We start from the raw sequence: 72,089 nt of genomic DNA, 5'->3' as shown, positions 1-72,089 counted from the left end.
TTCTTACACAATCCAGTTGCCTGCTGTTGTTCAATTCCCCGATCTCCATTGCTCTATTGCCGCCGCTGCTAATTCACGCTTAAATTATATAATTGAAGTTGATTTTCCTGCTCAAAAATTGCTCATTAAGTTGCAATTTACAATTCCATCTGAAGTACCAGAAGTATTCGACCCTGATTTCGGAAATATCACGATTTATTTGGCTTTAGAATTTCTAAGAACAGTGGTCTGCGCTTAGTTTTAATAAAACTATAATGGATTTTTAAACTAATTCTTGTTATGCCTACGACTTATTTTTATATGCAGCAATTATCAAGTTACGGAAATTAAAAAAGTACATGTAATATGAACAATTTCTGTATTAGTTGTAGTTTAAATGTAAATCTTCCTTAACCATTATTAAAAAGTAAGCTTTGTTCACAGTTTTTTTCTCTTGATATTCTTACAAGACTTTGATCTGAATATCTACCACTGTTCGGCCATGATTTAAGCTAAGCCCAGTCTTGGGAAAATCCCAATTTACTTCTGATACAATTTAGCTGCCGGCCAGAATTTGTCATTGGCAATTTTCCAGTGACCATCTCTGGCAGCGATAAACTGCCGGCGAATGACAACCCAGCATTTTGCAATTGGCCATTTTCCGTGGCTTTCTGGGGTTTTGGTCCGAAGTGTTGAATTCCAAATTACCCAGGCCGAGGCATCGCAGCTCTATAATCTGGTTACATATATCAATGTGAACCGTTGCGGCGGCGTCGGCGGCAGCCACATTGATTAAAAACGAATTAAAAATGCAAGCAAAGGCCCCGGAGGGCTTTCAACGCTCGACGCTCGCTGACCACCCATAAACCAAGCGAATTACTTGGGGCGCGTTAAATGGAAATCAAAGTGGGGAACTTGCTCCCTGCCTCCTTTGCAATTACCCCCCCTCGGGGCTCGTCCATTGGCGTTCCCCCCTTCTCGACACATTAAATACGCATTTGTTATGTGTCGCAAGCTGGAATGAATAACTTAACCGAGAGCTAAAAACGAACTCAGAGCGGGCGTAGCCTTGTCCATTATTCAATTGAGTAATTTTTTATTTAGTTGGCCTGGCCTGTTTTTTAGTATCGCTACACTAAGGGAAAATTAACCTATTTACTAGGGTTCCTATTTCAAAAGGGTTTCAGATGATAGCAGGAAATATACCAAGTAGCAGGAAAATAAAAGACTTAGGCAACGAACTTGGCAAAGCGTGAAGACATAGAACGAAAGATTTCGATGCAATAAAATGTATACATTTTTGTGGATTTTTAATGGTATAAACAACTGCATTCTTTTGAGATTTTATTAGGTTAATCAAACGATTAGATCAAATAGTTTTGCTATCTAAATTCAAATCAAATCTGAGAACAATTATTATGATTAAAACAAAATTGCTTGGAATTATGCATCGAATAATTCCTATAATTTCTTCTACAAGTAAATCGCTTCATTTGACAGTGTAGAATTTCTTTTTAGCCCAGGGCAATCGAACCGAAAATTCGTAATTGTAATTGTTGGCATTGCAAAATGTTGCTTTTTAAATGGCCCGCCGGTTGGTTGTTGGCCAAGAAGTCGAATTCGGTCACTTTGGCTCTTGGCTACCGTTGTGGCCCAATCTTGGCACGACCGATGTCCGAGATCTCTCTCTTGGAGTGACGCACACGACATGACCAACTGACGGACCACCAACGCCCCCGCAACCACCCCCACCCCACAAAAGCCCACTGAAATCCCAAAAATTTTCATTCTATTTGGCGCACGTGCCACACGAAGCAAATTGATTTTGCCAGTAGGTGGAAAATAAAATTAACTTTGCGGTTAGATATACTTTTTTAGTTTTTTTTTTTTTTACTTTTCGTTGTCTCACTCGGGGCCAGTTAAATGACTTTTGGAAATTAGCTAGATTTTGAATTTGTATTTGATTTGCAAAGGCCTGGCGTGGGCCAACATCGATCCGTCTGTCCGGCTGTCTTTCTGGCCATTTCGGCTGGTCAAGATCTCGGTTCGTACGGCTGTCAGTCACTGTGACTGTGACTGAAAATAAAAGAGTCGGTGACTGGGACTCGCTTACAAGGCGCCTGCGGTCATTTCTACCGCTTGATTTATGGCAAGAGATTGGCCATTGGCCGGCAAAAACAGCAACTAGCCTCGGCAATTGTAGATACATTTTTCAAATGCATTTTCGCCCCCCAAACAAAAGTGTGTTTTCGTAAATATACTTTCTGACCGTTTGTAATGAATAATGTTGGGGGGATTTCTGTTTGATTTCCATTGCTGTTGGCTAATTCAATTTGCATCTGTAATTGGTTTTTTACATCATGATTTTTGAAGCTCATTCAGAATAATAAATCTCTATTGGTAGTTTAATACAAAATAAATGATTGTAATCAATGTAAGCAATTTGATTTCTTGTATAGGTTATTTAAACCTGTTTTAATATTTGTATAGCTTCTATAGATTAGAAGATTAATCTCAGTTTTCTAAATCATTTTCCTGCAATTTCAGTTATTATTTTAAGTTCACAGACAAAAGATTGCCAATTATTTCTGAGTAGCAAAATAAGTCTTCCGTCTGTGGTCTACTGTGAATTGCATCGTTTTCGTGTCTTTGCACAATTATCAATTACTCCAATCACTTTTATGTCACATGCAAATGCCACCGCTGGAAATAATAATAATAGTTAATAATAAATACCGTGCATAAAACTTAACGTTGCGCCCACATTTGCTGCCGTTGTTATGGAGTGACCAAGTGTTTGTGTTTGCCATCGGCCAATTGGCATTAATTAGCCAGCAATTTTCTGTTGGCGGCTTTTAATTTGGCCAAAGTTGCAACGTGCGGGCAATCCAACAATCTAGCAGTCCAACAGCCAAGTTGCCACCCACAACAAATCATAGGTGTTGAATGTAAGAACAAACAAATGTCAGTGTAGCGATTTATTTCTCATATTCCATCGATATTTAAATATAATTGATATTTAAATATAATATATTTTCAGTGATTTATGTAGCCCTCGTAAAATGGTAAAGTTACTAACCTGTAATAGATAAAATTAAGGAAAGAGTTACAATACTATTAAATGGTTAAGATTTTAGATGTTTTCATGTTATTGAATAAATACAAGTAATTTATTAGAATGTCTACACTACTAAGCCCATGATTTTCAAGATAATCAAAAAATAGTTTAGTATAATTTACGAAAAATGGGTCTGATAGAAGGGAAAAGCACACTTTTTTCAAGGGCTTGCCTGCCTGTTGTTTTCCTCGAGTTCCCTTTAATGGGTATAATAATTTCTGAATTATGCAGTTTGTTGGCTTTCCTTCGTTTTGTTTGATTTTCTTTGTATTTCGCTGGTTTGACAATACATAAATTTGCCTTTGAAGTGGTTCCGACAATAAAAAAAATAATGGTTGTGCCAAGTGTTGCAGTTGGCCATGCAATTGTGTATTTGGCTGTTTTTTTTTTTTTTTTTTTTTTTTTTATGTAAGCCTTGTGTCACCGCTTGATTAGTTTTTAATTGTATGATTTATGGCATTGCAAAAAAGCGTTTCGCGTTATGTTAATGTTAATTGAGAAATTAACATTTTATGTACTTGCCCGCTCCTCGATCGCCGAGACAACTTGTCAGATCGTTAATGCTCATCAATCTGGGCTTTTGATAATTCGCTGATTTATTAGCCAGCCAGCCAGCTAGCCAGCCACAGCACGAAGCGACATTTTGCTTTTAGCCAATATTAGCATAAGACGGAATTTATTTCTTATCTCTCCATAGCGGGCCCCCTTCGGCGATTCGTTGCAGCATTTTTTGGCATTTGGCGCAAAGATTTTTCTCACACCGCCCACCGCTCATAAGCTAGATCTTTTTTATTTCATTTGTTTTTATTTATTTTTTTTTTAACCGCGGAGTGCCACAAAAAGGCCACAAAATGCTCAGCCGGCCTCTGACTTTCGGTAATTTGAAAATTAATAAAGTCGTTTGTTATGCAAAGTGGCAAGCGGGTGGCGGATGTGGGCGGAGGTGCGGGCTTGGCCGACTTGCCAGCTGTTTTGTTATTTGTTTACTGTTTGTTGCATCGTGTTTGCTGTGTGCTGTCTGCGGTGTGAATTGGCCCAGCAAAATTTGGGCCACACGGCATCTACAAAGTTGCGGCACTCACGCATGGCCCGCTGATTTCCGATTTGGTTAATCAAACTCAAAAATATCGAGAAGGGAAATGCATAAATAATGCTGCGAAGGCTATGACTTTGTGGGGGCTGCATTGCTAAGCTTTTATGGGGTTGCGTTATAACTATTTGTATATCTTACTATTTTTGTACTAAGACTGTGAGTTTACGATGTGATATTTATGCCACAACATTAAAACGTTAGGTGTGAATACTTCATACCAAACTAAAAGTGTTTAATTATTTGAAAGCTTTGAAGACATTTATAGATAAGTGGAAAGTGTTGTGAAGAATTGAACTCAATTTTAGGCAAGCTAGCATGTATTGAAAAGTTTTCTAACTTTATTCAACGTTAAAGTATAACTAAAATTTTAGAAATTTAGGGTTTTTGTTTAAGTTATTATTTATAGTGTGTGTCTAAACTTCAGTTGCAACCTGAAGTGCCCCATTAAACCTATTTACCATGAGGTAATTAGTGCCCTTTCCTTAAGGTCCTTCACCATCTGCACACACCGATCTTAATAAGGCAGCTCCCAAATGTCAGAGCAAACAAATAGTGTCTCTGTCGGTGTTTTTCTCCTATTATTATTTATTTTTTTTGTTTATGCCCCCAGCTTAGAGCTACTGCTACTCAACTACCGAAACTTCAGCATCAACTACGGCATTGAAAAAAAAAACAAAAAAATGAAAAAGGCAGCAAAAATGGCTGTGGCTAGCAGCCAGCTTGTTTGGCTACACCTTTCCCCATTAGCCCGCTTAGGAAGCCAACTGGGTCAAAGTGGCACAAAGCCCAGGCCCCACTGCGATCATTAGGCGAGCAGTGGAAAATACAAAGTACGAAAAAATGTTGGAAACCATGACAATCTTCAGCCCACAGGCCAAAACGTTGACAACCAAGTGCAGGCAAATGTATCATAAATTTTCATATAATTTTCCAGCCATGTCTTTGCGAGCAGGAGAAACCGCAGCATAGTTGGGGTTTTGGGTTTTCAATTTTTGTTTTTTTCATTTTTGAGAGTTTTTGTGTCTGTGGCAATGCAAGTGCCGCCAAACACTTGCAGCTGCAAACAAAAGCAACAGCAACAATGATCACTTGTAGTTAATTTTTCACAAGTGACTGCAAGTTTTGTGCAATATTCCGAAGCGGGTTTTCTGCTGTTTGATTTTTCTTTTTACTATTTTTTTTTTTTTTTTTTTGGGGGGGTTTCATAGCCTGACCTGTCGCGACCGTTACCAGGTGCAAGCTGGAAAATGCCTTGAGTCTTTGACTTTTCTCGCTGTTTTATGTTTAATTTTGATTTTTTTCTTTTTGTGCATTTTTGGGCTTTCGGCAGTCGCTTAAGTTTCTGCAGCTGAGACGATAATTAATTCGGAGCACAATCATATATATACTCGTACATATATATCCGATCCGGTTCAATTATGTCTCGGCCGACCAAGGAATTTTATTGCGGTGGCCTGAGATTTTTTGGCAAATTGGAGCAGTTCCATTTCCACAATGCCAGCTGTGCCTAGGCCAGTAAAATAAAAAATATACACAAAATAAAAAAAAATTCAAAACTAGATCCGACACTGACATGCCAATGCCGCACAAAAATTCTCAGGCTTGTTAATTGCCGTTGTCAGCTTGCGGGCTATTTATAAATTTTACATCCAAATAAATGCTGCCATTGGAAATAGAGTTGCATACTTGTGGTTAAGATATTGATTACTGCAATTCATTTCGGCATCAGTTGGAAAGTAAAATGACATTGAAAAGGGAACTAAGAATGTAACGTATCCTTTAAAGGATAATTATAGCCTAGTGTTGAAGCAGTAAAAGGTTTAAAAAATTCAGTGATGCTGCCCCAAGGAAATGCACGCAAAAGAATGGAATTTCCCAAGGATCTAATCCCAATTCTCCATAATATATACAACTGCAATTAATATAGAGTAATACCCTTTTATAGTGTAGTGCCTAAACTCAATGTGTATTAACTTATTAATGGATAACTCCTCCTGGGCAACCGTACTCAATGGCATTATGCAAGAAAACACTTTACAATCGAAAAATGTCACCATTTAATTACGCACACAAAACAGTTTAAAGTTGCAACTTGCAGCAGCTGTCAACCGACAGTGACAACGGCAACAGCAACTGCATTGCACAAATCTCGTCAGAAATTAACATAAATCCAATCACAAAAGCCCGCGCAAGTTGCCAGTCGTTTTGAAAGCCGTAGGACGGCGATCGTTTAGGCCGCCAGCAGTTGGCCAGGAGAAAAAAGTGCGGATCGTTTTGGGTTAGGATCGGTTTGGTTTGGTTTGCTTTGGTTTTTAGTTTTTGGTTTTTGGGTTCGGATCGGATCGGATCTGGTCGGATGGAAAACGGAACGAAACGAAACGGAACGGAACGGATCGCATCTGTCTGCCTGTCCGCCTCGGTCTCTCTATGAAATCTGAATCTCGAACGGCATATGTCGCTGTGTGTTGGCCGTCATGTTGCGCCTGCGCCTGCAACTGCAACTGCAACTGCATCTGCATCTGAATGCGAGTCCCATAGTCTGAACGATCTGAATCGGAGACTATATAGCCGCCCGACTCCCAGTCTGCCCACGCGACTAATCGCGCAACTGTGCAACGCCAACTGCTGTTACGTCTGTTGCGTTGTCTTGTCTCTTGGCTGCCGTTTTCTTCTTTTTTTCTTTTGACTCTTCGGCGTGTTTTGATTGTTTTTCTATGCGAAATGATCGCCAGGGTAGGGTTTGGGGTATGCAATATCGTTTAGAGGATTTTAATCTTTTTATTCAATATTTATTTGTATTTTGAACAATATACAATGAAAAGCCTATCCACTTGTATTGGATTGTTGAAATCTTTTGGACTTTAGGGTGTGCGATATGGCTTTCAGTTTTCCATAATTTAAGCCGAGTGTATTTTACATGTTTATCATCACTATTGGCACATATGTGCCAGTTGAACCTATGGTATCGCTTAGTCCATAAACATTTCTACTGCTTTTCTCGATCTGCCTACGGCGCCCTCACATGCAATCCAGCTGCCCGGTTTTTCCTTCAAATATTTTGGCATCTCTCTCTGGATGTGCTTTGCATGTTGGCTAACTGCCTGCCCCGCATAACCCACTCAACCCCCATCACACACACACACACACACCTAACGAACTTTGCGAACTGGGGACACTTGGCGTTCCTTTTATTTTTATTGCTGATTGCTGGGGAATTGTCATTTTTGGGCTGCACGGGTGCGGGATTGGCCACTCATGCCACATAAATGTTGCATTCAAGCCAACTGAAAAACAATTCAATTATCAGAAAATGCAAATGCCAAATGCTGTCTCGCAGGAATGCCCCGCAACCTGTTGGGAAATAAAGGGATGGAGCAGTCTAGTGCACATGGAAAATAAATAAATCATATTTTTAAACAAAATACGAATCCAAAATTCATAAATGAATATTTTTAAAAAATACTACTTTTAGGCTAAGTAAAATATTTCACAACTAAGACGATGTTAAACGAACTGGTTTCTTTAAAATACTTTTTATTACATTGCAGGTCAATAGAATTAATTATAATTGAAGCATATTTCTTTTAATAAAACCATATAAACAATACAATTACTTAAAGTAATTTAGCAATACCTTTGCTTGTTCAAAAGTCAATAATAAATTGGGTAACAGACGTCAAGAACTGTTAAACAGATTTTTTTTCTCAGTATGCCAGGGAATTGCACTCGTGACATATTCGGCCGTGTATCTTGATTTCATTTTTCAATTTCCACAACAAGCTGAAAAGCTGAAGGAGGAGCAGAAGCTGCAAACGCAAATTATATGGCGATCTTGTGAGCTTGCAACATGATGGCGAGGCGCGCCAGAAACACCAGCAACAACCACGCTGCCAGCATTTCCGTTTCACAATTAACGTTCTACGTGACAAGTGACACCAATTTTACCACCTTTAGTTGTGCAGTGCAGCCTGTCTTTTTGTTTTTGTTTCTGTTCTTTTTTTGTTGTATTTTTTGTTTTTTGTATCTGTTTCTGTTATGTTCCATGTTGTTTTTATGGGGACCACCATCAGGGCCGAAGTTAGAGCGTGCTGCAGATGCACGTTCCGCGATTGTGTGCGCAGTTTTGTTTTGGGTTAATGGAGATGATTTGTTGCCCTATTCTAATGCTCGACACCCTTCATGCTCCCCCCTTTCCGCCATCTCATTCAGCCCACTGCAATATGGAAAGAAGTAATAAAAGTATTGACGGTGTCATGAGGGCTGAAACACAAAACCAAAACTCTAAATTATAACAAATACTGCAGTCTATATACAGTCTATATATTAAATATAATGTAATATAATATATAATATAATATAATGTAATATAATCAGGGCGTATCTACAAAAGAATTTCAAACTTTCTCATTTCCTGCAGAGAACAAAATGTTTTCATCTTCCACATGAGTTATAAAATTGACAAATTGCCGCAGCAGCCGCTTGACCTTTTGCCCCCTGCATGCCGCATGTTGCACACTGGCTGCTGCATGCTGCAAGTTGCAAGTTGCAAGCTGCACGCTGCTGACCCTGACGCCGCCTAACGAAGTTGGTTTCACTTCTCGACGACTCGTCTCTTTTTACGGTCTTTTCGTTGGGGAGGTCAGTGTGTGGGTCGTGGGGCTGACAATGAGCTGAGTTATGGCCGTGCAGATGGAAATTGTTTTTCCACCGTGGCGAGGAGTCAGGTTGCACATGTGGGCCATAATCGCAGCCACCATGGCCATAACCGCCATAACCACCATGACCACCATGACCACCGTATGTGGCAGCAGATATTTTCTGCGGAAAATGAGTTCACAAAGTTCACTTGCCGAAGAGATGGCTGGTGGCAAGGTGAGAGAATGTTTCAATTAGTTTGTGTCCAACGGCTGGGTGGGTGAAAAATATATATGTAAAATCCATATTAATGTGTGGAATTCTGGTCATCTATAACTTTTCTCACACTACTTTGCACCTGTTTGCGCAGCTATCGCTTCGTTTAATCGACATTTGTACAAATCAGTCAACAAAATCGATCAGCAAACATTTGTCGAGTAAAATCTGTTGACGCAAATCTCAAAATGTGGTGTGAAAAATTAAGTTGAGTCAGTGTGGCGATAAAAACGATAGATATAAATGACGCAAATTCACACATTTGACAGGGGCAAGAAAACTGCAGTTGGAGCTACTTGAAAGGTAGCAATATATAAGGTATTTGAAAATTTGAAACTATTTAAAAAATAGATATTGAACAAACGAAAAATATCATTAAAACCTTTTTCCTTAAACATTTGTGTACAATTTAAGCATTTTAAAAGTTTGAAATATTCCTATAAACCTTAACAATCTTAACTTAACAAATCATTAGTGACAGCAAAAAATTAATTATGATTTTCGGGAATATTTAAATATATTTACTATAATTTTTTTGTATGTTTAAAATTAAAGTGATGACAAAATCGTATCCATAAGGAACTCTAACGTGACAAAAATTAATTGCGTTAACATAAACACTGCATCAGATCAATGTCAAATCAAAGCAATTTTCACCGATCCAATCGCTTTATCGTGTATTTTTTTTTTTGTATAACACGAATATCGAGCTGACACATCAGCAGCATATCTGCAACACATCGGCAGCATCAGCGATTTTAGATGCTTAATTTATGCTGTGACTATGCCAAGGCATTTGCATAGCGTTGATTACAAAATGCCAATCGAAAGCCCCACCCCGATTTTTCTTTTGAACTGGGTGGCAAACATGTCGCCTCTCGACTTGGCCACATTCAAGTGTTTGAGAAAAACGCTTTTTGACAGGCGGAAATCGTTGCTGTTGCTGTCGCTGTTGTTGCTGTTTGTTATGGCAAATTCAATCAGCCAAGAGTGCAAGGCAGGTCAAATGCCACTAATGAGTTGCCCCACACGCAGCCAGCCGGCAACAGATGAGGCAGGAACATCAACCATGCGACCAAGCCGAGCCCATTCTACACTAGGGAAAAATGTTAGAAATTATCTATAATTCATACACATTGGTCCATGTTACTAACACTAGATAAAAAAGTTCGAAGAAAGGTTTGCAGGGCTTCTAAGCAGTTTTAAATTTCGTGAAAGTTTTTTTTTTTTTGAGATATAAGGATAAAGAGTAGATCGCAGTGTAGCTGCATCAACACTCAAGGCTATTTTATCAATGCGTTGATGTTGTTGCTGTTTGCGGTAATTGCAGCATCATCTTGAAACTTATTACATGCCAAGTCAGCGGCAGCAACAACAATGATAAAGCCGTTGCTGATGACAATCGCATAGACCTGAACACATGGACATGGCCTGGGATTCAACTTGGTCTTTTTCTTTTTCCTTCTTTTTTTTTCTTATTTTTTTTCTTGGCCGCGCCGATGAGTTGAAAAGTGCAGCAGCAACAGGCCAACTAGCGATATCTGCGGCAGCAGCAGCAGCAACATCAGCATCATAGTGCAGCTGCTTAGATTTATTGGTCTTAAGTAGCAGCAAAATGCGTCTTTTGTCGTTGGTAAAGTTTATTGGCCACATTACCCCCTTGCAACAATCTGCCAATCCACCATGAAAACCCCCGTCCATTTTGGATATTTGTGCTGAGTTGTGCCGCAGATAAGCATCGTTCATTTGAGTACGAGCTGGGCTTATTTATGCCCACAACAGCAGCAATGATGACGACAACATAAGCGTTTATTACAGTGCATTAAAAAATCAGATAATCGCAATTATTGCATATAGAAACACACACAAGGATCTCACAGCAGTGGCACGAATCAGGTGCAACAATACAGATGATTATGATAAATAGTGATTGAAAATAGAGCACACTCAAATAAAGCTCTTCAAACCAAAAGTACGAATTTGTAATACATTTCTAAATTTGCTTGAAAAGTAATCTACCTAATTATTTAACATGGAACTATTTAAATTTAATTGCAATTTTTAGTTACCACAATGGGTTTTTATATTGTTAATAAAATAACATAAGGAAAAGACTACAAAATGCGAAGGCTGACTAAAGTAATTCCCCATAAATAATTAAAGGTCAAGCAATCCGAAGCCATATGAGTTATTTATGCTCAATAAAACCCAGATTTGGCTAACCTTATTCAATAACTAAATGTCAATAGAAACATCATCTTTAAAACTTAATCATATGCTGCTCGTGCTTTATGCCAAAACAAATTGCCAAAAGCGAAACCGAAAGCGAAAACTTGCAACTTCAATTTGGGTCGCAATTTTTCGTGACGCTAACAACATTGCTCCAAATTTTCCAAAAAAAAAAAGCAAAAATAATATAATACAATCAGAAAATGTTTCCATTTTGTTGTTGACCTTTAGCGGCAAATGGATTTAAATAAATATGCCATAATTTATGCATAGCACAGAAAAGGCAATAAAAACAAGAAAACCCAAATATTTGTTATAATCAAATAAGCTAGAAAAACTATAGAGCTACCATTTTAGCTGGAGGCAAAGCCAGTAAGCCAACGTTGTTGTCATAAGCTATGAAAATAAACTACATTTACCACAGAAGCCGAACGAATGACAAGCCACCTAACCCCTCGAAACTTATTCGGCAGCCTCGACTCAATCGTCAACTCATTGAGATATTGATCTGCCACCCTCCTCGATCCTCCAGTTCCCCGGATTTCTATAAACATATATAGCGTTTTTTATTTTTATTTTTCTTTTTTCGGCCACGACAGACTTGAAGTCTGATCTTCCAGCCGCCGGGGCCGATACTGAACTATTGTTATTTCACGAACTGTGACACGTTGCCTTTTTTTGATGTTTGCCATAAGTTTTTTGCCTGGTTCATTTTCTTCGTGTTTGCTAAGCATTTTTTTTTTTAAGTTTTTCCTTTTTTTGTGCTATTATTTATTTCTTGATTGTACAATGAGTAAATAAATTCAGTGCTACTGTACCCACCCTCGACCTTTTGTGGCAGTAGCTCTGGCTAAATGTTTGTGCTGCGATTTATCATTATCGTGACTTGTGATCTCCGTTTCGTTTAAACCTTTTTTGGCCGACCATTGTTGTCTTGGGGGTATTTAAAGTTGTGTTTTGCTGTTTCGATTTAAGCGGAGTTTTTTTTTGCTCTTTTCCGAATTTCGCGAGTTAAATTAACATGTTTTTTGCTTTGAGTGACATTTGTAGGTGTACAATGTGGCACAAAATAAGTGAAGTGTGCAACAAATATGGCTGGGCGATTGTCTCTGATTGGATCAGTTGTCGGCGGGGTCAAAAGGTGACGTGACCGATATGGGAAAGTCCTAGCTTGCTGTTTTTGTCTCTTTAGAGCGGAGGGGGGCATCGTTCTGTTGTCAATCCGTTACCAACGCCCACACAATTCGTCACCCAATTCGAAGCGAAATACCGGCATGACCATAACATTAAAATAACAATCGTCTACCACTTACTTATCCCTCCACTTCTGGGAACGCCTCTTCCAATCTCCAGCCAACGATCTGTTTAAAGTCTAAGTATGCCCCCTGGCGACACTTGAGTTATTCGCCCCTCACAACTCTACTCGAAAATCCGTAAAATCAATTTGCCAAAACATCTACGGCTTTATCAGAGGGGGCGGATTGGGGGTTCAAGTACTAGGCATGCGTTCGTGATTGGAATTGATTTCAGGTCACTCACGACATATTTGAGTTTTTACGAAACAACTTCAGTTTATGTATGCTGTATTACTCCCTTTTTAGATATTATATCCAATTTAGCACATGTTACACACGGATTTATTCTATGTTTTAATATGACAATACAATTATTTAGATAAATGCCGCTTGCTTTAAGTTAGGTGATACGACTTCTTGCGAAATTGATCGTGTCACGCCAGGAGAATCTCTATTGGCTATTTGAACCCGCATCTTGGCCCAGACAACTCCATCTGCCTGGCATCAATCTTGGAGTGCATTTCATAGCCTCCAGGAATCACAAATGAAAATCGCAAAAAAAAAACACTTAAGTTCCTGTTATCGCCTGGGCCATATCAATTGACTTTTCGGGCCAAACATAAATTACAATCCTAGATGAAAAAAAAAGAGTGCCAACTATAATAATTCAGTCTCGGCCGAGCGGAGTACTGCAATTTTCGCATCAAACGCTTTCAACTAATGTCAGAGATTAGGCAAATGGGTGGGCCAAAAAAGCGAAAGAGCCGGAAAAGTTGGAAAGCCAGACGATATTGTAGCGATTGTTATGTGCACTTGTTATATGTTACTTGTGGGTCAGTGGTCAAGCCGCAAATGGTTTCATTGCCGTGGCGGGGTTAATCAAAAATTGCTGACCCCAAGGCGAACCTAGCAGTAATCGAGTGTATCTACCTGTATATATCAGCCACGCATGCCTCCACCTTAATTGGCCATCATAAGAGTGGCCGAAAATGCAACTTATTGGCAAAGAAAATTGCTTAATCGAGGCGTTGCCTATGCCGATACAAAGTTAATGGGCCATAAACACAGCCGGAGTCAAGCGATTGCCTGCCTAATTTGTCGCTTGCCAGGCCAATCAGGCGCAACATGTTGCTGGAAACAAGTGCAACATAGTTTGAGCACTGAGAGAAACGGAATTAGAACCAATCAATAGAACAAAGTTCATGTAGTAAATTGCTTATTCGGTTTTAATTAATACTATATTATAAACTATCTATATAATAAATGTCATATAGAATTTGAAGTTATTGTAAATTTATACATGCTTTTAGTCACACTTGAAATAATTTGTTCGTCTATTTTCCAAGTGCAATTGTGTTCAGTTGCTTGTGTTGTCTACTGTCAAACGGTGACATTTGCAACGGTCGCTCCAATATGTTTGACATTCATTTGCCGATTCCAGCCGCATGTTGCCCAGGTGCCTGACATTTTGCGTTTGCATAACACGGCCGAAACATTGGCAACTGCAACGGGCAGTGAAAATCAACTGCAGTACATCAACTGATTGCACTTGTTGCCAATCGATGGAGGCGACAAGAGCGCAACGAGTTGCAAACGGCATGCAAATGTCGCAGCTAACATAATGCGGCAACATGTTGTATTTGCACAGTGAAGCTTTTAAGGCAGAAACTACAAAAATCATTTAATGTTTTTTCTCTTCAAGTATGTAATTGAAAATATCTCACTTTTATTTGGTACTATCATAAAAGTAATTTATTTTGTATAAGGTAACAACATTAAGCATCTAAGTAAATCCTTGACGAATTTGAAGAAAATGCTTTAAACGTCAAATCCTAAATTTTTAGACTTCCTAGACTCGTAAGTCGCAGCTATGGAGTTTCAACTGTTGATTGGCCAAACGAAAGTTATTTACTTAAATGGGTTTGTTTGCTTCGCAAAGAGACTATCTCCACTCCGCGAATTCAAGTCAAAAACTCGCCCATGGCTGCTTTTTTCCACCCATTTTCTAGTTTATGGTGGGGAAATGCGTTTGCAATAAAAAATCAGCCACATAAACGGGCACTTAACAACAATAGTTGATTGATTGTCGACAATTGGCAGCCTGACTTCGTATTTGTTGCCTTTTTGACAGCCATATGTGTCGGACTGCAGGTGTTTGCCTGGTTATTGATTTGCTTTTTATTTTTTATTTTCCCGTCCCCTTCCGTAATCACCTTTTATTTTTTTTTTTTTTTTTTGTCTGCACACCTTTCGTTCGCTCGGTCTCAGGTCACAGTGAAGCTTAGCAGTCTGCGCCCAGGGGCTTAGGCACAACTTACACGGACTTAGGACCACACACAGGGTATTTCAGTTATACGATATTTTTCTCAATTGAAATCGCATCTGTGAAATGATAATCTTGTAAAGTTTTTTATTAGTTGGATACGGTTTCAGGGGTCTCCGATTTCGTAGAGATTATAGAATTTTAACGAGTCGAAGACTTTTTTACTCATCAGAAATATCAAATAAAGTTTATGTTGATTTTTAAAAATTGTGATTAAATGCTTAAATAATTTTTCAGTACATTTCATTTAAATTTCATTTACTTTAGATAGCAACCACATTCCATTCCAATTCACACAATGTCTTATCAGGAGAATTCGAAACGCTTTATCCATTAAAAAAAGCGTGCCCACAATTTTTCAAAGATATTTCGAATTTCATGTCTATTATTGAAAGTTTCATAAATTCGCGGCATAAAAATGCGGACTTATCTTTGAGCGCTTTGTGTTGTCTTGACTTTTAGCACGTAATTATCTTGAAGTTTGCGCCCACACCGACAACAACGAGAACAACTAACAGCGAACAACCAACAGCTAACACATGAGGGCCAAGAAAAGACGGCTCGCGGCTTTAATAACCATAAAAATGGCAGTCAATGCAGCTTAAAGCCAAAAATGCCAGTCGCGCGAGGAGGAAAACCGAAATGATTGTTGGGCGCACAAAGTAAGCCATAAAAAATATTTAACACACCCTCGGACAAAGCTGTTAACAGCATTGGAAATGCGTAGGATAAGGCCATAAAACTTAAACAAAAAAAAAAAAAATACAAATAAAATTCAAAAACACCCATATCGAGTGTATATGTTGCATTTGCAGCGACAACTGGCGACGAGTTGTTGGCCATTTTTCCCTCCTTATTTTTTTTCTTGGCCTGTTGCGGCGACAAACGACAATTAAAATGCAAACAAATTGAATTTGTGTGCGAAAGGTTTGGCTCTTTTGGCTAAGTGTTTTGCGCCATAAACTCACGGCTCAAACGGGGCAACAAACAACAACCGTGTTTGTTTGTTGTTTTGTCTTGTCGCACGCGTGCTCGCAACATTTTTGCTGTTGCGAACGATTTGCGGCGAAAGTTGGCGTGCCGTTATTTTAATTGCAACAGGTTGCTCTGTAATTTGTCTGGCACTCGTAAATGTTGCGACGCTAATTGCCGGCAAAATCATAGGAAAAAAAATAACAATATATGTCCCACAACAATGGCAACAACAACAATGTTGCAAACACGTGTGGGTCGACAGTTTTCCACACATTTTCCATGACTCCTAAAACTGATTTTGTTGGCCCAGCTCTAACGCGTTAAACCGCAGCGTTCCACTCCCCAACTCCCCAACCAAAAACCATATCCGCCCCTTCGAAAAAACACCTCCTTTTTGTGGCCCTTTTGGCCATGCACATTAACCTGTCAACGTGGCCAAGTTTGCAACACATTTAGTGGCCGGCCCGAAGGAGCAAAATCTATCTGCACTGATGGAAAAGTGGGAAAATAGATTAAGTTGAAACGAAAATTATACACATCTCATTAAATAATCAGCACTTTTAAAATAATTATACAAAAATATTATTATTTTATAATAATAATACAAAATGGGGAACTCAAATACTTTTTAGCAAGGAAATGTGCGTAAACAAATTTAAAAATGGCTACCGTCTGTTGTCAGAAGTGCCCTGTCTTGTCTTTTAGTAGTTTTTTGTCACTTTTAGCCGAATTTATTCTGAGTCCTAGAATTGATTGCAGTGCATCGGAACGCGCAGCAAGTCCATCGGCCGTTCCGTTCGCGGCTCTAATCTATAAGCAGTAATCAAATTTCAGCTCGCAGCTACCAACTTGCAGCGTACGTGGCCGCCACAGCCCGTAATTATGCAACACATGTTCAATGCAACAATTGGCCATAATTTAGTCAAAGGTAATTGAGTAAGCCCCGTCCGAAAAGCCCGGCTAACGCCATGCCGCGGGTCCGCTCTATCATTATGCGGTCTCCAAACTGAACGGCCAGGGAACAGACTGACAGACAGACAGACGGACAGACAAAGCCAGTCCCTCCCATCGGGTACGCACAGTAGTCCGGCTGAAAGTACAGGCCAACCTTGATTGACGACCACAACGAGGATTGAGTGATGGAGCCCGCGATGTGATGGTGGTTCAGTGGTGCGGCGGTGCGGCGGTGCGGTGGTGCAGTAATGCATCCGAGGTGGTGGTGGTTGCCACTGGGCGCCTGCCTGCCTTGTTTATTTATTTCTAGTTAGTCGCATTATCTTGCTGGACTGTTATTTAATTGTATGGCTCGATTGGATGAGCATCAAGCAGCCACCTGATTTAATGTGCACTGAGCGAAATTCGTGCTAAACTATATAATAAAGAAAACATTAGTAGTTAGAAAGCAGTTGACTATCAGGTGACTATCTTCTTCTAAACATTTGATACGAAGCAACCTATAATGATTCCCTTGAATATCTGTATATACCGTATACCTTCTCTTACAAGGGCATTTTTTTATCAGTGCATTTCTGCAACTCGACAGAAATGTGTGGAAATTCTTGGTGCTCCATCGTATCCTTCGCTCCATAATAGCTCTAGTTAATGATTGTGGCCAATGTGAGCTAAGCGCTTGACTATCTGGTATCAAGGAAGATAGAAATTGTTGTTTAATTTGCGGAAATTGTTGGCAAAGTGCCGGCAAAAAACAACAACAACAAAAGTAGCGTTGGAAAAGAGAAGGTTAAGGTGAAGAAATATGTGGCATATTTAGTTCAATAATTTTGCATTTCCGCCGGCAATCGGAATTTATCCCACAAATCGGAGCCCAGCTACAAAATTGCCAAGCCACCCACAAAGAAACGCCTTGGGCCGGCCCACAGAACCGCCTTCCTATAGCTTGTATCTGGAATCTAGTATCTATAACCTTGCGCCGATTTCTCAAACAAACAAGCACGCACCACACACAGAGAACATTGCCCAGCAATTTGGTTTGCAATTTTTGCGGTACAAAAATTATAAATTAAGTACTAATTACATGGACAACTACAACAACCATAAACAGGCAACGAGAAATCTTGGGAAAAATCAAACGATTTGCCGCTTATAATGTTCGCTGCGGCCACGCCCACCAAATGCCCACTGTGTGGGCGTTGCACTAATGAACACAGAAATGGAGAAAAAATGGAAATATCGAAAGATTTGTGTAGCAAATGGGAAAAAACTGAAGCACAGTAGAGCTCGCCACATGAAAACGTTTTCATTGACAAATACTTAACAGTATAGAATTTAAATGTATTTATATCACAATATAGATGTTATTGCCTTAGGCACTTTATTGTTATAATTTAATTATTTTTTATTGAGATGTAAAAATGTTAAACAGCTAACAGTTAAAATGGATTTGATTTATTTGTCTCCAGTAGTAAACATAAAGTCTAAAGTGGTGCTTATGTAAGAATATAAAAATTTGGGACCCTAAAATCTTGTAATTTATGTAATTTGTTATACCATTTATAGTTTAGAAATAAATGAGTTCAGGTTTTCTGTTTGCTAGCATATTTATTATACACTATGATTAATTTTACGTACATGCGTTTTAAACTTGGTACGTTTACTAGGCAATCCATTGAAAGATAGGTTTCTTTACTGTATTGCAATGCTTGGATGCCACATTTGATTGGTCGTTGTTGCCGTTCGTTGTCGCTGTCTTGAATGGGTGATAAATTATTTCCCGCCATTTACATAAATGCTTTGAATGCATTAATTAAAGTCCAAATGCCCTGGCTCCCTCTTGCTCCATCCAACCCAAGTGCCACCCCTCGATGACGCCCCCTCCCAGAATTTCAGAGACTGCCGTTGTCGATCTAATCAATTGTATTTTATTACTGGGCCGGGCCCATAGAGAAGCCATTATACCATTGCGATTAGCGAGTCGGCCTTATATGTGCGAGTATCTGTATCTTTTGTTTGGCGTATCTGCATCTGGGTGATTCGAATATATTGTATATGCACAAGTATGTTGGCCATTTTAAGTGGCTGCCGCCTAATTGTTCATTAAAGTCAACAGTCAATAGCTCGTTATGTTTGCGCTTGAAATTTATATTTATTTATTGTTATTTCTGTTTCCCCAGCCTGGCGGTTTATGTAGCTTCATAATTTTTATTTTTTTATTTTTTGCAAGGCATTTTTACCGATTTGAATTGTGCTTTTCGCATTCTGCAGTAGCCATTGGAAATGAGTTTTGCCTCTTTGAGTTCCAAGGTCTTGCCATTCCTTACAATTAGCAACTGAATTTATGAGCGATTTCAATTTCAATGCGGCTCGTTTGTTGCTTTTGCCTGCCTTGGCTGATCACTCTTGTGGGCAAACGAGTTGCTGGCCAAAAGCCACTGCAGCAGCGAATTTAAGAATAACAATGACAACCGTCTTAAATAACAAAGCCATAATCACCGACAGCATTTGTGACTAACCAGAGCAGCGTGTCAGTCAACACTTAATAATTTTAGCGTATAAATGCAATATTTGTGTACTTTACAAGTGTTTAAATGAAGCGCCTGCATTTATTGTAATACTTTATTAAATATGGTTTTGATTAGGGGATTTATAAAAATAGAATAACAATATATTTTTATATTTAAACTTCTCCATAAAGACAGACAGAAATTATCGGTTTTGCTGGGCAAAGTGTTCATCTTGCACCTCAAAAAAAACTACATTTATCTCCGTTTAGATAGAATGGGAATCACTCACCGGCACATACCATCTGGCTGACATAATTCTCTTAGATCACCGCCCAGTTTAGCGCCCATTTATGCAATCATGTAATTTTATTAACAATATCTATGACATTTAGCAATTGTTTGGTCACGTTAGAACTGCCGAAGCCAGACCGCAAACAATTACGTTTACGTGGTCGTGGTCAAAGGGGCAATTTGGTAGATGCTGCGATAAGCAGTACACTGCAAGAAAGAGTGTCACAAAGCACTGATTAACGCCCCACATTAATTAGACAAACAATTTAATTTTAAGTAGCTTTAATGCTAGGCATCAAGCAAATGAAAGCCAAACATAATAATTTGTATGCAGTACGTATTGTCGCACCCTGAGCGGGTACTGATATTTTTGCAGTGTACTCACCCGCGCACGACTTGCTCTTGGACTTCGACTCCAACATCGCCTCTGACTTCCACTTCAACTTCAACTTATTGACAATGCAATGTAATTGTTTCCGATAGAGATCTTGACCAGGCCTTAAAACCGCCAAGTCTTTGTACCGCGGCACTCAGTGTCCTTTTTCGGGCAGGACTGCATCATGTCCCGCTGGCTGATTTTCTTATATATTATACCGTTCTGTGGAAGATGCAACAGTTGGTCCGCCAGAGAAGTAATACATCAGCTTAATCATGATCAGCGACTACAGCTTAATATTTACCTGGATTGCAAAGACGTGGAACTACAAATCGGTCAGGAAGTGTCGAATTTATTGGTGAATAGTGCTGAAGAGCAAATGAAAATATTGGGTAGATTCAGCTCACACTCTTTGATCATTGCGTGCTTTAAGAATTCTACAAGAGATCAAACTCTAAATGGAGTAAAGGAACTGCTCTGGGGACTGCAGTACTTACCAATGTTGTTTGTCGTAGAAACGAACATGGATTTTTATTTTCAACAAGCTATAAGCCAGGGTTTTATTCACGTGCTGGCTTTGAATTTAGGTAATGGATCCCTTTACACCTATAAGCCATATCCAAAAGTAGAAATTCATAAAATTGAAGATATGAGCAAATTCTATGAGTTGACAAAACTGAGAAACCTCCAGGGACAGGTGGTTCGCATCAGTGTGGAAACGATGACACCTCGATGTTTTCGGTATAGAAACCGTCAAGGCGAATTGGTATACGCTGGTTATATGTACAGGATGGTTAAAGAGTTCATCGAAACATACAATGGCACAGAGGAGCATGTTTTTGGTAATGTGGATACCATACCGTATAAAGAGGGCTTGACAGCACTGAAAAACGGCGAAATAGATATGATGCCCCGGATAATACATGACCTGCAATGGTACTATTTCTACCGCAGTCGTATTTTGTACAATATTAAGACCTATATCATGGTGCCTTGGGCCGAGCCCCTGTCAAAAAGTCTGTACTTTATACAACCATTTCGTAGCACAGTTTGGGTTACAATCATGGTGAGCTTTGTCTACGCCTCTATCGTCATCTGGTGGATAAGGTATAGACTGCTGGGGAATTCTTCTCTATCGCGTTCATTTATGGACGTCTTGCAGCTGTTGTTTCAGCTTCCTGGTAGCAGCATATGGCACTTTAATATGGGCACACATCAGGTTCTTAGTTTTATGATCCTCTTCATAGTTGGATTTATGCTGACAAATCTGTATACCGCTCAGTTGTCAAGTTACTTAACTACGGGCTTGTTTAAAAGTCAAATCAACACCTTTGATGATCTATTCCGTGAAAAGCGCACATTGCTCGTGGAAAGCTTTGATGCTGAAGTACTACACAACATGACCACATCAAAAATTATACAAAAAGAATTTGAGAGTATTATATTGGTAACCTCAATAGAGGAGGTTTTCAAGCATCGCAAGAGCCTAAACACTAGTTATGCTTATGAGGCCTATGAGGATCGCATTGCATTCGAGCTGTCTCAGCAAATGTATCTTCGAGTGCCCATTTTCAAGACATTGGAGGAGGTGTACGATCAACGACCTGTATTTGTGGCACTTCGACATGGATTACCGTATGTGGAATTATTTAACAAATACCTTAGGCGAATCTATGAATCGGGTATTTGGATTAAGCTGCAGGAAGATTCTTTCCTCGAAGGAATTACTAGTGGTGAAATTAGTTTTCGAAAATCGCAATCCCGCGAAATTAAAATATTCGACAAGGACTTTTATTTCTTTGCCTATATTTTACTGGGAATGGGATGGTGTGTCAGCACTATCGCATTTTTCTCGGAAAGATGGAGATTTAAATGTTCAGTTTCAATTGATTTGAAGAAATAAACTATACGAAGGTACCAATTCCAGAATCTATTATCGAAGAAAAGAATGTACTAATGCACTCCAAACTGAATATAATGAATCAGCACTGCTTAAATAATGTATAAAACGCATCTTTTATTTCCCCTAAAGGATGTCCTTAAATATTCGAAGTAAATAAAATATTGTATAATGCTTCAACGCAAATAAGCATCATGACTTGTAATTATTTCCTCGTTCGCTTTATGTATTAAAATTGGAATTTCCACAATGGATACATGAAAGTACTGTAATCAAATAATGTAACAATTTAGGGGATAATCAAACACGGCCTATAAAAGAACATCGAAGCAGAGGATTTCAGAGGCATTGCAATGGAGCTACTTTACCTGAATACGCTACAAAGCCTTTCACTATTTGAAGGAAATCGCTTGGGTCGAACAGTTCAGGAACTAAATAATATTTACCAAACGGAACTTAACGTGTTTCTAGAGTTTGGCAATGGCACAGACATATTGGAAGCAGCCCAAAGGACTTCTGTACCCACTCTTTGGATTAGAAATCCCCAAGATCCAAAGGTTTTAAAAGGAAACTTCTGTAGTTGCACCCTTACCATTTTGTATCTGGAGGATGAGCATCTGAATCGTGGACTTAACTATCTTGCAAATTGGTTGTGGGAATATCATCACCTCCAAGTGCTAATATTTTTTAACGGAGGATCTGCTGACAAACTAATACAAATATTCAGACGATGTTTTAATGAAGGCTTAGTGAATATACTTGTAATGCTACTGGACTCGAAGGGACTGTACAGCTTTTTGCCATATCAAAGTCTAACAATTTTAAATTTTAAAAGTGTCAAGGAGTTTTATGACCACTCCCGCATTAAAATGGATTTAAATGGATATAACATCACCAACGGCCTGATAAGAGCAGGTGCACCTCGTTGCTTCGCTTTCAGAGATCGTCAAAATCGACTAATTCTATCTGGATATATGCTTCGAATGATTGTGGATTTTACACACCATTTCAATGGATCCGTTCAGTTAATAGATGTGGTAACTGTAAATGATGCTATTAAACTTTTAGCAAATCGTACAATAGACTTTTTTCCATTCCTCATCAGACCGCTGGAAAGCTTTTCAATGACCAATATACTTTATCTGGAAAATGCTGGTCTAATAGTGCCCACATCACGGCCCTTACCGAACTGGGTTTATTTAATTAGGCCGTATGCACTTGACACGTGGATAGCCTGGCTAATAATGCTAGTTTACTGCTCCTTGGCTTTAAGGATTTTCTCAAGAGGTCAAATAAGCTTAAGTGATGCATTTTTAAAAGTTCTTCGATTGGTTATGTTTCTCTCAGGTAGCAGAGATATGGGAACTCGACCAACAACTCGTCGCCTACTCCTCTTCCTCATACTAACAACTACAGGATTTATATTAACCAATCTTTATTTGGCCCAACTATCGAGTAATTTGGCCGCCGGGCTTCATGAAAAACAAATAAATACTTGGGAGGACTTGGATAAATTCGATGGGATTTGGCCCTTGATAGATGTTGATATTACATCTATGGAGAAACTTATACCCGATCGAACCAAATTGCTGAAAATAATTGTCCCTACTTCAGAGGCAAACGTTGATTTATATCGAAGAAATCTAAACAGAAGTTGCATTCATTTCGGATATTTTGATCGCATTGAGTTTGCTCTTTTTCAGCAAAAGTTGCTCAGAATCCCGATTTTTCGGAAATTTCCACATATACTCTACCAGCAACCACTTCAGATTTCCGCCGCATTTGGACGTCCCTACTTGCAGTTGTTTAATTGGTTCGTTGGAAAAATATTTGAAAGTGGAATTTATCTGAAAATGAAGGACGATGCCTATCAACATGGAATTCAAAGTGGCTTGCTAAATTTGACATTTAGTGATCGGCATTTGGAAGTGAAATCAAATGATGTGGAATATTATTACCTGATTGCTGGATTGTGGTTTGGTGGTTTGACTTTGGCTACAATTTGTTTCCTTGCGGAATTGCTTATTGGATCTGCTACAATCAAAGTAACTATATATCGTGTAAAATCAAATTCAAAACTAGTAATCAAATAAAATGTATTAAAACAATCACTGAACTAAAACCCCATTATTTTCAAATTCAAATGCAAATTATTTAAGTAGATGTCTGCATTTTAATGTTTTTATATTTATATTTACAATATCTTAAAGTGGTAGGCTTAATTTCTGGTGCCGCATATTGCTGCTCAGCGGGTCTTTAAAATAAACTTTGGTCGCAACCGTTTTCTAGTCATAACTCTCCGCCCAAAAACTGTAATTACAACGAAAATACGCTAAAATATTTTGCCGGCAAGGTGACGCCTCCCTTGCGGCCTCATTTGCATGCCCGCTGGCTGCACTTGTCGCGGCTCAAAATCCACTGCCCAAATGGCCAAATGGCAAGCTGGCAACCTGCAACCGGCAATTGGCAACTGGCAGCCGGCCAAAGTTGCAACTGCCTCCGAAGGTGTCTTCGATTATTGCCAAACATTAATTATTTGCGCGCGATTTGGCGCCCGCCTCCTTTTTTTTGTGAAAGGCCTGGGCTAGTAGTTCAAATGTTTATTTTTCTGCTCTCCCTGGAGTGTCTTTGATTACTGACTACACTTGGAAAAGTTGAGGCTGAAACTAAAATATCCACATTCAGAAGGTTTCCTAATGATAGGATATACAATAATTTAGGTAAAAATCAAGTAGATCAAGATGTACACAAAATAATTTCCTTTGATTTCAACACATATCCTAAGATAGTTAAATGTATTTACTAGTATCAAAGTTGCGTTGAAAGTGCATACATTTTTGGAATAATTTTTATATTTATGCAACAAATTCCAAAAAATTATTTTTTCAAGTGTAAGATCCTCAGACTCAGGCAGCAATTTTTGCGCAACGAATGTGAGACGAGGGACGGTCAGGTCGATTCACTGCCGTCCTCTGCCGTCCAGCTTGGCTTATTTATTTTTGGCCAAAATTGCACATTTTCCCATGCTGCTGTTGCCGTTTGTTGTTGCTGTTGTTTCTAGCCGATGTTGCCAGTTGTTGCTTGGCGAATGTTGTTGCTATTGTTGTTGTCGCGTCTAATCAAGGAGCGGAGTTTAGAGTCGATGCCTTGGTCGCCCCATTGCCATTTAGCCCGAAGCGGCTGCCTCAGCCAAAACGATGAATATTGATTTAATTGAAAGTCATTGAAGCACACGTACTTCATAGACACGAGTTTTCGTGCTACCCAGTGTGAGGGTATACTGGGATTGTGAAGAAGGTTGAGCCATTAATTTCCGAAAATTTATACATTCTATTCTGTATTTATTTATATACTAATAAAGTGTAAAAGGTACATGAAAATATTAAATGGGAATACTTATAAATATCGAAAGATGTTATTAAATAATTTATTTTACCGCAAACATATGCCACAAAACATTCAAAATTATATGTGACTCGCTTCATATGTTAATCCTGAAGATATAGGTATCCAATACTTCGACTACCGGCCAAATTAAAACCTTTGCGGCTTTCCATTTGGTGTGGCAGCAAACCGACCGCCGATCGCAGCTTGTGCCCTCCCACATGCCAACATCTTCGCACAAATACACCCGAATGTGGAAAACCGACGCCCCGGCAAAAGTTTTCGCTGCAGTTGCTGTTGTTGCTGGCACATTGACATAGTTTTCCACGGCAGATGTGCCCAAGCCCTGCTCCCCGTCTTCACCCTCTCTCCGCCCACCAACGTGCCCCCTAGATTTTCCCTGCGGCGATTCTGTCTCCCCATATTGGAATTTTGTCGACTTGTTTTTCCTTCTTTTTTTCCACTTCGGCATCGTCGTCGTTGGCGATGCTGCCAAATGTCAAAAGGTTAATACGTGAATTAACAGCAAATTTCTTTGACTTGTGTGTGACTGCAAGCTGCTAGTTGTTGCTGCTGATACACGGAAAATAAAGTGTATAAAAATAAAATAAACTTTTAAAAAAAATATACCTAAAAATGTTAACTAATAACTAAGAGGAGATGAACTAAGAAGAGTTAACTAAGAAGAGGTAACTAAGAAGAGCCAACTAAGAAGAGCAAAGAAAAGCCCACTTGTAAATTAAATTGACCTGAAACTATGAAGAATTTTTTAAGTTATTCATACAGAAAGATATAAGGATACGATGCTATTGATACGTACATTTTCTAAATTTAATTCTAAATAAATTAAATAGTCTCCCGTTTTTTTCACATTTCCACACATTTTTCCCAGTGTAGTTGCTGTTACTAGTCGATGTTTTTCATGCAGCTGCTGCGGCTGGCGCTTTCCTTGGAATGCGGGCGTTGCTATGTTTGTTTATTTTCTTTTAGGCGGCTCCGCTTTTCTCGTGGGTTCCCCTAATGCATTTGGGACACCAGCATGTGGTCGGTATGGGTGATTTTCGTGTGCTGGCTTTACAACATATTACATTAAAATGCTTCTTTTTGTTGTTCATTCTTCTTAAGCTCTCGCCTTCGATGCCAATAAATCAATGGGAGTTTCGGTCGGGCGAATTCCGATCATTTTCCCAGGGTTAAGTTAAGTTGTGGGATTACCCACGAAAATCTGAAGCATTTTGTAAAGTTGCTCACATGAGTTGGGAAATGTTTTTAAGGAGGAATGCTTCTCTGAATATTTTTAGAAAAAGAGCCCTTAGAGGAATGAAACTAAAAGATAAATGGATACATTTATTATACGATTTGTTTTAAATTTCTAACGTTTCATCTTTTAAGGATCTGAAAAAGTGCTTTAAGACCAAAAAGCTTGCAGCATAAAAATTCCCTTGAATATTTATTATTCTACCCCTAAAGCACAATGGTATAACTGTTCTGTTATCCTTACAGTTAGCAGAGACAGCAACCTTTTCCCTAAAGGACATTTTCTCTCAGTTCAGCACAAGCCCTCCAGATGACGCCAGCTTGTCATTCCCATGCCGAATGCGTTTCAATTAGATACATTTTTCAATTACTTACAAAAATTCCATTTGGCACGCTCGATTGCCTTATTTCCCCCAGATGCCACGAATAACCCACATAGATGGCGATTAAGCGGACAGAGAGAAAGAGATATGCAAACCGAACTGAACCGAACGGACCGCAACCGAAATAGAGTCGTATGTCTATGCAAATTTTTTTGCGCAGTGGCAAGTGCATAATTTTTATTATTATTATTTCTCAGGCGCTCTGGTATCCATGGCGCTAAGCTAAAAGTGCCAATCTAGTGTAGATCAAAAAGCGCAAAGCCTACGGAGCAACGAGTGCCGGCCCACTTGGCGACTGCCCACTTGGGTTTTTTGCCAGCTCAATTCAATTCATTAACCGAGCTGTGGCAGCGATTAAATCGCTCAGGCCCAAACTATGTATATCTATATTATTTGCGCACACATATAAATTTATTTTTATTTCATTTTTAATGGAGCCAACCGCATAATCTGCTGACAATTTATGGCCATTTTCATGTGAATTATGCTACTTCAATAAAAACACATTTTTCTTTTATTGCCACACATTTGGAAGAGTGCGCCAGCGACTTTATCTTATATCTAGTGTGAAAAGTGGTTCAATCGCGATAGTTACAGACAGCAATATTTTTTTTTCATACACTTTAATTGATTCTTAATGGAAAAATTCCCTTATCTTGATGGCAAATTTATGAAATGTTAATTACAAAATACACGATCAACGTAATTTGAGTCCAAGTATTTTGGGTAGTTTTTATTTTATTGTTGCGAAAACTGTCAAAGATTTTAAAAAGTTCCATATGATTTGATATTATTGATTCGATAAATGAAAATAATCGCAGCGGGGAACGCAATAGTGCAATAATTGCATTTAAAATCAGAGATAGTAAACAGAAACCAATTTCAAGTGGGGGAATTGCTTTTGAGTTATTAATAAATTTGCATAGCCTTAGGCATGATCAATTGATTTGAATTAATTGAACTAAGTCAATTAAACACTTCGATTTACTCATCGTTAAAGGATATACAAGTTAAGAGATATACAAGTAAGAACTATAGCACTTCGAACTATTTTAACCCAGCTTTATTGGTTCTTCAATAAAAAAAATTCTTTCAGGTCTGGATAAATAATTATAGGCATCTTGAATGGGTTATAAAGTTTATATAGCCTGCAAAGGCATAAAAAGCTGAGAATGCTGTTTTTTTATAATTACAAATCAATTCTGTAGAATTTTTATTAGAACATCATAAGATGCTTTATTTAAAGCCAAGTACATAATAATTGAGAGATCATAAAAGATGCATTTACCTTAGAGGGAGGTAAATGCATCTTTTATGATCTCTCAATTATTATGTACTTTCTAGCTTGCAACATTTCCTAGACCATTAATTGCAATGGCATATTATATTTGACCTCATATTACCGCTTAACGATCAATAAAGTTGGCAATCATCGTTAATTTCTCAAGCATTTAACCACACATGAGGATAGTTCTCGATCATTTTTATAGCGCTCTAGGCTTGAACTGATCTTCATCACGATCTCTTTTATTTAACGATCTCTCATTTGATTTTATAAGTTTCCATTTCGTGCTGGCATCTGGCTTTCATTTGCAGCTCTCCCTCGTCCACTTGACTAAAATTTAATATCATAATTCGAATTTACAACATTTTAATGCACTTTGCCCATCCCAATAGCCATGAATCCTATTGCTTTTTTCCGAGAGCTGTCCCATATGGGCGACCATTTAAATTCCCATCTGTATTCCTCTTGGCCGTTTGCCGCTGGTGTCCGTGCATATCTGCCGCTGCTTTGACGCCATTGTTGCATGCAACGCGTCGGCGGCAGTCGGCAAAATGAAATTTCATATTTTCCTATTGCACTACAAACGAAAAAAAAATCCAAACATTTTTTCACATTTTTGTACACTTGCAAAATTAATTTAGCCTGAATTTATTCTTAAGAAAAACCTTCTTAAACTTAATGAAAACTTAAACGACTGAAAGTAGCCAGCAGAGTACTTTAAAAACAACTATTTTGCAAAATTTGTAAATATAATTAATATATTAATTTTAATATATTAGATTATTAGAAACACAATAAAATATGATTTTTTAAATATGAAATAGTTTTATCATACATAATATAAATAAAGTGCATTCCCTGACAATTATAAGAATGAAGTCTTCGTTTTGAGTTACATGTTTTTTTTAGTGATCAATTGTCTGCAGGAATGAGACTTCATTTAATGTACTAACCAGTGTAAGCCCAGTCCACATATTTATCCGCCCAACTTCCCCGAAGGCGTAGACAGCCGCATTTAGCAATTGCAGACCAAACTGAGCCATGGCCAAAAGCAAATGTCGTCGCTGTTGTCGCATCCTTTTTGGTAGGATGCCTGTGCCTGATCCTGAAGGGAAAAAATCCTTTTTGTCTGCGCCGCGTCGCCTTTCATTTCGGCGCGGCGCGTTAATATTAAAATGCATGTAAAAATGCACGAGTCCTTTGGGTCGGAGGAATTTGTTAAAAATGCTCCCTTCGGTGGCTGCCCAAACAGCAGCCCACACATATGGAAAATAAGAAAACGAGTAAGATTGTTAGCCATAAGAAATTATGATACGTTTAATTACCAAGTGGAGCACGTGACTGGCGAACAAGTGAGATGATGGCCCATTCCTTTGGCACTTGCCTCGTTCATTAACAGCTGTCAGCACATTTGGCTTCGGATTCCCCAAGCGCCTTTCACAATTTGCACCTTTTTAATTAACGTGATTGCAGTTGGCACCTCACCTCACCTTCCTTAATTTTTATGTTTTTTTTTTTCTGTGCCTTGTTCCTTGTATGCAAATGCGTTGATCTATGTTCTACGTGCTGAATGCATCTCTCGGCACCTGACTGCCACACCCCAAAAAGTGTACACCTCCCGTGGGGTTTTCGTCACTCATCGCCATCGTCATCATCATTGCCGTCTCAAGTGTGCACTTGCAAGTGACGGAAAAAAAAGGAAAACAGTGAGGCGAAATTCTAAAAAAAAAGAAAAAAGTCTGTATAAATTCAAACAACGAAAAAAGAAATCACCTAAACTTGGAAGGCGTCTGGCATTGTCTTTCTCCATAACTCCATAAAGCGAAAGTTCTGTTTGTCGTTTCGGTTTTCGGAGTTTTCCAGCTCAATGATGTCACACAATGTCACGTGCTCTTCTGATTTTCTAGCTTCGGCGACAGGTTCATGTGAGCCATGGAAATTTCCACGTTCTCACCGGGATACTCAGCATTTATGCACTTCAGCGCGCACTCAGTGGGTGGTGTTTTGTGGGTGTTTTTTTTTCTGGGCGGTGGGTGGAGGTCATGGGGTGGCGGGAGTGACAAAGAACTTCCCCGGGATTGGTTGAACTTTAAGGAAATGCCAAATTATGAATGGCAAAGGAAGCAGATATGGGGAATTAAAAGCAGCGTATTTTGAGGGGATCAATTTTTAATAAGCCCATTACTGTGATTGAAATCATTAGGAATTATTGCTATTGAATGCTTTTAAAATACACATTCGTAATTCAGATTAATATCCTTTTTACAGCATATTGTAGATTAAAAAAAGCATAATAAATCTGAAATTTCCCATTATCATTTTGAAAGTTGTAAACATTCTTACAAGACATTTTACTACATTTTCTTATCAAGCCTACATTCCCTCTCAAAATAAATTGTATTTTCGTTGCCGAACTTTGGGTAATATTTCGTGTGAACCCTTGGGTGAACCCTTTCACACTTTCGGCACAACTTTAACGATGATCGGCAGGCGATGTCCGGGTACAGTCTCTTCTTGCTTTTTATTTTATATATTTCTTTCGGTGACTCGCGTGGGGCTAGCACTCAAAACAATTTATAATTTCAACGCCTTCAGATAACAAATAGCCCCAGTGGTGTGCACGATTCGACAATTAATCAAATGCCGCGGCGCGTCGCGTCGTTGCTCGTGTTACTTTTTCGGCATAATTACGTTAAAATGTGGCACGGAAAATAGTTGCAGGCCCAGCTTAGAGCCGAAGTCTTACCGCGGCTCACAGACACCAAGATAGACAGTTAAAAATGACAGCAGGCCAACAAACGAACCGAAGCCAAATGACAAAACCCGCCGTCACAAAAAATAGTCCAAAAAATAGGAAGAAAAATAGTACACAACACCAAAGAGTCAAAATGCAGCCGAAAAAAAAAAATGAAAGAAAACATGGCCAGATGATCGATTAGGCCAATGCAGTCGCTCAGTCTCTTAGCTTTTGAGTTTTTTTCGTTTTGTATTTTAAAGCCTCCGTCGAGTCATGCAAAACAATTGCGGCCACAAATATTGTAGCAGCACACCGAATATTGGCCATGACTATTTCCCATTTCTAATGCCAATTCGATTCCATTTGTATTTCCTAGGTTTGGCATAATTTGGCAATTGAATTGATTTGGCCAAGCCCTCTGGCAAAATTTGGTTACGCTCACGTTCGCGGCGGCGGCTGCAGGAAATCCAGACAAGGAAAAACTGTAACTGAAACTGAAACCTAAACCGAAACCAAAACCCAAACCCAAACCCAAACCCAATGCGATACCGAATCCCAACTCCCAATCGAAAAGTTTTCGGGTTTGGGAAAAAAAGGGTTTGGCTGTGATATTTCATGTTCGCCGCCAACGCCAAAGTTCTCGCTATTGATTGATCGAATCTGGGGGCGAAAAACTGCGCTTTTCGGATTGGAAACGCATTAAAGCCATATTTTATAACCATAACCCTCAAAGCTTAATGCTTATTAATTTTATTGCCATTTTTTAAAAGTAAGGAGCAGAAACAGCAACATACATACAGGTATATATACATACATACAGTATGCTCTTATTGTGGTTAACGTTTTTCATAAAATCAGCAATATTATCCTTGTGTACTTCGCTCTTATGCCAACGTTTCACATTTGCCGCCCTGATAGCCATCGATTGATAGAAATTTTGTCGAACCAAAAAAAAAAAAAAAATCCGAAAAATTTTATAAATCTTAGGCCTTCGGAGAATAACTTAAAGCAGCGAAAACATTGAATTGTTCCGCGGTATGGTTGAGCAGTTGAGCTTGGTGGTATTTTTTGTTCAGCCTCCTGTGTTCCGTGTTCCATGTGCAATTTTTGCATACTTCAGCAAACGCGTCATATTTTCGAGTGGTTTCGCTAACATGCAAAGGACACTTGAGAGCCCAGGCACACAAGTGGATCCTTAAAGAGCATTTCTTCAGCTCCTGCCAACGTAGATGCCTTTATCCGGGCAAGGGGCTCGAGAGTATAGCTACATTCTGAATGGGCCTGATGGGAAAACCAGGGTTTGGGGCGTTTCTGCAATGATGATGAGGACGGATCTGAATGCTGAAGCAGCGAATTATATTGGACGGGGGGCAGTATGCAAAAACTTGCCCAACATCGGCTACACATTTAAAGCGTTTATCGGCTCATCAGGCCTTAAATTCTGGCATTTGGCAAGCAACAACAACTGAAACAACAATGGATTTTATGGCAATCTCAGTGGCTGAATAAACAACAAATATGCAATATGCAGATGCAGATGGCTCCCAATGGAACTGCACACAATGCTTGTTGCCATTTCCGTTTCCTGTTTAACCAGCACACACACACACACACACACAAATACACACACGCACACGTTGGCACTCCGAATTGGACAGCAACATATCCTGTGCATAATGCGAATATCATTTACCGTGTCAATCACAGTGCACACATCCAGGCCATGGCCATTCAACCAGTCAACCAGGCAACCAGTCAACTCGGTCCGCAATTCAAAAAACAAAATACAAAAAAAAAATATATATATCAACCGCAGGAAGCCCGGGGATAAAGCCAATATCCCGAGTGGATTTCGCAGATCCTAGGCCCCAGTCGAGTGTAAAATGTTGGCGGTCGTTTTAATATCAAATAATTAATTTCTGCGTAAATATTTATAACAGCAAAAATGTGCCGCATAATTGATATGTTTGCCCAAACGGCTCACACAGCGAAATAAATCTAAACAATGGCTGCGGGACTATTAATTTTCTATGAGTTCATTTGCAAATAAGTAACTTAATAAATGAGAGCAAAACAAGTATGTTTAAATAGCACAAGTGAAATACCCTATTCCACCAACATATTGTTTATTTTGTTTTGAGTTACTATTTTGCTGCTCGAATAAAACGTTCTGAACTATTTTAAGCCTCTGGGAAATTAAATTCAAGTTTATATTGACGAAATATATAAGTACATATAAAACGATGGTATCTCTTTAAATATTTATGTATTTGTGAGTTAAGAGTGTAATTTTCTGCAGTGTACCAAGGCGATTCAGGAGAGTGATATATCCAGGACGAGACCAGAAAACCCCATATCTGTTTGATTTGTCCAATTGCCCATTGTTATTGGCAGTCATCATTCGAGCCGTTGCAATTCAATCATTACGAAATGAAATAAGCATAATGAAATGCAATATAAATGCATTAAATGCATCTGCTGTCGAGCCAAATCAATTTCATTCCAGCAAATTCTCCATGCGAAATTATTGAAATTATTGCTGCCCATATGTACATACACACATTTGTTTTAAAGGAAGGGAATGTGAGCCTTGGGTTTTTCAGCGCGACTCGCCGTTTGGGGAATTGCGGTCATTTTTCGCAATTAAAAGCTTTACACATTTTGCAATCAATATATGAAATAATTAAATAAAATGTCGCTTAATTAAATTGGCACGACCTTTTCCGATGGGGCTTTTTGCCGCGGAATGATGATGATGATTCAAGTGATAAGCAGAAAAAACAGAAGCCACGGCAGCTGAAGCCCGTGGAATGCGGTTAATTTGTATGATGAGTTAAGTTAAAGCTACCCTGCATGATATTCGGTAAATTATCAAGTTTGAAATGTTAAATACCAGATATTTTAAATACGTAAATCTATGCTGTGCAATATTATTAAAAAAAAGAGCGTAAGAGTTTGGAATACATATGTTATATCTTTAACTTTAAAGGACATATTTTTATTTGTATTAAGCATGTGGTGTTACTATCATCATAATATATTACTTAATTTGCATGTAGTGAGTTTTAAATTTTTAAAAATTTTTTTTAGAGTATTCCTTAGTTTGATAACTCATCATTTCACAAAGTTCCCGCTTATTTACGCATCTGAGTTCCAATTCTCGCGCATCACAGAAATGTGACAGTTAGTTAGTGTCGAAAAGACCAACGTCTGCCCCTCACAAGTTGGCCAATTAAATTCAATTGAAGTTTTCTGCCTTTTTGTTTCCGTGGACCGCTGCTGGTGCCTACTGTTTATTTGTTTACTCTTTAACGCCTGCGCGCGTGCCTCAATTTAGTGGAAGTCCGAAGACTGAGCACTTTCAATGCATTTCGCCGCCTCCTTGGATGGGCGATAGGCAAATGAGTCTGCTAATAAAGAGCGGCCTTTTTTCTCGCCGTGCACAAGCTGTGTGCCGCCTGTCAGCATATCAACGCAATTTGTGCACTCCGCCAATAGACGAGACCGAGAAGCCAAGACGGCGGCAAATTATGGCCAACGATGCTCGGCGACTGTGCAAAGTGCCTCATAAATTCACGTCGCTGATGAAGTGATAGTGCAAGGAGTATAAGTTAGTCTAAAAAAAAGGTGGCCAAGAAGTCACTGAGGCAGCCTTAGATTAAGTTCCAACTATAGTCAAAGCTACACCGGTAAAAACACCAAGTTATATAAATTCCTATTCCTACTCAAGCAATAATATAAATACATAGATATAAATATAAGAGAGTAAATTGAATAATTCCACAATCAAAGTTGAATCTTTAAAATAAGTTAAATTTGTAGAAAAATCATCAATGCAACATAATTTTGTTGTCAGTGTCAGCTGCAGATTGTTTATTGCAACGCTATGACTTTGCCGCAGAAATCTGTACAAAAAGATACAATGCAACAACATTGTTGCTCAATGGTCAAACTAATGTGCCGCAGATAGGAAATAAAAGGGGAAGCCATTAGAAAGTGCAAAAGCAAATTGGCTGCAATCGTGAATTACATAAAACGTCTTTCACCAGGGACAGGTGCGTCTTAAATGAAAAGAAAAGCCTATGAACGGAAATTAGCTTTTTTAATAGAAGCCAACGTGGGTTAGCTAAAGCATTATAGTTGACTATAAAATTATAGTTTATATATTAAATTATATGTGCATTAGATAATACCAATTAGTGAACCACTAAAAGATTTGGGAATGGTTTCAAGCTGTTCGAAAGCGCCATTATTGTTCTAAAACAAAGGTCATACAGCGCATACTTCCGCTTTCAGTTGATTGATTTATCCGGAGCATTGACACAGTTTCACCGGTAATCTCAGTTGGCTTACAACACTTTCTGGCCCTGCTGGTCCATTGTCAACCAGGCTGGCTATTAACCGACCTTCGACAGAGGCCAAGGACAATGGCAGGACGAAGGCGCGTAATTGAAAGTACGCGACCAAGTTGTAAAGCAGATGTAAGGACATCAAGTGCCTGCCGCTCGACGTAGAGAGCGAAAAAAGTGAAGGAGAATTTGCCATAATAAAAATAGCTAACGCCCTGGCCGCGATTCAAGATTCAGTGAGATGCCATAAGCACAAAGGCAAACTGTAGATAAAAATTCAATAAGCCAGGCCAAGAGGCAAGGAGCAGGACATACCAACCAGCCAACCGACAGACCGACCAACCCAGACCGTTAAGCCTGAAGAAGGGGCAGAGTGTCTGCGGTTGGGATTTTGTGGCCAATAAATAAAATTAATACGAACGCACTTGAGCACAACTTGACCAGGGAGCAGGTCTCCAACGGCAGGACTACAGTGATTTCTTTTTCTTTTTTTCATTTTTTTGTTTTTTTATGCTTTATTCCCCATCGTCATCTTTTCTTCATTCTCTGCTGTGTGTGTGTTTTGTTTGTTGACTTGTTGAATGAGCCGAAGACCAAGGGCCAGGAACAGGCCAACTGTTGACTGCCACTTGCAGCCTTATGGCCAAGCCGATATGCTAGGTAAATAGAGTTGAGGCCCAGAGCTTAAAGTTGGGCCGAGAAAAGAAAGAAGAAAAGCGCAAGTTGATAAGGTAAATTCAAGTAATTGAAAGGTATCTGGATTCAATTTTAAAGTGCTTATAAAATACTACTTAAGGGAAGTTATATAGACAAGCTTAGTTTTGTAATCAAGCATACAATTATTAGCTATCTCACTATATAAATTAAATATTCAATGACTTGGGTCTAGCTTCAAATTATCCTTCTCTCTTCTCCTAAGTTCAACAAAGTAAACTAGTCATAAACTTTCACATTGTTCTGAACTATTGACTGCCAATTGCAGACCTTAATTCTAAGTTCCGAAAATCTCGAGGCGTTCCCACAATGCATTCATAAATTAGTCAATTCCAGGGTGCAAACTTGTGGCATCCGCAATGCTGCAATTCGAATGCTGACACGTTGATGACCCCGCAATTGAACTGCCATAAGAAATCACTCTGCGAGAGAGAGGATTGTGTGATGTGGGGAGTTGGTGGGTGGATTTGGGAGGTTGCAGGGGGTTAGCACTGCACCGCCCACTTTCAACACTTGCCACAACAATGGTGCACAAATATTTACCAGCCAGTCGATGGTGGAAAAAGGCAAAGGCATCGGATCAGCAGCTTGAGTCTCAGCCTCAATTTGAAATCCAATAAAATTTAATTGGAAACTTCATCACGGGTGCGAAAATTCACACTCTAAGCCAAGGCAGGCACGACTCGGCTGCCGTTTGCCGTAAATCTATTGGCCAAGGCTTTTCCAGTTCCCAGTTGCTAACCCCCAAAGCCCCCAAAACCCCCCCCAAACACATCGATATATCCACACGTTTCGTTTTGCACCTGGCGGCGTTTCTCTTGGGGAAGCATCGCGATAAGGAAATATTTTTCATACGGTTCATACGGTCGATCGGTCGGTCGGTCGGTGGGGTGTTCATTTCGTTCCATTCCGTTATTGGCCATGGCAATATATGGCTTATTTATGATTTTCCTCTTGCCATGCCATATCTCTCCGGTCCATTGTCGACATTAATCGCTTTGCTTCGCTGAAAAGTATAACATGAAACTGGGATTGATTTATGTTATAATTACAAAAGCCAGACGCATATTAGGGGGCCAAGAAGGAGAGCAAACAGTGGGGGCTGGCGATATAAGTTGATTGCATCTATGCTTTGCAGGAAATTGCACAAAAGTCTCAGTGTTCCAATAAAGGCAAAAAATCCTGCAAAATTCTAAACTAATTGAGTTTATTAGAGGTTAAGGATTACAAACTACATTTTTTGGATGAGTTCTTTAAGTTACAGAAGAGTGTGCGCATTGCTACATTGTAATAGCAAGGCAATAAAACCAACACAACCAATATAAATGCAAGTACTTAACAATGCCTTAATGCTGGTGTTTGCTTTTTGTATATATTTTTTTCTTCCTGTATCAAAACTGTGAAATTTTGAAAAATCTTTGTCGAGCGAACTGAATTCAACTCAACTCGAGTGAACTACCGAAAGAGATATTGTGTGTGTTTCTTATAAAGTCTTCAGTATAAATTCCCTTTTTTGTTGTGTTACATGTGCCTCGAATACAGGTGTCTTATGATTATACGAGTTATGTAGTCGTCTCCTCTTTGAATTCCCACCAGTCATTTTCATATCCCTCCCTCACGTGGCAAAGAAGGACATGTCGTCGTTTTTGGCAATAGTGCGATAAGTCCAGGACCTTTTGTTTAACTTCGTAGATATTCTTCACAGTGATCTCTCGCTCCAGGCACTCGGAGAGCTTCTCGGTGGCCATTTCCATGTCCTTCTGATTATCCTCGAATATGATCTTCTGATTGTTGTTCATCAGATAAAAGGCGAACACATAGCTATACATCAGTGTGGTGCGACATTGGCATAAGACATCGACGGCATCTCGCAGAAATTGAACCTCAATCCAGCTCATCTCCTCCTGCATGTCATCCATTTTGGCCTGGATATTGGAATACAATTTATTTTCCATTTTCAAGCTCTGCATGTGGTTGCTATATCGATTGTAATAGTGCAGATATCGGGCCATCGAAGAGCGATATTTTTGCTGAGCCAATCTGGCCTGTTTGGCCTCCTCCTCGTCGAAGCGATTGCAGCTGTACCAGGACGAGCCGTGTGGTTCCCAGGATCCCAGGCACACCCAGCAGAAATCATAACGGCAGGATGGATTCTTGCATACCATGTGATTGCAACCACCATCCTTCTCGATGGTCACATTGCACTTGGGGCACTCCTTCGTGTTCTGGGCAATCCAATTCGAAGTCTCCGAATCCTCAAGACATTTTTTCACCCACGTCTTGAGCGAACTGCAGCTGGCGGGTTCGTGCCAATTTTCGCCGCAAGCAAAGCAAAACTCATGGCCACACTTGCAGTGGACTGCTCGTGGCTCGGCGCAAACGGCCTTGACGGCATGGCTGCAATTGGGGGCGGGGCACCATCTCATCAGCATGTTGCACTCCACAAAGGTGTTGGTGATGAGCTGCTGATATCGCTCCACGACCTCTGGATCATCGGCAAGTTTCAGAAAGGATACATAATCCACCAGGATCTCGCAGTTGGACGCTGGACATTTGATGGTATTGGCCAAGCCCTCGCTGCACGTCTTGTTGGCCAAATATTGTTTCCAGCAGGCGGCACAAAAGCTGTGGCCACAACCCAAACCCTTGAGCTCATCGCAAGAACAAAAGCAAATGCCACAGAGCTGCGGCAGGGGACGGGATGTGGATGCCGCTGAATCGAGTTCACTCTTCTTCTCAAATGGATTCAACACATGGGCACGCTGGAAGAAATCCTGCGGATTGCTCTCGAAATAATTTTCAAACAAGCTCTCTTTGTCCCATTTGAAGTGATTCAGTATGATACGCGTGACTTGCGGTGGCAAATTCAGTACATTATTCACCTCATCAATTATGTTACGCTGATGCTGAACAATCTGGTCCACCGAAAGGACCTTGTACACAAAGTCATCCGTTTCGGGACTGTTGGAATTTTCCGGCAATAGGATTTCCGTGCAGGTATCCTCGCTGCCGCTGTCATTTTCGCAACTCATGTGACTGAGTAGCGACCGATGCGAGTCACCGTGGTCCTCATCCGAGAATTCCGATTCGGAATTCATATTACCAGCATGTGGTTAGAATTGTTTTGGAATTTATAACACCGTATCTAAAACATTTGATGGTTTTTATGGGCCTGATGGGATAGAGACTCTTGAAAACGGTACCAAAAATGACAGCAACAACGTTTTACAGACCACGTATCGTATTGGAGGATATTGAACACTCTCGATGTAATGAAATTTATTTTTACTTCTTTTTCTTCTTTTTTCTACTGAAGACTGAACCTACTTAGTTAATACTTGTCAGGGGTCAGGGTTTCCTTTTGCGAAAAGACTAAATCACAAAATAAATTATGCGACGTGGCAACATTTTAGGATAGTCGCTTTCGATTGAACTTATTTGAGAATACCAGTGGTAATACGAGTGTTGTAAAACATGTTTCTAATACGTAATAAACTATTATTATCAATAAATTGTAAAATAATTTTGAAAAACTAGTTTTTCAATTGCTAGAAAGTTAGCTAAAAACATTTTAAAGAATGTTTATATATTTTGAAACACTAGTCCATATACCAAACACCTAAAGCGTTCTGCTTTGAGTGAATTTTAGTTGCTATGCGGCTTTAGGAATCGAGCATTTTTAGTTTTGAGTTGAGAGTCCATCCAAATGCATTTGGCCTGCGCTTTTAACGCGTTCTCATATGCGCACTAAAAGCTTTTCGGGATATATGTTTTTCATAACCCTTTCGTGGCATAAAACAGAACAAAGCAATGTCTCAAGTGGCAAGGGTAAGGCACGTAAACAAAAATGAGGAATAAAATCCAGGAAAAAACCACACACACACACACATGTGCGATATGCGAAATGAAAGTGAAGTGAGCGCAGGATAATGACGACCAGAACGGGACGGAAAACCAAAATGAGAGAGAGAGGGAGAGGGAGCGATATGGAGTAAGGGTAATGAGTGTGCATAATGCAGATGCAGATGCAGGATCCCGGTCCAGGATTCCAGGAGCAGCCCAATCCAGACCATCTCCAGCACTCATTGAACAAACGGGCTCAATCTGCCATGCCAAGATGCACTTGGGTAGGAGTACACTGCGAGCAAATTAGGGGGTAACATTAATTTTTCAAAATGAAACCTCTTTGTTAGTAAAAATTTGAAATTATGGAAGTTTAATAATTATAATTAAATGGGGGTATATAGTGATTTAAAGTTACTTACAGTATATTTTATATATAATATTTTTCCTATCGTCCCATGCTTGTCTTCAAAGAAGCATTTGTTTTAATAAGAAAATGTTATTTAATCAAAGAACATTGCTAAACCTCAAATATCTTTTGCACAATTGCTTAAATTCAATTTAATTTCCATTTTTTTGAGTGTTGAATTTCGCTTACGTGAGTGTATGCATTTATAGAGGAGAAACACATATCGTGGTCATGCCTTTATTTCGTTCTCTCCCTTCTTTTTTATTTAAAACAAAGCCGCACAACAACCCGCCAAAAACGGTAGCCCGTTTCAGAAAGCAAAAAAAAAAAAGTAAAGCGAAAAGAGCTGGCAAAAATCATTACAAATAAAAATGCAAAGTCGCCAAAACAGCAAAGGCAGCCACAAAATCCCTTTCATCAGTTCGTGTGGTTGGAGATCTACATTCTCGCCCCTTTTTTTGTATATTCATCCAGCATCTTTTCAACTTACAGCCAAATTACAAGAAATCCTTTCGTGCGCGTGAATGCTTTGGTGGAAAATGCGGAAAAGGAAATAATTTGACCATTTGCTGGTGCAAAAGAAACAGGGATTACAAAAAAGGAGCGGACGAAGGCGGTTACCAGCAAATGGGCGTGGCCCGTGTCATATGTGAAAAATTTGAAGAATTTTCTACCCCTGCCCCCAATGCAAATGCAATCGCAACACAGATGCGCCACTTGTTGGCCACAACGCTTTATCATTGCCAATCGCGTCGAGAGAGGCCGAAAGAAAGAAATGGCCAACTGCAATGATGATGGTCAACAGCGATGGCCCTGTGACGTGACCACGCCAAAAGACCAAGAACCACTAGCCCGATGATGATGCCAAATAGCTGATAGGCAAAGCCAACAATCCCGGCCAACTGACATTTTTCTGCGCCTACTTAACGCTTTTTGCACGTCGAAAAATAAAGAATTTCAATGCATTTTTAAAATTTGAACTGGAAAAATGTTTAATTGTGTACTACAATTAAAATAGTAATATACTAATAAAAATAGCACTAGTAAAACTGACTTTACTAACGCCAAACTGAAGATCTTTGGTGTTTTTCCGAAATTTAGTGATGTTCAAATGAAACTCCTTCATTTTGCAGCGTGTACTTAATGTTCCTGCAAATATTTGCTGCGAAATATTCTTGGGAAAAATTTCTGCAGCTCGCCGAACGGTTTCTCTGGCCAAAAGGATGTTCGCTTGGAAATTCATGTAAATTAGCCAGGTAATTACAAGCTTTATATCAGCGGCAAACGGATGTATGCTGATCGCGGCGATAAATGCGTTCGCCCGCTTCTCGCATTATAATTACTCTCTTGTCTGGTATTGTGTAGTCGATTTGAAAAGCAAAAATTAGCTGGAAATCAACGAGCATGAAGCGCCGACACTGTGGAAGAAAATCAGCGCTCGGAACTAATTTGATTTTGATGCGACGGGGCCCCCAAAAGAGAAATGATATATGTACGAGTATACTCGGTATGTGTAGGAAAGAATGCTAGCCTTTTTATTTTATTTTTTGTTTTTCTGTATAAAGCCGGGCTCTCGATTCATAATCAAGTCGCGGTGAGGCATGAGTTATTACATTAACGGTTGGCATGGACAGCTGAATTTATGTTTTCTCTGCGCCATTGATTGACCTTGAGTAGCGGTTTAACAGTAGCTGGCCGGCGATGAATTCGTATATAATTAATATCAAAATTAATTTCAAGTTTCGAATGTGTCAGAGATTTATGTGAATTTCGTTTTGGTCTACGGTCTAGACTTTTAAATTCGCTTTAAGTGCGATCCGGGTGATCATTCATCAAGTGGTTGGTTGGTTAGAAAAATGGGTTACGGTAACAGCACATTTATCACAGAATCTTGCTGAAGATGAGTCAGTAGATTCCCTACGTGTCACGTTTGTATATTTAATTCACAATTGGTTTTAAATATTTCATAATTTCCCTAACCCTCTAGTTGATGTGTATAACTTGCCTTTTGAAACATTTTGCACAGACAGCTCTTTTAACTCTTCATCAAAGAAAAAGCATTGCCCAAAATTGCTTTGAAAACGATTGTATTCTACGGCAACCCTAAGGCATATCCTTATCATAATCCCACCCCCACAAATTATTCGCAAATACTTCCAATCAAAAGGGACTGCGAAAAAGGCATACAAAAAATGTAGCCTTGTGACAGAAAACTTGGGTGCGAAGAAAAGTGAAAGTGCTCCCCCTTTTACACATTCAACCCCCGAAAAGTGAAAGAAATCAGCAGAGGAAAAACTTTTTTCCACCACATATGTGTGTGGACTCGTATGTGCTGCTGTCTCTTTTCATCGTTTGGCGGCTTTTCGCCTTTGAAATTGAAGCATTTCCGCCATCTTTTCTGGGTGGCATGGTATTTTTAGCCAACGAAGAAAGTGCGTTAAGAAGGAAAACTACGCCACTTCAAAGTGGCAGTTTAGTTAGTAAGTTTGCCCCCAAGAAGGCAAATCACTGGGCTCAGACTTCAAAGCGGGTTTTGCATTTCGTCCGCCAATATTCTCGCGCTTTTGCGGCTTCTTTTCGTTGGTTTTGTGAAAAAAAAAATAAAAAAATACCCACATCCACTTTGTGACATAGAGAACGTTGCCTTTGAGTTTGAAAAACTTTTTTTGAGGGCCGGCAGTATGTGCAGGTATACATATGTATGATTCAGATAAAGGACTCGCTGGCCAGTGAAAGTCCTGCTGCGGAATTTCGCGTGTTCAGCTGACATTTAGTGGAGTTGACGGGTTCACACTCGTCTAAGTGGGGGGCGGTACTGGATTTTATGCCATTCTAATGGGTACTCAGGGGTGGATTGGTTGTAATTAAAGCTGATTACTCAGGGTAGTATTTTGGGGCATTACGGCTTATTTGAAATAAATTGAAATTTTTTGTAAGCAAATGTAAATATGTAAGTAAAATAGAGTCTACTATTTGGCTGCCGACTTGTGACAAATTAGCACAGTGAGCGTCAATCTGCGTAGTGACTATACGCACCTCCGCTGTTATTAAAAAAAAACGCTGTTTAGTTAATTACTTAACATTGGAAATTTATGCAATAAATATTTGTTATATTTGTCTGGTCACAACTATCCTGCCTGCCATACCTCATAATACATTTAGATTATCTGGTTGGCCTTTAATTGTTTGATTCGCTCCTATCGGATTTTCTTTGTTTTTTCTCCGCATTTTTTTGTGGCTGCTTGGACCGCGACTGTCTGGCACGTCTTGGTAATATCTTGGTGTTTTTGTGTGACTGTGTTTTCTAATGCACGTCACGTGACAAAATTGTATAATTTCCAAAACGGGCAGCGGGCCGCACGTCGCCCATTGCCATTGTGACATTTCCGGTTAATTTGGCGCCAGCTCAGCCGGGTTCCAGTCTCGTTCGTTACCCCGTACCCAATGCAGCCTTTTGGCCCTCCTTCATTTGAGAAGCCAAAGGGGACTGCCACATTTTTTGACACTTGGCCAAGCAAAAATCACAGCGCAGGAAACATTTCCTTTCCCTTTTCTGGCCAAATCGCAATTACCTTTCCCTCTGGTTAACGTTTACGTTAACTCAGCCGCTCGGTAACGTAATCGTAACTTACTTTTCCTTTCATTTTGTGGCCGCCAGCGGTTGGGACGGACAATGCAAAGATCAATGCCAGTCGTAGTCAGAAATTAGTAAGTGCAACTAAGGCGAACTAAGGCGAAAACGAGGGCGCCCACTCAATTCCCCCCGCCCAATCCAATCCAATCCAATCCCCATCCCCTGGCCATCACTGATACTCACTCTTTGGCTCTTTGGAGCAGCAGCCATGCCATGAGTAACTGACATTAATTCAAATTGTTAATTCATGCCTGTCACGCTTTGGTACAGCGGTGTCCCCACAATATTTCCTATCCCGGCTCTAATGCACTGCGAAAATCGTAGGGTCACTCAAAATCAGCTTCCAGCGCATCGTAGCTGTCAATGTAAAGTGGGCATAAATTAATTACTTCACTAACAACACAACATTTTTCTCAAGAGTAAGTTATGATTTTATTATATACCTAAGAAATATAGAACTCTTTGTATAATGCGTTTTTATTTATGTTTGTGAATTTCAAAAATTTAAAAGTAATGAATATTATCTAGACTATATTGCAAATAAAAACTTTATATATTTTATTATTTTTTTGAAATGTAACTTTAGTAATTTCTTCAGTATTCTAATTGCCATTCCTTCGCCCAGTGCAACATTCGAGTCTCTGTGTGGTGATTGTGTTGACGTCTACTTGGCCGGCTGTTGTTATTGCTGCTAATCCAGATCAGTGACCAGTTCCACTTAGTAAATACAATGCAGCAGTGGGTGCTTTTGCTGCCTGCGTTTGCGTTTGCGTGTGCTCCACCGGCAGTAAGAAATACCTCTAAAGCCACCAGAACCACCAGAACCACCAGAACCACTAAAGCACCACCCATTCCCCATCGACAGCCAAGACGTTAATTAAATTATGCGACTTCAACTTAATTACGAACGCGGTCCTCCCAATCACACCCCTTGGCACATTTCATTCTCAATGGGAAATGAAACGCAATCATTTGAAGTTTCTGTCTGTACAGCTTTTTTATACAATTTTAATATACATATATGTATATATTTTTGTATTATTTTTGTGCTTTTGTTGCAGTACTTGAGCGCAGCGTTCTCGAGTACAAAATGAAAGTTGTTTTTAGAAGTTGTTTCTGGTTTATGGTTCTGATTTAGCTGTGATCTCTGTGGCTGGCACCACTTGGCTCTTGGCTTGGTATTTTGGCCAACTGACGTCATAGCCTGTCCACCACTTATTGGTATACCATTTGTATTTTTATTTATTTTTTTTCATTTATTTATTTCTATATGCAGGCTATGCAATTTATATGCATGGCCTGACTTCTCTCTCTGTGCAGTACATTTTTTTCACCAGCATTTTTTAATAACATTTTCAAATGCCATGGCATTTATTACCATACTTTGCCATATTTTTCTTTTTTTTTTTGTTTTTTTCCCCGCTTACTCTTTTATAACTCTATAAAGCGCAATCAGAAATATTTATATAGCAGTCGGCAGCTGGCAAAAAAAACACGTTAACTATGCCATTGCTTAGATACTTAGATACAGGCACTTATAAAGTCGTAACAATGGCAACAACTCAATTGTGAATGAAACTGATACAGTTGTAATGACTGCCACAAAGGTGTGGAATACAGTTGCTGGAAGTATGACTTCAGTTCCGCACTATTGTGATTATATATTGGCTTTAAGCTTAAGTATTAATAATTTGGAATTCAGATGTAGACTGCACTTTATTTGCGTGCAATTAAATTCAGATGTGCGTCCTTAATCTTTATTGCATTTTATTCACGGATTTCCAGCCGCCACTTGAGCATAATTATTATGCAATATCCCTACGAAGTCCTTTTGTTTCAACCCCTTCGGCTAATTAGCAACGAACATCATCCGCACGAACACAAAAAATGCAATCAATGAAGAAAATGCATGAACACTTGAGCGAAAAAGCCACGGAGCCCGTACGAAAAAAAAAGCGAAGAAAAAACCCTTGAACAAATAAATGCAGGCGAGCTCTGTACAGACGGGGCTAAATGAAGTGTAGGCTCAAGTAGGATGAAAATAAAAATTGCAGCAAAGAAGGTACTAATGGGGAGGGGGACACAAAAAAAAAAATGAAAATAGATGGAAAGCCAACAAAAAGGATAACTCGACAGGCAGGCAGGATTCTGAGAGGTGCACTTGAAAATGGAATTTATGCTTCATGCATGATACATCATCATCATCAACATCGTCATCTCGTCATCACTCCACTGGCATTTTGGTAATGGAATCGTACGCACCGCACCAGCTACCAGAACTCCAGTGTTCCATCCTCATTGTGCTCGTCATTGTCGTTTGCGATGTCCTCTCGTACTCGTCGTCCTGGTCCTCTGGTCCTCTGATGATTGTCGTGATATATCCCATCCAGGATGGCTGACTGGAGGGGCCATAAGTGTTGCTACGTGCTCAAAAGCGTTTCATATTAATACGTATACGTATACGTATACCAGCATGTTCTATGTTCTATGGCGGCTGTGTAAGCAATCAAGTCATGTGATCCCTCTATTTGAGCGAGAGGGTAGAAAGTGACTTCACTACAACACATGCTCCCCATATCAGTATGTATGTACCTACATACATGAGGCATACGACCCGTACTACGCAAATCCACAATCCTGTCAACGGCAGGACATCAACATCATCTTGGCCAGGCCAGCCGAGCTAGGCATTCATTGCATATTCATATGCTCGGCACAAGTTTGTTGACTTTTCATTTTGCCTGGCGCTGAATTGTTTACATTTAGCGCTTGGCGTGCTCAAAACAAAACGCCATTCGTCGGCATCCACGGCGTATGAATAATTTAGTGAGTCATTAAAACTCAGCTGCAAACGTCATCGCATCTCAGTCGCAGTAGCAGTCGCAGTAACACAGCGGCAGTCCCATCATTCTTCGCCTTGTTATGACACATTTCACTTTTCGCCAGCTTTGCAATTAATACGCATATAGCCAACTTGCTTTTCCCCCCATTTTTTTTTCATCTACTCATATTGCACGCAAATATTTTCCCTAATTGCAGATGTATGTTAGATTTTCCGCTTATTTAATGACTGCCCACGCAATATAAGTGACTAAGATAAATGATTATTTAACCTGTAGTTTTAATGGTAGTTGCTGTAAGTAAGCTGTAAATAATAAATCAAGTTTCAGTAAAAATGCATGAAAACATATTTATATTTATTGAAAAGCTATGTGGCTTTAAGGAATTATAAATTTGTTTTTATGGACGAGCGTTTAGACATTGCATAGAGTTTAAATATTTATTAACATAGTGCTATATTCCGTCACACCGACTCTTTAACTTTATGCCAATCTTAAATTTAACAACTATTAATTTCAAAAATATTTATGCCTTTTAAAGTTAATCTCACGTTTTTATTGGAAAATGTTTTTTTCTATAATTTAATGCATATTTTTATTTAAGGTGTTAGTGGTTATAAAGTTTTTAAATGTGTTTCGATACTTGTGCAGCTACGCAATTTAAATTTGGGGCATTTGTTATAAAAGAACATAAAAATATAAATTGCTTAAGTAACAATACATTTTTATAGCCAGTAAACTATACAAAAAATTGTGCGCATTGATTGCCTAATCGATTAAATTACTCACTTTCAAAAAAGTTTTTATGTTTGAGAAGGATGTTTGCAAATGATGTCCGCAAAAGTAATCACATGATCACTGATTTATTCATAGAAACAATTGATATATTGAATATTCAAACCGTTAGTAGCCATTTATATTTATTTTTTGTATTTTTGATTAAAATTATGTTCTTTTTTAACACTGGTGGTATTTATATAAAATCGATTTCAGTGAATCGGTTGGTTATAATTAAACACAATTAAACACAAATACAAACCCACAATTCGTTGTGGTGTTCTGCGTATAATAAATCCAAAAATCGGCTCCTTGTTATGCGATTGCAAATCTTCGAGTGAGCATTCAAAATTCCCCTGCAGAGCTGGCTGTCTGTTCAAATTTTGGGCTATCAAAGTCCCACCTGTCCACCGCACTCCTACTCCTTTGGAAAACCCACTCCCCATGGAGGTTACCTAAGTCAGCACAAATTGCTGCTATAGCCAGACGATGACGATGACTGCGACTACGTGATGATGATGATGATGAGGACAAGGTGTTGCTTTTGTTAGAAAATTTCATTATTTCGGCTTAAGCCGACAACACACACACTCACTTGTGCACTCCTGTGGGATATTTATGTGCCAGGTACTCGTATATCTGCACACATGCCATTTATAGCCAGGGATTAAAAGTCAAATCCTTTTGTTTAAGTGCCAAAATTAATTTTCATTTGACATGCAATGGGCCACAGAAAACATGTTTTCCGTCTGGGCTTGGCCAAGTCATGTGGCCTCGGCCCGGCCTCCCATCTTTTTTGCCCATCATCATCTTGGGTGGAGTTTTTCGGCAGACGATGGCGTATCTTGGTTTTAAACGAGTACAACAAAAATACTACAACGAGAAAATAGAAAAATGCATATATAAAATTTAAGTGAAGCCAATAAAGCCAGCTGAATGCCAAAACTCTCGCCAATCCATTGGCTGCGCTTAATTGAGTTGGCCATAAACGGTCGTCCAAATATAATCAAATACCAATTTAAATTAACTCAACAGCAATTTAAGCCGGCACAAAAAATTGCAACTAACCGACAGCATCAACAACCACGGCTAAATGCGAAAAAATTAAATTAGTGCAAAAATGTAAACATGTTGTCTAAGGCAGGAGAGGATTAGGAGCAGGTGAATGGGGAGTAGAGGCACTCGGACATGTAAATGACGCCCGGCACCAGCCTCAAACATGTTAACCGCATGTAAACTGGGTCCAAACCCCGTACACTCGAACCAAAAAACCTCCGAAATGGGGAGTGACCACTGGCGGATTGAGGGGTTCCAATTGAGCGTAGGCATTTTAACGATCGGCGGCAAACTAAAAATCTGAATCGGAATCTGCATCTGAATCCGTCCAATTTGCCAGTGTCTATGAACGGATTGCTTTATTGGGGAGAAGCTCAATTGGCGGAAAAACAACTTTGATACATTGAGTGGTCAGGCCACATGGCAGGCGTTTTATTATTTTCTCTCTTTAATATGTTGTGGAGTTGAAGTATTAAATGTCAGTAGCTATCAAGCGTTACCTACTGACACCTTTTGACACCTTTCATGTGCAAAATATACTTCAAATATTTTTGATGGCTAAACTCTAAATAAAGCAAGAAATTTAGTCCTATTCTAAACCATCTATAGTTAAATAATATTAATATCATAAACAAATTGTAGCACATTCATATGTTGTCTCCAAAGTATATTATTTTATCTGAGAACCAATCAAATTCCAATTTCTTATGCCGCTCAATACCACTTTTAATTTTTTGTTTATACCCAAAGCTCACACACTCGATCGATTCCCTTATGTTTATGTGGGATGAGTTGAGGAGTTGAGTGGCGGAGGTCTGAGGAAATTGAGGTTTGGGGCCATGTCAGAATTTTTGCGGTTGGGCCCCAAAGGGCCCCTCGATTGCATTCCCCGCGGCTCTTTTCCTGGTAACCTGAAAAAGTATCGCATTTCAATGGAACATTGTTGCTGGCAAATATGCATGTTAGTTCCATGGAATTATGATATTTTCAGCGAAATTTGAAACGATTTTAATTGGCGCCTACTCTCCAGCCGCCCACTCTATAAGTTTCAGAACATGCACGTAATTCGATGCTAAAATGAATTTGAAATTTTATACAAAAATATGACATTTTTGTTTCTCTCTTTTTGAAGGAACTTTATTTTTCCGTATACAGTGGACTATCCTAAATGGGCAACAATGTTGAACTACATTTTGGGCTTGTCGATTAAAAACAGCTAGTAATTGACATATTTATACTAATTGACGTATTTATATATAGAAATAAAATTTTACGCAATAACTAATATCTTGTTTTTGATACTGATAATTTAATGGTTTCAACAATAGAAAAAAAAATGTATAAAATGTACTAAACCGTTTTAGCACGTATTAATTTTCTTTAATATTAAAAAAATTTTTTTTGCAACATTGTTTTTTTTTGTTATATTTTGCGTGTTGCTGCTTATTTTTTTGGCTTACCGCTAGACGATGCCGCCTAAAAATTGCGAGAAAGAGAGGCAAATGGTGCCTAAAAACTTGGCAGACAGAAAACTAAAGTTTTTTGTTACCTGACTGACTTCTGATATGCCCGGCCAGCGACTAACGGCAAAACATATTTTTGTTTACCCTTCGAACTGCCTGGATTAGCCTTCTGTGGGCCCCATCTTAACAACAAAAAAAGGGGGGAAACCTGGATCCACTAGGGGCCATCACCGCACTCTTATCGCCTCAAATTAATCAGCTTAATCCGTCGAAAACTTGGCTAGTTGAATGGAGTTGCCCTCCCACTCCGCCCGACAAAAGATTTTGGCTAACCAGAGATAAGCAGTTCTTGTATGTGCAACATGCAACGTTAACATGTTACCTGCCCCCAAAGTACAGGTAATCATTGTTGCAGGTTTCGACGGGCTTAGTGGTTTGTGAGTAGACGTAGTACCGCTCCCGGCTTTCGTGTTTCAGTCTCTGGATTAATGCTCAAATGCCAGAGGGTGTAATGCATATAATCTAATAAGCAGGTGAACTCTGGCCAAAAGGGTTGATGGCCAAGTTTATGTGATGGTGTGGGGAATGGCAGTTGTACTAACGTTAAAGTTGCATTAGAAGATAGCATAAATAACCAGGCAAACAACAGAGACTAATGCGCCAGAAACTGGATGAGGGGTCCTAATTAAACTTGGCCAAAATCAACAGAAGTAATGTATCTTGATGTTGCTTTGGGGGCTTTCAATGAGAAAGGTCTGTTGCTTTTATGTTGTAAGTTTATTATATTTCCAAATATTTAGACAAGGCTTTGTTAAAGCACAATAAAAAAATGTAGTTCGGTAATTACCAAGGCTGTGTATGCTAAATGATATAAAATAAGCTAACTAAAAGTTGAACTAGAAGTATTTAAAGCTGATTTGTATAATAGCTAATTTCTTAGGTGTTTTCTTTTTAGAGATAAATCAAACATTTTCCACAAATTGCACTTTGCATTTTTCGTCCGCTCCAATTGAACGAAATAAAAGCCAGTCGTCTGTGGCTTCAGCGTTGAATTGTTGCCACATTCAGAGGCAGATTCACTGTCAATTCCGTTTGAAAAAAGCAGGCACCCACCCATCAACCCACCCAGTGTCCAACTGACCATTAGGCTAACCAATAGGGCGGACAAACACTCACATATCGGATGGAATCGACTGTGAAACTACTCAGCATAATGGGCCATGGAGTGCCATTCAGACGCAACCGGTCCGTTGGACAATAAACAAAACATTAAACTAATAGCGGATGAGTGCAGGGGACAGTTTGCCATTATTATGTTCTCCACATTTATTTTTTTTTTGTAATATTTTAAACAAGTAACGGTGGCAGGCGATTCCCCATAGAATGTGTTCGCTTGCGTGGGGCAGCCACACAAACATAAACCCCCTCCTCCCCAGCCGACAAATCAAAAAGCCTGGCCAAAACAGCGCGGGCAAAGCCGTCAACAGCCACCAGCCGCCTCATCAATAGAGGCAAAATAAATAATGCAAACGGCAATTTGAGCCTGCTCTCTGCTCCCCAAGCCAACGGACAGTGGACAGTGGACACTGTACAGTGGACATCCGACGATGGACCACGATGATGATCACAATCCCATTCCTGCTAGAGTATTCAGGTAGCACACTGAGAAAAATTAGCTCATTGCGGCTACGCTCACTGACGTATTTCAACTGACATACTTTTCAAAAATATATACATTTTAAATAATATAATTTGTATTTAGATACGTATTTTATAGTTCAAAATTTGTAAAAAGAAAAAGTTTCAAAAATTAATTTTGTAATCAATGCTGAAAGAGCCAAATTTCAATTTGGACTTACTTAACACAATTACTAGAAACTTTGAAATCTATATTTAATTTCTATATTATATAAAAATCTGGTTAACTTGGCGTTAATCGTTTCCCATTTTAGATATGGTTTTCCTATTTTTTCCAGTGCAGCCAGCCACATTTGCCTGCATCTTTTGAGTCAAAAGGAATGTGTTTCATGAATTTTAAATTGCATACGAAATTGCAAAAAGATTGATATCCAATCTCACGCAAGGCACCATGCAGCAGGTGGGCGGGGTTGGGTCTGGGTGGTTCCACCAGGGGGCGTGAGGATACAGGTGGCCAGTTGGTTACAGGTGATGGGGTGACTGGGTGCCTCGATGCCTCGGTGCCCGGCAGATGGACTTCTGGTTCCCCTTGGACGATGGGACATCGCGTCTGGACCAGACGACATTGCATTGATTGGTGCCGTTGGTTGGCCGGCAATCGCCGCGGGCTATTTGCTAGCCAGATCAATTCTCGAATGGACACTGGTCTCCTGTAAACCAGACTACAAAAAATAACATAAAGTAAAAGACTAGGAGATGCAAGAGCTGAAGAATTTAAAATGTATGCCTTCCGTTTGCTCATTTCAAGCATCGGGAAATTGTGATTTGTGACTTAATGTATTTATATAAGTCAATGGCAGTTGGACACGGACGGTCGGACGGGCTCGATGCGAAAGAAGCAGCCCGGACAACTTGTACAAACTAATTTTATATGTAAGTGGTGTAAATATCATTTTCTGCCCCGCCATCGAGTGCTTGAATGCTGTGTTGCCATTGGCATTAATTTGTAAAGATTTCTTGCCATTTTTCCATCACTGGCTGGCTGACTAACTCGTCTCTGTTTTTGTACATTTCAAATGGACAAATGCCAATATGTTGGCGTTGATGGTTGGCGTGTTTGAATGTGATGATTGTGGGAAAATTGCCTCGCTTGGGATGGGTTATACATATAGATGGGTGCATCGGATGCTTGGGTGTGGATCTAAGTGGTTTGAAGACTGTTCTTGGGTGGGGAGAAGTATCATAGTGGTAAAAGGCAGGGGATTTACGCTGTGGGTTGGTTTTTCAAAAGGTTAATTGAATTTAAGTGGGTTAAAATGGGAGTAACCGCTGAATTGCAAAGGTTCTTTAATAATTTGAATATTCAACAGATGAACTTTTCATAAACTTTAACGAAGAACATAGCTCATAAACTTTGCTTAGCTTGGTTCACTGCAGGCTGGAAATTTTGTATAATCTTATCTTAACTTATCGGTATATTCCACTTTGTCATCATCAATCGGGTAATGAGCAATCGCAAATTCATGGCAATCAATTCGGGACCCGTTATATAGACATTTTTCATGATTTATTTGAGGAATGGCAAAAGCCAATCGCCAGCTCATCTCGAAGCCATCGAGATTGCTGACTCCTTCGTACAGACTTCAGGCTCATCTGCATAATTGTGGCTGCCAGGCGTTTCTAATTGATGTCCATACTTGGCCACGTCCAGAGTGCAAACAAAGCGCAAATCAATCAGCTAACAAGCCAAACCAGCGGCAGTTGTCGACCGGGCCAAGCAAGTAACCTCAAGCCAAAAGCAAACACTATCGCTAAAATTAATCAAACCCAGCCCTCCTCTCCCCGCGTTTTCCCAATCAGGTGTGCGAGTATGGCCTACCATATTAATTATGTTTATAATTTGCACAACGGTTAACACGCTCTATTAATTCTTCGTTTGCAGTTCAAGCCAGCACAGCGAAAAATTCTGTTGCCTTTTTTTTCGGGAGAAAGGTTGCTTACATATCTGATTATCTGCATTTATTTAGCAAAGCTAGAGATTAAGATAAATATACATACTCGAATATTCGCTAGAGCTTGTTTTTTATTTGTCCTTTAATCAACTTCAGCTGTGGTCGTTGACACCTAGCTTTCTGCCAGTGTATAAGAAAAGTTTGCTGCATTCGTATAGTTTTTACTTACTTTTTTTTCATTCGCATGGCAGCATTCTGGCCGCGTGTCCCGGCGATAAGCCTCAGCCGCAATTTACACACTTTATTAACGTATTAACGCATCGATTGCAATGGCTGACAACAACAACAAGCAGAGGCAGGTTTCCAAGCGGATGTTTGAGGGAAAGTTTTCACCTCCTGTGCGGCGCGCGCACGCTCAGCTGCACTTCCTTTTCGGCCGATTGCAGAGTAATTGCATTGTAATTGCAATGCTAACGGTGCAAACATGCCACCCCCTCAGCGATCGATGCAGATGGATCTTATGCACATGCCTACATACACGTACACCTCGTATGTATATCCAAACATATACATCTTGTAATATACACATTTGCTGTTATAATATATTGTAATCGCGATTAGGTATGCATTGCCTGCTAGATCTGCCGCGCCATAAATCGCACCCAAATCGGAATATCCACCACCCACTGCCGGTTTCGTATTTTGTATCTGAAAATGCATAATTCATGGCAGATCAAGCTGTTGCTATATCTACAGCTTTGGCCACACAAAATGCTTGGCAAATATGTGGCGGCCTTCGGGCCAAAAACTGGCTACCAACACAACACTCGCTTTTCTGTTTTCTTCTTTTTTTTAGTCTTTTCCTTTGTGGCAAGATCAAACCGCACAAACCGATGGATGAACGGAAAAACGTGGCAAGAACTATGCAAAAAATTATGGCTCGGTTCGGCTCATAGAGCACTTTGAATATTGGCCAGAGGATGAACACCATTTCCCCATACCCCTGAGCATCTTGGCCCTGCCATTTAGCCACACTAAAGAGGTTTCAATTACGAACACGGCTACTGCAAACGCCCCGAACGGAACGAGAAAAAAAATAAAAAAAAACAGTGTACAAAAAGGGGGGAAATAGCAGAAAAAGCTGAGGCCCAAAGCCAAAAGAGATGGCCAGGGAGCTGCTGGTCTAGCTGCACTGAAATTACAGTAATTCCCATCACTTAGAGCGCATATTAATGGCCATCGAACGGCGGATGGCGGACCAAAAGCATTCAATCAGTTTTTCCTCCAACTTGCACCGCATTTTGCATATGGTTACATGGCCCCCTGTGGCTCATTCGACTTAAAGTTCAACAGCATTGCCAGCTAAAGTGCACTGCCGGAAAGAAAATCTGAACACAACTAATAGCCATTGGTTAGAAGCTTAAGGAACGGCTGCACAACGCTAAATTGATTATTAACTTGGCTATATTAGTAACCTATTCGGATACATTTCTATGAAAAAAGATATTATACCAGAAGATGTCGAAAAATTGGTCTTACCGATCTAAACGTTTCACTATGTAATTGATAAAGAATCATACCAAAATTATGTACTAGGTATACTAGATTCGTTGAAGAGTATGTAACAGGCAGAAGGAAGCGTTTCCGACCATATCTATTATATATATTCTTGAATAGGATCAATAGCCGAGTCGATTGGCTGAAAAACGTTATGCATTATGCTATTATTATTATTATTATTATTATTATTAGTTTATTATTAGTTATTATTAGTTTCTTAGGTCTAACAATTATTAATGTGTTTTTTGTAAGGAAGTAATACACTTAGTCAGGTATTTGTTCTCTGTGCGTTATCTCTCCTGACAAATGAGGAAGGGAATCTGTATACGGCATATCTATTGATCTCTAATTATGCCAGGGAACGCAATCGAATAAGAATCGAATCGCTGGAAAGCGCAGATGAGAGAGAAAAAAAATAAGCCATTTTAATCAATGCCTCGGGACGCTCGAGATGGCCAGCATTTTAGCATTTTAGCATGTTGACATGCCACGGCTGTCAACAGCTGACAGTTGTGGCCCGGCCACGATGCCGCACTCATTATGGCCAGATGACCAACTTGGGCAGACGGAATGAGCCCCAATCCGCAACTGCAAACTGCAACTTCAGTTTCAGTCTTAGTCTCTTTCTCCAGTTGCCAATTGCGATTGCTATTGCGATTCGACGGCGCTGTAAATTCCTAGAAAATGTGCGCATTTCATCATCATTTTGAGACATGTGCTCCATTTTTGCGTTGCCTTAACTGACTGACATAACTAAGTGAAGATGAATGCGAAAAGCGGATACACAAGGAAAAAGGGATTCATTTTTGAAAATATCTTTTAAAAAAATTTCACCCAGTTCATTGAAATTGTTAATCGTTTAATGATTGTAAAAAATTGTTGAAATCGAGCCAGGTTCTTTTGAAACATATTTTTTATGTTGTAACCCAATCTACATACTGTGCGTTTTTGGCAGTGCAGTCACGGCCAACTAGCTGCAAGCAGCAACATATCCCAGTAGCAACCTGCAACAACATCCAGCATCCAACTGACGAACGGCAGCAGCATCCACAGATATCAATCATATTTGAGATGCAACTAGCGAGCGGAGACCAAAAGACCAGGATGGAGTCGGGTCGGAACTGTGGCCATGGCCGTGCCTTACTGTCTGGCCGGGTCCGCTCCATAATTATATTATGTGGCATGAATTATTAGACCATATTGGAGCGGCTCTAATGCGTTTCTCGGAAATGTACGAGCCAGGCCCATACGAGTAGCCTGAAAATGATATTGCCTTAATGATGGTAATGACTCGCACTCTCCTTTTGCCCCAATACCCCGTAACATATTCTCCTCCATACTCCTCCATCTGGCCAATACCGTTTTGGCCGCGCCGTGTGCGCCCAAAATTGGTCAATGTAACGTTAATTAAATCAAAGTCTGCTGACCAAAGCCAAAGCCAAAACGCAACCTGACAAATAGATACAAATGGTTATTGGCACGTACGTGTCGTTTGCCATTAGACACTCACCGTGTTGATCTCAAAAAGAGAAAAGGAAAATGCTGAAAAATTGGCTAAGCAAAATCTGTATTCTTTGTAGGACAGTTACTTCCTATAAGTGGTTTATAAACATAATTATTATGCCAAATCTATCCTTTATCTGCATGTTTATGACTCTTAAATTTACAATAATAGTAATCAAATTAAAAATAAATAACTTACTTCGCATTTTATTTGACCTGATTCCATATATACTTACAAGCTTTAATCTTAACAGTCTCTAAAACTAAATTCCCGTGAAAACGATATCCCTTTAATATTAATAAAACACGTTTCCTGTTTATATATATTTCGGCGTAGAAACGCTGACTTCTCCCTCGACTTTAGCCTTAACTTTTTTTACCTTTGCACTTGGTCGTGGGCTGTTACCCCTTTCGTGTCACGCCCCTGCATAATTAGACGCGTGCTGTAATTATGCATTTACATACGGCTGAGAGTGCGTGAGTGGGGGCTTTTTGAGGGCGTGGCCCGCACCGATGGTGTTGCGTATTTAGCCGTCGACTGTCGACGTTGCAAGGCGATGGAGCAGCGATGGCCACTGAAAAGCCAACGCGAAAGCCAAAGCCAAAGCAATCAAAGACGCATGAGCGATGAGCGGTGCAAACTGTTGCAACACTGCACGCCAAATGGCATTATAATTATAGTAAGTGGGGGAGCAAGTGCAGGGGGAGTCCTATAATTATGGCTAGCGGTGTGGCTATGAAAGTTTGAGGTGCAAGAGTCGTGTGGCAAATGGGAAAATAACAGCTCACGTTGCATCCTCGTTAGAATCGAGAGGGATAAGCCCGCAGACGAATAGGTGCTAAATACACTTAGACAGGTTGCACGAGGCATTTAAAATCTTTAAATATTAAGTATATTATTTGAAAAGCAAGCAATCATAAGAATCAAAGAATATTTTTTGCGTTTTTAAAGTCAAGTTACATTTAAATACGAGTCCTTAAGTCTTATATGGATTGCGTTGTTATAAATATTAAGAATATTTCTTAGGTAAAATATAAACCAAATATATACTAAAATTTTACGTTCTTACAAAAATTGATCATTTTAAAGTGAATTGCCAGTAAAACGGTTTCATTCGTCACCTCTCATTTGCTATTTCTTGTTTGGCTTTAATACACAACATATTTTAATTGCCTTCTTCATGCCTCCAGAAAGTTTTCAATAAATCTGTGAAAATATTTCCCAAGTTGCCAACATAAATCAAGCTCAGCCTTCGTTTTCACCTGTCTATCTGTCTGCCCGCCAGTCTCCTTTCCCCTTTGAATCTCTGGCCAAGGCAAATATTTATAAAATCCAACAATGCATTATCAAGCGGAAGTGCAATTATTCAACGTGCAACATTTTGCGGCAACTGCTAACTTGCTGCTGCTGCTGCTGCTACTGCTACCGCTGTTGCACTGCAGTTGCTGCTGCGTACCAAACCAGCAATTTCTAGCAGTAGCAGCACAGTAGCAAAGGCTCTAATTAGTTTTTGCAATTTCCACGCGTTCCACCGCCTGTCGCTACTTAGTGTCAGTGCAACAGTTGACCCCCTCTGCAAGCCCCAAGTGCCCCCTTTTTGCCCCTTTTTGGTCATCGACTGTAGACAAATATGCAATCAGCAGTAACTCAACAGCCTTTGTTTTCGCCTCGCTTTTCCTCAGCTTTTTTTTGTATCGATGGAAATGATAGAAAAGCAACAGCAGCAGCAACAGCAGCAACGAGAATCCAGCATACTTGCTGCAATCAGGCTGCCACTTTGCCACTTTACTGATTTGGTATTTGGCATTCGAGCGAGCCACTCTTTGATTGCCGGTTACCAAAAGTGCCGGGCAAATATTTAGCCATATAATTTGTGGGGCGTACACTAAACCCCCCATCGGATCAACGAACGGACGGAGCCCTGCTGCACTCATAGGAAATTACTTTATGAATGTGGCCATTGTTTCGTTAATCGTAAATATGGTATTGAAAAAAGAAGAACATTTTTAGAATGGAAAACTTTATGCTTTTTATTCTTTCTATTTAAAATAATGCCATAAAGATATACTAATTACATTTTTAAAATACATTAAATGTTAAATCTATGATTTGGTATATTAATAAATTAAAATACTGAGTTCCGTTTACTTACATTGCAATCTTATATGTATTTCTAATGAAAACGCCTTACTCTAGTTAGGTTTTAAAATACGAAAAATATCCTTTTAGTAAGAGATTGTAAACTTAAACTGCATGTCAAGTCTTCAAGTGCTATCAACTATTTTTTATAGTGAACACACGCAGCAAACTACACGAATGTAACTGACAACAATAGGAGTTCGACTGAGCGGAGTAGTCGCTGCGGCGAAGGTGCGTTTGCATTTCTAATGAACATGCTACGCACTTCCGCTCGCCACAATGAATGATGAGAAGCCCAGCCCCATTTGTAGTCCCATTTCCATTTTCACTCCCAATCCGAGCCTCGCCCTTACTACATCATATTTTGCAATACCATAATTTTGTGTGGACCTCTCGTCCGTCCCTCCACAAAATTGCATTTGGTTTGGTTATGCGTGGCTAGGCACATATGTATGTACATATATCTACCCTGTATACCGGGTCTTAACCAACTATTCTGCACCCCCATCTTTCGAGTCACAATTCCCTAGACATAAATCTCTCCTTAATATTTCACAATAATTTTCAAAGCTCCCAATACCATAAATCATCGAAGTAATTGAAGCAACAGCTACCAATGAAATTCGGGTCCGCCCTCATTCACAAATTAATAAGTCTTAATGGCTTGGAAGTCGAGCATGTTTGCGATTACAGCGGCAATTTACAAATTAGTGCCACATGGGGCAATAGTTTTTCTGGGGGGTGGGGTTGAGGGTCCCGCAATTAGGCTCCCACTCAAATGTTTGTCGTTGACCTTTCCTCCCCCTCTGGCCATTCAATAATACGACCCCTTTTACAGCTCCCTATCGAAGGGGTTAGGGTATTTGTATCTCAAGGGATCAGCTCTGTTAAGACACCCAAATGGTTCGGTAATAAACGCGGGAGATTTGATATTAACTGTCACTGGATGCACTTGGAATATTACTTCGAAATATATTACTATTGTTTCTCGTTTAAGAGAAGCAAATCTACTTGTTATTAAAAACTAAAAAATGAATACCAATTCCGTTCTATTAAAATCAATAAAGCTTTTTTTTTATTTTTTGTAGAATTTTTTATCTTCAAAGATTCTTTCATATCATACTCAAATGTGGCTCCTGAAAAACGCGCCTTTGGATGACTAACACGGCATATGTTAGGCATTCAGATAAAGAGTATTTTACTGTTTGTTTGAAGCAAACACGGAAAGTTCTCAGTCGTAAAAACCGCGTCGAGCGCTTTAACGATGACACACTCGAAAAACACATTTCGAGTTGCCAACAGATAACAGGCAAGTTCAGCCGACGCAAGTGAGGGGCTGCTGTAAAATGTTTTCAACACTTTCATAAAATATTTTTACACATTGTCATTGGCCGTGGTAGCCGGGTGAACATTACAATAATTTTTTAATAGCTCATAAAATGCCACAGTTTAAAATAGACAACATGAGAGCGGCGAAAATGGAAAACAATTTGTACTCGTAATTCATTTGTCTGCCGGGATTCGGAACGGGATTCGACCCGCATTGTTTTCAAATTTTCCTTTCCGTTTTTTCGGAGCAACTCACTTACTTAAGCAGCTTCTTCTTGTGGGCGTTTGCCGCTGTTTTAATTGAAGGTTCAGTAACCTTTTAGCGACCTAGGGTCGCGGGTCGGTCAGTTGGCATAGTGCGAGCGTGTAGTTGTTATGGCCAAAGTCGAAAGTCAACCCCCATCATGCCTTCAAGCGAAACATGCGAAATCCCGAACAAAAACTAGGGAGCAATGTGGCTGGTTTGTTGCCGTTTGGTGTTGCTGCTGTTTGCTGCTATTGCTGGTATTGCTGCTGCCGCTGACCAACGGGCCGCGTCTAATGCGGAATGTCAAATGTCAAAATATATGGTGAAAATGTGTCAACTTTCTTATCTGATTTGGTCACGCTGCTACTTTATAACGCCAAATGTATAGAGTTGTTGCTGTGCGTGCTTCAGCGCACATTTTGGGGTGGGGCGTTGGCGGTCGAGACCTGTTTAGAATTCAATTTTCATACAAACGAACCCCTGTCCCATTCCCATTCCCATTTCCACTCCCATACTTTACCTTTTAACTATACATATACTGCAGGTAGCCAGTCTTTCCGACATAAACGCGCATTGGGTTAATAACAGGGAAATAACGAAACATGAACAAAAAACAAAAAACCTAAGCGGGAAAATGGAAAAGCTTAAGGTTTTTCCTTACCAAATTCGTTTAAGGTCCGGCCTTATCGACCGTCTGCAAATTAGAATATATTTCGTTAATTTATGCCGCCGCAGTGGGGTAGCTGCAATTAAACGCAGCCGGCAAAATGGGCTTTGATGTGCCACTTATTGGGCCGAACCGTTGGCCAAAAACCCATTAAAGGCCCTAAAAGCCGATTAATTAATTTATCATCAGCCCGAAGGCTTTGGCTCAAAAAGATTCGCTAAATTATGTGGTATACCCGGTGCAACTGCAACTGCAACTGCAACTGCAATCTCGTAGATAAAGTATCTGGGGCCACAGTTCAAGCCACTTGGCCATGCGCAACACGCGTCGCGGCCAAGTCTTTAAATCCGAAACGGGAGGCACGTCAAAAGGCGACCCAAACGAACTTTGCTTTGACCCCAAAACCGAAAAAAAACGTTTGACAACTCTGCAGCAGCAGCAACAGTAGATGCAGTAGATGCAGCAGCAACATCGAGCCGAGATCGCTTGCATCTGCAGCTGACAAGAAGTCGCCGAGCTGCGAGCTACTTTGGCTGAAATGATGTGAACCACTTAAAGTGGATCTGCTCAAAGAAATAGATATAGGAAGAAAAAGGCCAACAAAAACAGAAACACAAACTAAACAGCTAAGTGCACTGAGAGGAAAACTAAGTGGCAAAAGAGTTATATAAGGAAGATGTCAAAAGTATAACTATGCAAAGATACATTGAATAGGAAGTGTAATCATAATCGATACCACTTAGTTTACATCCTCGACTATATTCACTCCTTCATACTGATAATCCTTTTGAGGATTATACTTAAACTCTCATACTTAAGCGACTGCTTCTTGCAGTGCATTTCACTAGACGGACAAGAGTCGAAACGACCATTTAAAGTATATTTTATCATTCATTCAGCTGCATCTGACTCGGACTAGCTCATTATCATACAATGACATTTTCCTCCGGCAAACTGTAAACTTCAGACTGCCATTTGTTGCTGCTGTTTGCTGCAGCAACTAAATTCCTTTTCGACTCGTTTCCTAGTTGGTTTCGTTTTGACTGCTTTTAAGTATCTACTCTCCCGGCAGAGCAACTAAAATTTCGTATGCATCTGATGGACAGCAAACACAACATTGGTAACGTAACAAACGGGGCCAAAGCGAAAGATCAGCGGCTTTTTTTTTAGCATATAAAATGGGCAAATATATATGGGTTTACCCATATGTGTGTCGAAAGTTTCGGATTTCGGGTGTCTTCGATGGGGCCCTTTTGAACCCTTTGCAGTGGCACGTAAGTGGCCGCCACAATCGCCTATAGATCGGGCCACAAATCGATTGTCATGTTGCAGGCGGCATTCTTCTATTATATTGCAGCTGGCTATAAAGCATTTTGTGGTCTTTTAGATGGAAATGTGTGTTGTTTAGAAAAGGCAACAAAAAGTGTAAAATCAAAGAGGCAATCAAATCACATGAAAATCAAATAAAAAAAAATGAAAACTATATTCAAGAGCTTAGTATGCAGTTAGTTTTTCTTAATATGTTACTCCTAAAATGATTAAAAGCGATGTAAAAGAAAAATAAATTATAAAATTAAGCAAAATAAAAAGATGCGTTTATTACGCTACTTTTAAGATTAGAGTCTCTCATTTTCTTTAGCAAACAAAAACTACGGGTTTAAAGACGTTTAAAAATGTATTTGGTGTATAAACCTTATGATATTTCAATTAAAATGAGTTACTTCTTAGTTCACGTAATTTTTCTAGTGTAAAGAGCATTCTGCAGTCCTTTTGATCCTGCAATCTGTCGCATTGCGCCTAACAAATGATCAACACAGATACGGAACTAAGCCGAACTGCTGAGCCTGGGGGCCGCCTCAGCCTTACAAGCGACAACTGTTGCTACTGCAGCAGGGGCGCAACAGCAGCAACAGTTGCGGCACAACAGCAACAGCAATCGCAGTACGTGTGCACTATGCCCGTTACAGCAGTTGCAGTTTATAGCTGCTGCCGCTGCAGTTGCAGTTGCAGTTGCAATCGCTTTCCCAGCGTCGCATTGTCGCTTCTTTTTTTCTTCTCTTCTTTTTTTGTATTTTTGCCTTTGCTTGGCACTCGGGTCTTAAGTAGTTCGTGAGTTGAATAACTTTCAATTGAATTGTAATGTAAACATTGTGTGTCTCGGACACACCCCATCATCGCAGCCATGGCCTTTTGTCTTCATAGACGGAGGGAACTTAAAGAAAACCTGCGAGATGCCACCGCATCGTGCTGGGGCAAACATTTTAAGGATTGTGCCCGCGCTCCTTACTCACATGACCGGCAAACTCCGCTTAATTGTCATGCATTTGGTGCATTTCCTCTGGCTGTTTTCGATAGAATTCTGGGGATTGGGACTCGTATTTGGATGCCAAATCGCTTGGCCCGCATGCAAGTGGTGCGTGAAACTTAATACGGACTCAAACAATTTTTGATAAGCATAAAATGCAAAACCTGCTGCATAAATATCAAATTTCACAGCGGCCGTACCGACATCCAGAGATTGTCAATTGAACGCAGCCAGTTGCATAAAATGGCAAAGAAATTGTCATGATCAAAATGTGTTATTAAACGTGGCGGCCTGACGCAGAACCGCAGCCAATGTGGCTGATTTTACACTTAAATAAATATAAAGTTGAGCCCAGAGAAGTCTAGATGAATGTATTAAATCCTCAACTGAAAATATGGTCCATTTGACGAACCAATTTTACAATCAAGGTTCTATAAAAATGAAGAGAAATTCTTAAAGAGCAGAAGTGCTATAAAATAAGCTCAACCAATCTAGAAACTTAAATCTTGATGATTTTTAAAAATTTGCAAATCTGCTTTTTCAAGTGCACTACCGCGTTTTGTTTGGATTTTCTATTTGATTTTATTTGCCTAGAAATGATCGTGGACAGACCTGCAGTCAGTGTTGCTGGTGTGATTGTCCACTGGCTCGGGATCGTCGCATAAATAGCAATTTTCTGGCATTTCATTTGACATTTAATTGAGATCGTAAAATTTTGTAAAGCTTTTCCCCAGACAGTTAGTGTGCGCCCGGCTAATGTGAGATCTTTTGCTGCTTATCAGCGAGCGACAATAACAAATTTTACTGGTTTTTGGCCGAAGGAAACCGGTACAGAGAACTCTGTTTTATTTATACATATATTTCTTGCTTTTCGCTTTTTTTTTGTTTGTTTTTTTTTTTTTTTTTGTTTTTTGCGCTGGCATGCCAATCCAATCTTTTCGCCCCATTAGGGCGCCTCCCGATCAACGTTTTCAATATTAAACGGCTGTCAGACGATCGGCTGGATGCAACAGCAAACTAAGTGGCCCACAGTAGCGACCACGCAGCAGCAACATTAGTGGCAGCAGCAGCAACAGCAGCAGCAGCAGCAGTCGTTGTTGCTACTTTGTTCGCTCTTGACTGGCCGCTGAATTTGCCCACACATCCGTGCCAAAAGGCAGGGGCATAAACGTTTTGTTGTTTTTAATAGAGCCAAGCGATTACAGTCAACAACAACAAGTATGGCAGCAGCAGCAGCAGCGGCAACAACTACGCGACGAGCTACGACGAACGCGTAATCAATAAATCTAAAAATAATTCCACCAATACATGTCAAAGCCGTAATAGGGAAACCATAAATTTTTTGTTGTTCTGTCCAGCGAAATGTCTAAGGCACGGTAGCAGCAACTCTTGTTGCATGTTGCTGCCGTGCAGCACCAATGGACGACCGCTGCAAGCCATTAGCAATTGTTGTTGCTGCTGCGGCTGCTGCTGCTGCTGCATGCTACGTATTTGCAATAAGTAACGCTGATTTGGCAGTTAAATGCCGCGCAATTGTTGTGGGCAGCCGGATATGCAACGGCAGCAGCAGCAGCAGCTGAAGCAGGAGCTGCAACATGTTGCTCGCAGCCAAATCTGTTGCATGTGACACTAATATCCGGGCTAGTCATAATGAGCAGCAACAGTTGGTGTATCTATCTATCTATAATAAGTACCCAACTAGAGATCCGATCGCTTCCTCTCCGGATTGCTGGTTACCATTATTGCCATTCCAGCAGCAGCAACATGTGCAACATGTGCTGTGTGTTTATTTATCATGGTAAAAAGCCACTCGAATCTAGCTGCAACCCTTTTGCTGCAGCGAACATCGCAATGATTCACTTATCAGTCTGCATGCTGCATCAATATCTGCCCTTCACTACAGCAACCTAAGTTCTCCAGCTACATAAGCTTTAACTAGCTTGGTTCTTAACTCCCCCGGCAATCGGTAAATACGCTGGGGAAAAAGTAACATGTATATCGAATGCAGAAAGATTGAAATGCTAATTTAAATAGAATTAATGTCAATAAAATCCCCTGGCCCACGCCAATAACTCTTCATTCATTGGCCAATCTCAGTGCTGGCCATTACGATTCCCCATTTGCATTTCTTCAAGTGTACGATCAGCCACATGTGGATGCCGCTCCAACGGCAGCAACAATCATTTGTCCCTTTGTTTGTCCTTTAACAACTGCTCCACATAGTCCACCCTGGGCATTGCTGGCTGTCTTTTGGCATGGCAGTTGCAGCACAATGACATTATTGGCAACTCCAATATAGGAGTTTTACCAGCCAGCATTCTCCTTTCCTGAAGGTGGACAGCGGTCAGTACACTCAGAAAAAAATCGTATGAAATTTACTCAATAATAGTTAAGTACACATTTCATTTTTATGTTAGTGACAATACCTTGCAGTAATATACTTTTAATTTCAAATCACAATGGAACATTGTTTGGCGTTTAATATTTTTCACAATTTTCAAGCACATTCCAAACGAATGACAATTTGCTCGCAGTGCAGTCAGCAGTGGCATGCAAAAGCGCCGCACGGCGCTTGGCCACAACAGCAGCAACATGCAGCGACATACAAGCGGCAACATGCAGCACATGCAACATCCAAGAGCGGGTCTTCGTCGTCGTTCCCCGATCTTGATACTGTGCCATGATTTATTTTTAATAGTTTGCGCTTAATATGCGCCAGCATCCGCCAGGGTAGAAACCCAGAGTCTAGCTTTAGAGGCTGTCTAGTTGTAAACAACAACTGGCGCAGCGGCAACATGCTGTTGTTGCCGGTGTTGCAGTTGGAGTTTTTGCAAGTATATACTTTTTTTTTAGTTTTTGTTGTTTTGTCTTCATCTGCGAGGGAGCAGCCAGTGAGCCAGTCAGCCAGTCAGCCAGCCAGCCGTGTGCAAAGTAATTGTTGGTAACACCTGCTTCTTCGCGTCGGCGTTGGTGGCAAAGTATATCTCTCCGAGGTTGGCTTTTTCAGCCGAGTTGTTGCAGAGTTGCAGAGCGGCAAATGCGGCAACCTTGGCACAGACAGGATGCATGTTTAATGTGCCGTCTGTTTTGTTTTGTTTTATTTAGTTTGTATTTTTTTTGAATTTTATTTTTCCTTTTGCTCCACTGTCTTTCCTTCCTTTTGGCCAAGTTGGAGTTGGAGTCGTCGATTGGAGTGGATTGCCGATTGGATTGGAGTGGAGTGGAGTCTTAACTTAGCCTGGTAGTTACATTGATTCGATGTCAGCATCGGCATTGTTTTTATGAAAGGTTTTGCTCGGCACTCGGTTGTGGCTGTTGTGTGTAATTCGTTGCAATCATTTTAGAAAACGTCAAAGACCAGCAACGTGTCGGCCAAGTCAGCAATCAGCGTCATCAATACTAGTCGGTACACTGAGCACAAACAAAATACTTTCCAGTCAGCAAAGTGCGTAGGTAATGTTGGGAGAATTTTGTTTTATAAATAAGATACTGTTCTTTCATTGAAAACACTATATAGATGCTATTATTCTATAACTTAATTTATGAAATATCTGTATTACGCATGATACCTTTAAATTGCTTAGTGTAAGATCAACTTCCACTACTCTTAACTATTAACTTTTTTGTCAAGTGCTTTCCTACCACCGATCAGCAGTCCGGTGCAGTTGGAAAAATATAGTGAAGCTATGCCATTATTTTGCCATTATATTGACATCAATTTCAGTGGCTGTTCTTGCTGCAGCATTTCGTTAATTGTTTCATAGACGTTAAGTTATGTTTAGTAGCTAAAGAATTGATGGTGTTGTTGTTGATGTAGTTGTTGTTGTTGTTGCCGTTGCTGGTGCTGGTGCTGCTGGTAATTTTAATAATAAAACTACAAAACGAAAAGCAACAACATCAACGACAATTGCCTTGCATGGAGCATGGAGTGAAAGGCTTCAATCAAACCGAGCAACACAATCAAAAAGCGACGTAGACGGAGCGATTGTTGTTTGTGTTTGCTGCTGGACGAAGCTGTGCCAGCTCTTTATTTTTTATACATTTATTTTCCTCCTTTTTTTCCGCTGGAGCTTACTGCTTTTTCGGCAGACAATGGCAATCAGCAATAGCAACTAGAACGGGCAAAGCCAGCAAACGGCAATTGCAAATAATAATGCCCAGGCGGGCAGCAGCAACAACAACTGAATCAACAACCACAACACCAACAATAAGTACACCACCAACAACAAAAATAACAAAAACAACGAACAACTACAACAACCATCGCGTCATGTCATAGTCACGTCAATTTTGGTTTTTTGTTGGCCAAAGCTGAGGCTGACTTCGCGTCTAAAGCTGCGGCAAAGATTTTCGCTTTTTGTACTTTTCTTTTTTTTCAGGAAATCACAGCATGAATCATGCGCTCAAGCTCAGCTGAGGAAAGAATATAAAAAAAATACCACTGAATAAATGTACAAAATGCACAAGGAGAAATGGGACTGAATGGCATACAAATTCAACAGATTTCTAAAAGAAATTATGTGCGAGCATAAGAAAAACGTTTGAAAGGGATATATTAAAATTTATATTTGTTTTATGATTTTCGTATGAATGCTCTGATAGCTTCTTGATATAGGAATCAAACGGACACAATGACTTAAGGACATACGGACAAGCGAAGATAAGGACAAGCGAAGATACGGACAAACGATGATAAGGACTAACGGTCAGTCACACGTAATAGGAAATGCCTTCATTCCAAAAATACTATTATTATATTATCAAAATCATATTATACAGTTGCAAAACCTCTCTCACTTTCCCGAGTACGTGTTTTTGTCTTTAGTCTACATCTTTCCTCACTGTGCACGAAGAAAAATCCAAAATAATCACATGATGCGAGTGAGTTGTGTGTGCCCAAAACGCAAACTGTGCTAAGCTCTGTGCTGACTGAAAGTCTGTGAGGATAAGGAGGGAACTGGGTTTTTTAGAGAGGGGATGGCGCTGTGGGATAATATAGGGGTTTGCAAGACGGAGGGCGGGGCAGTTGCGGTTTTGTTGGCTTTATTGGGACCTATTTTATTTTATTTTTTTACTTCTTGCCTACTTTGGTTGTAGTTTTTCTGTGGCGGCGCGTGCATAGTGCAAAAGTCAGGCGCATGTCACGCGTATTTAAATCAATTTTTTTAGTACATTAATTCTTTTGAATTTACAGGCTCACCTACATTTATTTGGAATTTTCAACAACTTGGTTACTTATTTTACATGCGCTTTCTAATAAAGTAATAAATAATCGCTATTATATTATTTCAATTTTGAAAATATTTCAAATTAATGTATAACAACTTCAACACGAAGACTCTGTTCATTTATTTATTTTATTTATTTTTAAATTTACAAGTGTTATTTTAAGTAGATACTCTATCTCAACGAACTTCCTGTTTCTTGTATTTAACATTTTTGGGACTTTGTTGATTTTGTTATTTGCCTTGTGGGTGTTTTTGTTTCATTAATCAACATAAAGTGTGTGTTGTAGCTGCTTTTATTTTTTGTCTCCAACTTGATCGATAGCAACAGCAACAACGCACCAAAAACTCTTTGTCCCAAAAGCGATTCGTTGCCTTTTTTGTGCCAAAAACGGGTGCTGGTGTTGTTTTGCAAAATTAAAACAGCAATTAAATGGCCAAAAGCCAAACCGAAAGCACCCCCCTCTCTCCTACCCCGCTCCATCAGACTGTGCATGGCAAATGAGTTGCAACTGAAATTCAATTAGCTAACAAAATTCCATTTCGGACCATAGCCACACACACACGCACACACGCACACACAAACACAGCAAAGAGGCAACAAACAGGCAGTCAAATAGCCAAAAACTTATAAACACTCTGTGGGCGGTACTGCTCATTGGGGTAAGTTGTGGATTGAATGGTGGGGTTGTATGATCAACCCTTCAACGCAGTTGGGTCAACAGAATTTTCGGGTTTTGAAAATTGAATTAGATGCAGCAGACCGTATGTTTGCTGGGGAAAACATAGAGACAACCTGACTTCTCCACAAACCATTTTCCTCTACACTGTTGCTGTCAATATTAACTGCATTATTGAGCATTGCGGCATGCCACAAACATGTAATTGAATTTCACCCTTTGCTCCCCGTCCATTCTAGGCAGACCGCACTGTCCCTGTTATCCCCTCATCACTCATCAATTGGTCCTGTTTTCCTTGTTTTCCCTGTTTTCCCACAGCTTGCTGCTTTTGAGCGGCTGGAAATGGATCCACCTTCATTTGCGGCTTAATTCAGAAAGCAGGAGTGTTGGGCTGTGGGTTTTATAAATATCAGGTCCATGCAACACGCTGAATTTAATTGCTCATCGCGAATTTGTGGCTATAATGCTAAATTTAGAGTATTTTCCGGGCAGAATGGGGGAGATGTCCATCTGGTCAGATAACGTTGAAAATCGGGAAAAACGTTGTTTGCTTAATAATACTTAATGCTTAAAAAACACAGCATACTTAACGTACTTTAAAAATAATTGTTTTCCGAGCACTTTGAATATTATTTTACTAAATTAAAATGCCTTTTTATGAACATAGTTTTTGTATATTTGTACTTGTACAAATAATTGAGCCCAAAAAAGACAGGTATTTTATTTTATGCCAATGGAAAATCATTGATTACATAATTAAAACTCGCCATTTTGCACACAAAAAAAAAGATCATTGATTTATTGTTTTGCTGGCTAGTTTTTAGCAGGCTCAATTATGGAAAATGCTTATCAGCATTTATGACAATTGTTGTGGAGCGGGGGGCAGAACCTCATTGTTCACTTTTGTCATAATGATTGCAATTGCATTTGTGACAACAATAAAAGCGCCTCGCCATTTTGCCATTAAGTCATCAATTAAAATAAATAGAAGAATTATAATGAATAAATATTGCAAATTGGCAATGGATTTTGTGTTCTTTTTTTCCCCTTAGTTTGTGTTAATGTTCATTAATGTGCAAAAGTTTCATTGGCTTGTGGCACTTATTATTGATAAGCGCGCGTTTCGAGTTCAAATTGCGGGGTCAATGAGGAAGTCAGCCATCGAATTCTATTGTTTCATCGAACGATGCAGCAGCTGCAAATGCAAATGCAGCGCAGTATTATTGATAAGGCATGCGGCAATGAGCTAAATGATTTTTTGCCTAATTAAAATTGATTGCATCTCTATGCCTTTTTATGTACATTTTTAAGACAACAAAAAAACATGCCTTTGCTTTTGAGTTTTAGTGAGAGCTGTACTTTTACTTACAGCTAGTTGTAAATAATTCACGGTCAAGTGCAGGGCATAAAACACGATACCACTGGATATAAAAGCGATTCGTAGACAGCCCAACCCAAAACCCAATCCACTTGCAAAGTTAATTAACACATTCCATTCCCTCTTGCGATGCTGATGCATCGCATCCTCTACGTTTTCTTTACTGTGCTTGTTCATTTGACAGACTTAATGACTTAATTTTAATTTGCAGCGGCAAATAATCAATTTGAAACTGTTTGTGCAAAGTCTGACGCTTGATGACATGACATGATGTGGACTGGACATCCAGTAGTCCACATGTGTCCACATATCAACGCAGAGACCAAGTCCCGACTTTTTCCGACTATTTGCAGACAGTTGAAAGCAAAAAAAAAAGAAAAAACAAGAAAAGGAGGCCTGCTGAGGCAAACGAATGTCGCATACCCTGGCTGGATAAATATTGTGCAAGAATTATAAATAATATCATATATATGCTAACTGAAGTCATTGACTATCATTTCTTAGGTCACTGAACGTTTTTAGAATGGAATGTGACACTAAATTAAGCACTTAAAATTTGATTACTTTACATTACAAATAAGCATCTTATATTACCTATTATTATGATGTGGGTTTTACCGAACAGCTTTGCAACTTTATGAGAATTATTATGTCCGCAGCAAGAGTATAAAATGAAACAAAGTAACAAATGTTACTCAAGTAAAATGTTTGCATTTTTTCCCCTTCTAAGTGAAATGGGCGGTGTGGGTGTGGCATTGTGGGGATTGGGCATTGCATGGGTGGCGCATTGCAGAAGGGGGTGCGGTTATAGAAGGGGGCCAGTGGCGCAACTGTGCCCTATCAGCTGACAGCGGACGTAGGCCTCATCGATAACAAGTGAGGCCATTGGACTGAGTGACAAAGCCCATGATGATGATATGATGCACTGAACAAAACTACTACCCTGAATGGAATTACAAGGAAAAAACAAAAACATTTATTTAAATACGTCTGTACTATGGCAGAGTTTCAGGCCTTATGTTATTGAAATATGATGCTGGATTGTATCGTATTATTTAAATATGATGGAACTGGATTCTATCGTACTGAGACTGAAACTGGATAAATTTCTAAATATTTATTCCGGAGTTCCTAAGCCTACATGGTTTCTTGCTGTGTATTGATGATGATGGTGCAGCTCGGACTGATAACATTTGGCAAAAGCAAACGGCAAGCCAAACGCAAGCGCTTGTTAAAAATTCCCAAAGAGCATTGGCGAAGGCAAATGCCAATGCCCGATGTTCCGATGTTGGTTCACCATTTGCACCGGGTGCAATGGCCGATCTCAGCTGTCCGCCGTCCGTGCGGCCAGTGTCCACTGTACGGGTGTTCACTGGCCATTCA

General features: G+C 39.7%; 3 protein-coding genes across 3 annotated transcripts; 2 read left to right on the top strand and 1 right to left on the bottom strand.

Moving 5' to 3' along the window:
* Nucleotides 1-20,235: 20,235 nt before the first annotated feature.
* LOC6546183 lies at nucleotides 20,236-21,954 on the top strand. The gene has a single exon (XM_001972240.1). It carries the CDS (start codon nucleotides 20,236-20,238, stop codon nucleotides 21,952-21,954), a length of 1,719 nt encoding a protein of 572 aa, XP_001972276.1.
* Nucleotides 21,955-22,299: 345 nt separating this feature from the next.
* LOC6546182 lies at nucleotides 22,300-24,044 on the top strand. The gene has a single exon (XM_001972239.2). It carries the CDS (start codon nucleotides 22,305-22,307, stop codon nucleotides 24,042-24,044), a length of 1,740 nt encoding a protein of 579 aa, XP_001972275.1. The 5' UTR covers nucleotides 22,300-22,304.
* Nucleotides 24,045-37,405: 13,361 nt separating this feature from the next.
* LOC6546181 (potential E3 ubiquitin-protein ligase ariadne-1) lies at nucleotides 37,406-39,376 on the bottom strand. Its single transcript, XM_001972238.3, has 2 exons — nucleotides 39,294-39,376; nucleotides 37,406-39,232 (listed from the first exon to the last, which is right to left on the bottom strand). The coding sequence occupies exon 2, from the start codon at nucleotides 39,156-39,158 to the stop codon at nucleotides 37,623-37,625; it is 1,536 nt and encodes a 511-aa protein (XP_001972274.1). The 5' UTR covers nucleotides 39,159-39,232; nucleotides 39,294-39,376; the 3' UTR covers nucleotides 37,406-37,622.
* Nucleotides 39,377-72,089: the final 32,713 nt, after the last annotated feature.

Source organism: Drosophila erecta, unplaced genomic scaffold (assembly GCF_003286155.1).
Source record: "Drosophila erecta strain 14021-0224.00,06,07 unplaced genomic scaffold, DereRS2 tig00000021-arrow-pilon, whole genome shotgun sequence".
NCBI lineage: Eukaryota > Metazoa > Arthropoda > Insecta > Diptera > Drosophilidae > Drosophila > Drosophila erecta.
Note: the sequence above shows the minus strand (reverse complement) of the source record. Positions and strands in the feature narration are given on the sequence as shown.

What these genes read in the sequence shown, in the direction of transcription:
- LOC6546183 (XM_001972240.1), top strand. Translation starts at nt 20,236, where the DNA reads ATGTCCCGCTGGCTGATTTTCTTATATATTATACCGTTCTGTGGAAGA.
- LOC6546182 (XM_001972239.2), top strand. Translation starts at nt 22,305, where the DNA reads ATGGAGCTACTTTACCTGAATACGCTACAAAGCCTTTCACTATTTGAA.
- LOC6546181 (XM_001972238.3), bottom strand. Translation starts at nt 39,158, where the DNA reads ATGAATTCCGAATCGGAATTCTCGGATGAGGACCACGGTGACTCGCAT.